This window comes from Tiliqua scincoides, chromosome 4 (genome assembly GCF_035046505.1).
Source record: "Tiliqua scincoides isolate rTilSci1 chromosome 4, rTilSci1.hap2, whole genome shotgun sequence".
NCBI classification, from domain to species: domain Eukaryota; kingdom Metazoa; phylum Chordata; class Lepidosauria; order Squamata; family Scincidae; genus Tiliqua; species Tiliqua scincoides.
Window position 1 is genome coordinate 223,890,858 of NC_089824.1, and position 67,509 is coordinate 223,958,366.

The 67,509-nt window shown below is 54.1% G+C and overlaps 4 protein-coding genes across 8 annotated transcripts; 3 read left to right on the forward strand and 1 right to left on the reverse strand.

Moving 5' to 3' along the window:
- The first annotated feature begins 709 nt into the window (after positions 1–709).
- DDX27 (DEAD-box helicase 27) lies at positions 710–10,552 on the forward strand. The gene is made up of 21 exons (XM_066625424.1): positions 710–846; positions 931–1,065; positions 1,151–1,210; positions 1,344–1,452; positions 3,030–3,079; positions 3,394–3,483; positions 4,219–4,324; positions 5,417–5,590; positions 5,765–5,915; positions 6,808–6,907; positions 7,139–7,280; positions 7,366–7,519; positions 7,607–7,688; positions 7,769–7,946; positions 8,062–8,168; positions 8,737–8,839; positions 8,944–9,038; positions 9,173–9,296; positions 9,433–9,523; positions 9,695–9,769; positions 9,874–10,552. Exons 1-21 carry the CDS (start codon positions 754–756, stop codon positions 9,887–9,889), a joined length of 2,235 nt encoding a protein of 744 aa, XP_066481521.1. The 5' UTR covers positions 710–753; the 3' UTR covers positions 9,890–10,552.
- A 10,174-nt stretch (positions 10,553–20,726) lies between these two features.
- On the reverse strand, positions 20,727–24,194 carry SNRPB (small nuclear ribonucleoprotein polypeptides B and B1). The gene is made up of 7 exons (XM_066624102.1): positions 24,135–24,194; positions 23,888–24,039; positions 23,473–23,584; positions 22,107–22,259; positions 21,769–21,907; positions 21,450–21,575; positions 20,727–20,905 (listed from the first exon to the last, which is right to left on the reverse strand). Exons 1-7 carry the CDS (start codon positions 24,135–24,137, stop codon positions 20,868–20,870), a joined length of 723 nt encoding a protein of 240 aa, XP_066480199.1. The 5' UTR covers positions 24,138–24,194; the 3' UTR covers positions 20,727–20,867.
- A 191-nt stretch (positions 24,195–24,385) lies between these two features.
- Positions 24,386–36,860, forward strand: ELMO2 (engulfment and cell motility 2). 5 transcript variants are annotated; one of them, XM_066623470.1, is made up of 21 exons: positions 24,386–24,523; positions 24,607–24,647; positions 24,990–25,062; positions 25,325–25,375; positions 25,579–25,760; positions 26,922–27,021; positions 27,115–27,266; positions 27,794–27,872; positions 28,162–28,197; positions 28,731–28,781; positions 29,066–29,188; positions 29,277–29,411; positions 29,926–30,030; positions 30,557–30,665; positions 33,256–33,440; positions 33,540–33,703; positions 33,814–33,926; positions 34,119–34,226; positions 34,420–34,502; positions 34,624–34,701; positions 36,058–36,860. In XM_066623470.1, the coding sequence occupies exons 1-21, from the start codon at positions 24,446–24,448 to the stop codon at positions 36,256–36,258; spliced, it is 2,247 nt and encodes a 748-aa protein (XP_066479567.1). In that variant the 5' UTR covers positions 24,386–24,445; the 3' UTR covers positions 36,259–36,860. The 5 variants fall into 5 exon arrangements, with proteins under 5 accessions (XP_066479567.1, XP_066479569.1, XP_066479571.1 ...); XM_066623472.1 differs by having other exon boundaries at positions 33,304–33,440; XM_066623474.1 differs by having other exon boundaries at positions 34,119–34,260; positions 36,058–36,148.
- Positions 36,861–37,297: 437 nt separating this feature from the next.
- SLC35C2 (solute carrier family 35 member C2) lies at positions 37,298–43,057 on the forward strand. The gene is made up of 9 exons (XM_066623801.1): positions 37,298–37,382; positions 37,469–37,610; positions 38,146–38,209; positions 38,300–38,372; positions 38,447–38,615; positions 38,700–38,783; positions 40,936–41,111; positions 41,355–41,484; positions 41,667–43,057. Exons 1-9 carry the CDS (start codon positions 37,377–37,379, stop codon positions 41,774–41,776), a joined length of 954 nt encoding a protein of 317 aa, XP_066479898.1. The 5' UTR covers positions 37,298–37,376; the 3' UTR covers positions 41,777–43,057.
- Positions 43,058–67,509: the final 24,452 nt, after the last annotated feature.

Genomic DNA, 67,509 nt, shown 5'->3' on the forward strand with positions numbered 1-67,509 from the left:
TTTTCACTGGTGTGGAAAATCAGTGGCTGGAAAATAGTGCGGAACTCAAGAGATCTGGAAGATGCAGCCAGGTGGATGGCTGGCCAGGAATAAGGTCAGCAGCAGCAGTAGCCACCACCACCCGAGGTCTTGGTGGGAGGATGAGAGAAGGCAGGTGGGAGAAGGCCGCCGTTCCTTCTCCCAATGCAAAAAAAATAACTGGGGGATGTGCTGGGAAGACTGGCCTGGCTGTCTGAGGGGAGGGTGTGCAACATGGTGGTGGATTCATAGCGCCAGGCCTCTCGGAAGGGACTGGGGCTTCTCCGCAGATGCAGGGCCCAGGCTGAGGGTCTGATCCTATCCCCCTTCCCAGCTCCACTGCAGCGCCCAGGGAAGGAACTTTCCCTTGAGGAGGCCTCCGTGACTGCACCTCATGGCAGGGCTGCATCGCAGGCAGCTTGGTGGGCTCTGGACCTCTGCGGTGCAGAGCAGGAGACGCGCACGCAGCCCTGTGCGGAAGAGCCGGTTCTAGGGGAACGAGAGCCCCACCTCCGCATGTCTATCGCAGCCTGGCAGCCCCACGTGCCGCATGTCTACTCAGAGTGAGCCCCAGCAGAGCCCCCGAGGCGAATGTGGACAGGAAGGCAGCCTCCCTCCCTCCCCGCAGGAGTTCCGCTGGTCCCGCCCGGCGCAGGGGCGGGCTGCGGAGCCCCGCCCAGGGGAGGCAGCGGGGGCGCGTGGTGCCACGTGGTCGGAGAGCGGCGGCGGGGCGCAATGGAGCTCGGCGCGGCGCTGAAGCGGACCCTGGGCGGCCCGGGCGGGGAGGAGGAGCCGGAGCCGGAGGAGTGGGGCTCCGAGGGGGAGGAGGTGCGGCGGAGACTCGGCGGGGCGCTGGGCCGGGGCGGGTGCGGCGGGCTGGGCCCTCCCGCTGACCAGCCTTATTCTCCGCAGGAGCCGAGCGCGCCGGGCCATGGGCGCCGCGGCCGAGCAGGGGACTTCGCGGCGGGCTTTGTGTTCGAGCAGAAGGGCGGCGCGGCGCTGGGCGGAGGCGGCTGGGCGGAGGCGCTCGGCCAGGCCAGGGCCAAGGTAAGGCAGGCAGGCGGGCGGGCGGCGCCGGAGACTCCGCGGGGCTCCCGCAGCGGCGGCGCCCTGACCCCGCTCCTCCCCGCAGAGAACAGCCACCAGCCTGGACGAGAAGATCGCCGCCGTCCGCAGGGGCCGCAGGGCGCAGGTGAGTGCCGGGCCGGGCCGGGGCAGGATGGCGCGGCAGGCCCTCTGCCGGCAGCGCTGCTCAGGGCCTCGGGCTGCGCGCCTCTGCCGGCGCGGGCGGGGGAGCGCCGCGCTCACCGTCCTGCCTTCCCCAGGAGAAGCAGCCTGGAGGCGGTGCGGCGGGCGGGGGCGCCGGAGTGGCCGCTCCGGAGGGCGAGGACGAGGAGGGCTGCTCGGCGGACGAGGCCGTCTTCCTGCCAGCGGGTAACGGGCGGCTGCGGGCCCTGGTGGTGTCGCCGGGCGGGGGAGAGAAGGGGCGGTGGGGGAGCCTGCCTGAAGCTGGCCACAGGATCGGGTCCGCCACGCGGAGCAGGGAAGGGGCCAGATGCCGGGCGCCCAGAGGCAGGGCCATCCAGTGTCCGCAGGTGGAAGGCGAGACTCTCCGAGGAAGAAGCTGCAGCCTCTCACACGTGCAGATCACTGAGAGGGACCCAGACAGGCCTCCTCCCAGGACCTGTGGGGCAGAGATGCCGCCACTTGCTTGCCCTGGAAAGGGAGGCCTGGGAATTCTCCAAGGTGGTGGGCCTCCTGGCTTTTCCAGGAGGGTGAGGCACGGCTGTCTTCAGGCCCCGGGTAGTGCTGCTCCATCAAAGACCTGTTCACAGGCCTACCGCCAGCTTGGCCAGGCCTCCCAGGGCTGGTCTTGCAAGCCATGCTGGGCAGGCAGGCAGGCGGTCGTCCCTGTGCTCCAGAGGATCCTGTCTGCTTCCTTGGATCATGTAGGTTGAAAAGAATCCCAAACAGCAGGACACACGGAGGCCTGGGGGGCATCAGCAGATTGTGTTAGAGTCTGGATTACGGCAGACGCGAAACCATCACAGCTGAAGACCGTATAATCTTCACACACAGTATTTGGGGCTGGAAGTAAGAAACCTCACACAAGTCAGAGCAACTTAGCTGGATGGCACTCTACAGGTCCAACAGAGGCAGAAAAGAACCTTTTTGCTGCCATTGCTGGCACCAAGTATTCTCTGCTGTGTGCATGGGTTTCTCTCTGTGACTGTGTTCAGTCAGATTCATCACAAGTCCTTCTCCATTGTCGTTCAATGTATCTGACTGGTTGTTGTGTTGCCCACAGCTCCTCAGTAAACCTATGGTTGCTTGTGTTCTACGATGGGGAAGGGATCATGCAGGAGCAATCTGGTCTACAGCCATTTCCATCTGGCTCTAGCCATTTCCTCTTTACAGAGTCAAACCAGCAGATGAGTTGCCAGTCCTGGAAATGGGAAACTCCCCCAGAGCCCTCTGGAATCCCTCTGGATCCATCATTCTCTGGGGGCAGACCCTATCATTCAATTTCCTGCTCTTGCAAAAGCAAGGAGTTGTTAGCTGAAGCCCTGCCAGTAGATACTTTGTCCGAACCCTAAGAGTGATCTTAGAATCGTAGAGTTGTAAGTGACTTAGAAAATCAGTAACACCGACAACTCTTAACTATAGCAGGAAATTCTCCAGCAGGTGCTTGTCGAACATCTGCTTGAAGATTTCCAGTGAGGGAGACCACCACCTCCCTTGGCAGTCTGCCTCACTGCTGAACCGCCCTGACCATCAAGAATTTCTTCCTGGTATCCTATCTCCTCTCTTGCAGTTTGTACCCTGCTTGTTCTGCTGTCAAGAGGCTGTTGAGAACACACTTGTTCCTTTTTCCATAACAGCTGGCCTTTCTCCTTGTTTCGGAATGGTGCAGGGTGCCAGGCCTGAGGCGGCATTTTGAGTGGTGCCATGGCTGATTTCCAGCAGGGTCCAATGACCAACGCTGAACTTGTCCGTTTTGGTTTTTATAGATACGCTCAAGGTGAAGAAGCGGCGGAAACAGAAACATGGGGGAGAGGAGGTGAGCTGGGGGCCACTGTCTGCATCTCTTTCTGCTGCCTGCCTCAAAAAAGGTGTCAGGATGGGGGGGGGGGAGGAAGCCATGCCATTCACAATTGTTTCTTGCAAGAACCTTTTCTGTCAGTACAGTCTTTATGGGTACTGCGTGGGTAGCTTCTCCTGAAAGTTGGATCCTCTTTGCATAGCTTAAGTTGCAGCCCCGCAGAGCAGCTTCCTCCGTCGCCTGTGCTGCTCAGGCTGGCACTCATGCCTCAGCTGGCTCCCCAAAGCAGTGGGTCAGTTTTTTCCTTTCTGTTTTGTGGGTTTGCCTTCCAGGAAGCCGAGCAGCTCTTTGAAGAAGATGCTTCGCAATATGACGACAGCCTTTCTTTCCAAGACATGAACCTCTCCCGACCCTTGCTAAAAGTACCTGGTTGCTGCTTTTTCTTGGAAGGGGGTGGTCAGGGTGGCCTTGGTGACCTTTGCTGGGTGGGGATGTCCCTGCCTAGGTTGAGTCGTCCTGTCTGAGAATGTCTTTGTTTCCAGAAGTTGAAATATTATCTTTGTCTCGTTGAACCATAACCTTCCCCCAAGGCTCTGGGGTCTGTCTGTGATGTTTGGCTTGGGGGGCATTGGAGCAAATGATGGAGAGAGTGGATGGCTGTGGACCTGTCATTGGTTTCTGCTGGTGGTCTCTGGGCAGAGTCTGTCTAGGGCGGGCCTGCTGCAGGACAAGAGGCAGGCAGTGGGTGGAGGGTGTTTCAGCAACGCTCTAGTGGCAAGGAGCCCTGCAGCATCCCTTCTAGCAGCAAAGGGCTGCTTGCCACTTGAGGTCTGCTGAAAAATCCTCCATCCGTTGCCTGTGGGCCGCTGTCTGCCTCTTTTGACGTAGGCAGTGGCCAGAAACCGCAGCAGAGGCGCAAGGGATGCAAAACTTGTGGAGTTTACCAGCACTTGAAGTAGGGCAGGAATAAGTAACTGCTGCCCTAGGGGCAGGCTAGCACAGCCTATGGCATTCCTGCAGCGCAGCCAGGGAGCAGCAGGAGTGATCGCTGGGTGGCGAAGTGAGGCTGTCAGTCTGTGCGCATGGTGGGATGCCTGGCTTGTGGCAGAGCCTCTTGTGGCTCATGCTGGCTGTTTTCGCACTGCTGTGACTGACAGGCAATCACCGCCCTGGGCTTCAAGCAGCCGACTCCCATCCAGAAGGCCTGCATCCCTGTGGGACTGCTGGGGAAGGACATCTGTGCTTGTGCAGCTACAGGGACAGGTAAGCGCCAGGCCGAGGTGCGCAACACTTTGGGAAATTTGGAGCCCTGGAATAAGCCCTCAGTCTTCAGAAACATCAAAGTGCGTGCTGGTTTTTCTGCAAGGTTCTATGCTCTGCTCCTTTAACTGGTATTAGGGGGATGCTGGTGTCCTGCTGCACCCCTGTAACATCAGTCAAAAATTAAACTAGCGCAAGCAGGAAGAAAATGGAGCCCAAAGACCTGCATTGGGGCCCCAAGTCTCCCTGCCATTTCCCCTGCAACCATGGCAGGACCGGCAGGCATCAGAGACAGGTGACAACCTGAAGATGCTCCCCCGAGGGTCAGCTGTGATCTCCCCCACAGGAATGGGCTGGGAGGAGCCACAAATGGCCACACTGGGGAGACGGTATCACATGTCCAGTCACCTATATGGACCAGTCTTCTGGCTGGCATGTGCCACAAGGTGCCTTAAGCGCTGGTCCACCTGTGTGGTGTGACGTGGGCAATGCCAAAGGCCTTCACTGCCTTGGCTCGCCATTTGCTGCTTCCCTGGCACAGGCCTTGCTTGTGCTCTCCTCTCACCCTACCTGATGGTCTCGTTTGTCATGGCAGCTGGGAGTGGGCTGCCTACAGACCCTGAGGGGCCTCCCTCCTTGCCACCCTGTCTGGAGCAAGCAGCAGCCCCTAGAGGAGCAACTGGGATGGGGTCACACTGGGCACCGAGCTGAGACACACACAGAGTGGCACAGGGCATAGGCAGCACCTTGGGCTACAGAGGGTCTCCTGGTCAGAACAAGTACAAGTGGCTTGTGAAGAGCTGTGGGGCTACTGGGTTGTACACGTAACTGGGCCCTGCTGGGGGCCAGAGCATCGGGGCTCAGAGCGTTCCCTTCCTTTCCCCCGTGAAAGGAGGCACTGGGCCATTGTGAGGAATGATTGTTGGTCCTCTGCAGCAGTGGTGCAGTCCTGAAAAAGAAAAGGGCTCCAGGTGAGACTGGCCAGCAGTAGCAATGGTTGGAGCCTGACAGTGGCCCTCCCTATTGGAAGCAGACACCCCTTGAATTGATGCCTGGGGCCCTCTTGGAATCTTATCCTTGGCATTTGTCTCTCAGGGAAGACAGCGGCCTTCATTCTGCCTGTTTTGGAGCGCCTGATCTACAAGCCTCGCCAGGCCCCAGTGACCCGTGTGCTAGTCCTGGTGCCAACCCGAGAGCTGGGGATCCAGGTGCACTCGGTCACAAAGCAGCTGGCACAGTTCACCAGCGTCACGTCCTGCTTGGCAGTGGGTGAGTGTGCTGGGCTGGAGGGATTTCTTTCCCTGTGCTGCCTTGGCTCGGATCGGGACTGGCTGGCAGCTCCCTCTGTGGGCTTTTCTCTGGAACCTTTCCACAGCCTGGCAGGGAAGGCTGCAGTGTGTGCTGGGACTGGATGGGTCCCCAATGACGCTTGTGTCACTGCAGGGGGCCTGGACCTCAAGACTCAGGAGGCTGCTCTCCGCTCGGGGCCCGACATCCTCATTGCCACTCCGGGGCGCCTCATCGACCACCTGCACAACTGTCCCTCTTTCCACCTTGGGAGCATTGAGGTTCTTATCCTCGACGAGGCAGACAGGTGAGCCACCCTGGTTTTGAGGTGTGTCTGGCAGAGTTCCTTCAACCTTTCTGCCCCCGGGGTGGGTGAACACTCTTCCCAGACAGCCTGTTCAGGAATGCACATTGGGGCAAGAAAATCAAAACTTCACATATAGGCTAATGGGTTCTGAGCTGTCTGTGATGGATCAGGAGAGGGATCTTGGGGTGGTGGTGGACAGGTCGATGAAAGTGTCCACCCAGTGTGTGGTGGCAGTGAAGAAGGCCAATTCTATGCTTGGGATCGTTAGAAAAGGTATTGAGAACAAAACGGCTAATATTATAATCGATGGTAAGGCCACATCTGGAGTATTGTGTCCAGTTCTGGTCACTGCGTCTGAAAAAAGGATGTAGTAAAAGGTGCAGAAGAGAGCAACCAAATTATTATTGGGCTGGAGCACCTCCCTTAGGAGGAAAGGCTACAGCGTTTGGGGCTCTTCAGCCTAGAAAAGAGGCGTCTGAGGAGGGACATGATTGAGACATACAAAATTATGCAAGGGGTTCGTTTTCACAACACCAGGACCAGAGGACATCAGCTAAAATTGGGTGTTGGGAGACTTAGGACTGACTAAAGAAAATATATCTTTATTCGGCATGTAGTTTGTGAAACTCCTTGCCACAGGATGTGGTGATGGCATCTGGCCTTTAAAAGAGGATTAGACAAAAGTCCATCATGGGTCACAAGCCACGATGTGTATGTGCAACCTCCTGATTTTAGATGTGGGTTACCTCAGAATGCCAGATGCAAGGGATGGTGGGTCTCTTGTGTGCTCCCATTGGCGTTTAGTGGGCCCCTGTGAGATACAGGAAGCTGGACTAGATGGACCTTTGGCCTGATCCAGTGGGGCTTATGAGTTTCTCATCCAACTTTGCAGGATGCTGGATGAGTACTTTGAGGAGCAGATGAAAGAGATAATTCGGCTGTGTGCGCGCCACCGCCAAACCATGCTCTTTTCTGCCACGATGACGGACGAGGTATCGAGGAAATTGGGGCAGGCCTGGTGCCCACTGGGGGAGACTGGGCTAGGGGCTGGGGTGTGCTGGGTGGGGGTGGAAGTGAGGAGGAGTGTAAGAGGAGACAGTTGTAGGAGTAACAAGAAGGGGGGCAGAACTGCTTGGAGTGTTGGCTTCCTGTCTACCCCTCTGGCAGTGAGGGGGCTTGTTGGGGGAGGGACTATTCTTATGTGTCTTTTTCCTGTCTGGCAGGTGGCAGACTTGGCCTCGGTCTCCCTGAAGTCTCCTGTCCGAGTCTTTGTAAACAGCAATACAGATGTGGCCCCGTTTCTGCGCCAGGAGTTTGTACGCATCCGGCCCACTCGTGAAGGGGACAGGGAAGCCATTGTGGCAGGTGGGAGCAGGAAGATGCCCTCCTCCACCACTGACTGAAGGCTGGATGCGCCTGACCACTGAGAGGTGTCTCTTTGATTTTCCAGCCCTCCTGAGCCGGACGTTTTCAGATCACGTGATGCTCTTCACCCAGACCAAAAAACAGGCACATCGCCTGCACATCCTCCTAGGACTGATGGGCCTGAGTGTTGGCGAGCTGCATGGGAACCTCTCCCAGGCCCAGCGCCTGGAGGCTCTCCGGTAGGCAGGGAGGTCAGTGGGAAGGAGGGAGGAGAGTGGCAAGTCACTCCTGGGTGACTTGTCTGATGCACACCCTGTCCTCTGCAGGCGCTTCAAGGATGAGCAGATTGATGTGCTGGTGGCCACAGATGTTGCAGCACGAGGACTGGACATTGAAGGCGTCAAAACAGTTGGGTGCTCTGCCCTGGGAGCTCCTTCAAGGGATGCTGCCTGTAGCCCCTCCCTCTGAAATTGTCTGTCTCCTCTCAGGTCATCAACTTCACGATGCCCAACACGGCCAAGCACTACGTCCACAGAGTGGGGCGCACAGCACGGGCTGGCCGTGCAGGCCGCTCGGTGTCCTTGGTGGGGGAGGACGAGCGCAAGATGCTGAAGGAGATTGTGAAAGCAGCCAAAGCGCCAGTCAAGGCCAGAGTCCTCCCCCAAGGTAATTGCAGTGGGGGCGGTGCGGGGAGGGAATTTCCTGGCTGGTCTGCTGTGAACAGTTCCTCAGTGAACTGTTGTGTTTGCGGGGAGAGACTGCCCTTTGCCTGCTCCCCCAGATGTGATCCTGCGTTTCCGAGAGAAGATTGAGAAACTGGAGCCTGACATCTATGCTGTGCTGCGCCTGGAGCGGGAGGAGCGGGAGTTGCAGCACTCAGAGGCACAGGTAGCGGGTGGCAGGGACACTTGGAGGGGGCCTGGTGGGTGTGGGTGTCTGAAAGCAAGTGGGATGTCTCAGACCTTGCGATTCTGCATCGGGACGGAGCTCCTGCAGAGCTGCTTGCCTGGACTTTCCAGCTGGTTTTCCTCTGGGCAAAATTGCCGGGTGACCGCCCTCATATTTCCCTCAAAGCAGTTGCCTGCCAGGTGCTGGCTGTGTGACTTTTTGGGTGTTGTATCCCAGCACCTATTGTGCTTGAGCCTGTTCCCTGCTGCTCATGGCGAGGGGGGATAGCTGGGTACATTCAGCCTATGTATGTTCTTTGCCCCTTGCTGATCTGAGTCGGTGGAAGGAGCAGCTTGCTCAGAGCCCACTCATATGCGTGTCTTCTTACAAGCAAGTTCCATTATAGTCAATGGGGCTTACTCCTAGGTAAGTGTGGATAGGATTGCAGTTGCTCTGCAGTTGCCCCTGGCAAAGCTGTGCAACTTGACTTTGCACCTGCTCCACCCCTGAGCCGCTGCCTCTAAAGGTCTTCCCTTTCTGAGTCTTCTTGGCCTGCACTTCCTGCTAGATCAACACAGCTAAGCGGAAGCTGGGGACGGGAGAACCAGAGGCAGCAAAGGGTGCCCCGCGGAGCTGGTTCCAGAGCCAGGAGGAAAGGAAGAAGGAGAAGCGTAAGGACAGGGACCTGGAGCGAGGGAGGAGGGGCTGGCTGGCTGGCTGTTCATGGGCTGCTGGCCTGATCCATCCCTGCCTGCCTCTTCTGGTCTCCCCACAGTTGCCCAGGCCCTGCAGGAGTTTGACCTGGCGCTTCGGGGCAAGAGGAAGAGGAAAGCCTTTATGAAGGAGTCACAGAAAAAGACTCAGCTTACAGTGAGCAACTGCGCAGAGTGACAGGATGGCATGCCCCCCAGGAGAGGGAGGTGGTGGGTGGACTCCCTGACCCAGTGGAATGTGGCTGTCAGTGGGATTCCAGTCGCCATTGTGCATTTCTGTTGTCTCAACAGCCTGAGGAGCGGTCCCAGTCCGAGATCTTGAAGGCCCAGATGTATGCGGAACGTGTGGCAAAGAGGAACCGCCGCGCGAAGCGAGCACGGGCCATGCCGGAAGATGCTCCGGCAGCAGTGGGAGGTAGGGGCTGCTTCCTATTTCCTGTGGGGGAGAGGCTTGATCCTGCTAAACTTTGGGAGCACAGCAGCCCCTGGGTAGCGGGGGGGGGGGGTGGCCTCCAGCTCAGGCTTTCACTATTTCCTCTTTATTATTCAAGGTGCTAAACGGCGCTGCAAGAAGACCTTGTCGGTGTTTGACGAGGAGCTGACCAACACCAGCAGGAAGGCCCTGAAACGCTACCGCTCTGGGTGAGGCGTGGGAGGTGCCTGCTGCTCACTGTGGCTGTCTGGGGGGGGGAATCCTGTCCATCAAGGGAGATGGCAGCTGGCTGCTCTGCCTTCCTGGGAGGGGTTTGGCTGAGTGAGGGCCCACCCTGTTGGTTCTCTACCCACTGTGACCTTGATGGCTCTGTTCTGTAGACCTTCTTTCGAGGACCACAAGCGCCTGGGGCTCGCCAGCCGGAGGAAAGGAGGGAGTGGCCGTGTCCAGTCCAGGTGTGTTTCTCCCTTCCCCTGTCTTGCTCCTGACTTGCCTTTCAGCAGGTCCTCCCTCTTGCCCCCCTTCCTGCCCAGACTAAGGTGCTGTTGTTCTTTTGTAGGTATAAGAGAAAGTGAGAAATGCCCCTGCTCCAAGGACTGCCCTCCAATGACCTGCACTGCTTTGCTTAGCCTGATGGCAAATCAGGTGGGCTTCGTCTGGCTCCTCTCTTGGGTGCCCATGGATTCAGTTGTTGGTCATGTTTCTGTCATCGCTTAGAAAAGACCCTTGGTCTGTGCAACTGGATGGGACATCAAACACTGCTGTCCTCCTGTGAGAACATGCTGCTTGCAGGCCCCTCCCTCTGCTGTGGAAGGAAGGGAGCTTAGAAGGGCAGGCTTCATCTGGCAGGAGCACTGGCGTTGGTGATGGCTGGCACAGGACCCCCCCACTAGTTTCATTCAGGAGCCACCTACCCAATGCTGGTGGGGAAGGGGGAGTCCCTCTCATTGTGCAGAGGTGGCCCATGCGCCTCAGTGATGTTTGCCGTGCTTCCGTAGCTAGAAACCCAACCTTGGATGCCCTTGTGATCCCTGCTCTAGGGCCTCAGCCACACCTTGAGGTGTGGGGGGCAGCTCCGTGGCTGGTAGTTGAGCATTCAGATGCCAGTGACAAAAAGGTGGTTTCTCAGAGACAAACTGGATGGGGACCAGGTGCCATTCACCTACTCTTCCTTTCTTCTAGAACTTGAATGTGAACACGTGGCTCTCTTAATAAAAGTACTTGGGGTATTATAAAAATGGCTTTTCCAGATTTCCAAATAACAGAGACTTCCACTTCTTGGTCATGGAGGGCATGGGGAGGAGACAGGAGAGTCTGTGTCAAGGTCAGGAACCTGTTAACCGTGGCTTGTCCCTTGAAATTTTTAGAGGATGCCAACAAAGGAGTCCCCTGCCTGCCTGGTTTATTTGAGCCTTGGACAGAGGCCTTGCTAAAAGGCCCCTAGGGAAAGGAAGCCAAGGAAAGGGTGGTTAAAAGGGAAGCAGAAGGTCAGAGTCCCTGAAAGACCTGGATTGAAGCTGGTGCAATTTGATATTCTGAAATTCAGGAAAGAGATGACCTAAGAAGGTGGTGCAGCTCTGGGTTGAAGTAGAAAATGCACTGAAAACGATTGGCTGTGATGCATTAAGGAAGGAGGCCAACAGGACTAGGAATGAAAGGGAGTTGGAAGACCATGGCAGACTGGTAGGCACGGTGTGCAGAAAGGGGCAACTTGCAGTGCTTAGGGAGGAGGGGATTGGTATGTTTCCAGGGGGCTGGGAATCGGTGCTGCCCAAAATCTCCAGCTGCTGCCCCAGCAGAGCTTTTCAAGGACTGCTGCCCTCCTCAGCCTAGGTGAGCCTGTCCTGGTATTCTAGAGCCCCCACAGACCACCTGGGGGTCTTGCCTCAGACACTAAGTTGATTACGGGGCTGGGGCACCTTCCTTATGAGGAAAGGCTACGGCGTTTGGGCCTCTTCAGCCTAGAAAAGAGACGCTTGAGGGGGGACATGATTGAGACATACAAAATTATGCAGGGGATGGACAGAGTGGATAGGGAGATGCTCTTTACACTCTCACATAATACCAGAACCAGGGGACATCCACTAAAATTGAGTGTTGGGCGGGTTAGGACAGACAAAAGAAAATATTTCTTTACTCAGCGCGTGGTCGGTCTGTGGAACTCCTTGCCACAGGATGTGGTGCTGGCGTCTAGCCTAGACGCCTTTAAAAGGGGATTGGACAAGTTTCTGGAGGAAAAATCCATTACGGGCTACAAGCCATGATGTGTATGCACAACCTCCTGATTTTAGAAATGGGTTATGTCAGAATGTCAGATGCAAGGGAGGGCACCAGGATGAGGTCTCTTGTTATCTGGTGTGCTCCCTGGGGCATTTGGTGGGCCGCTGTGAGATACAGGAAGCTGGACTAGATGGGCCTATGGCCTGATCCAGTTCTTACTAGTGCTAGGCAGATCTGAATCCATCTTGGCCTTCACCCAGCAGTCTTCTCTCTCCCCCAGCTGGAAAATGCAGAGGATGTTTTTACAAGTTCTTCAGTGATACAAGGGGCAGGAAGCAGTCCAGCAATGTGCGGAGAGTAGATGGAGATGTCCTTGCTGCTGCACTGAAAGGGAGATCATAAAGAGTTCTCAAGGGCTGTGCTCAAGCTACTTCAAGGGTCTCTAAACAACTTGTACTATTTTGGGGTTCAGTATTATACTATTTATACTATTTTGGGCTTTGGCAGGTGGAGATCAGGGGTCTCAATGCGTGGATGAGACGGTGGTGTAGGGAGGAGGGGTTTAGATTTGTTAGGCACTGGGGAATGTTTTGGGACAAGCGGGGCCTGTACAAGAGGGACGGGCTCCACTTGAACCAGAATGGAACCAGACTGCTGCCGCATAACATTAAAAAGGTGGCAGTGTTGCAGTGACCCTTGGGGGAGCAACCAAGCCCCCAGGCTAGGTTGCTGAATAAGTGCAGGAAAGAATCAAGGAGCCAAGGAAGAGACGAGAGACAGACTTTTAGATTCAAAGCAGAGAGAGAGAAAAGCTGATTCTACTAGCCTCCTCCTGCGTTTTTATTGTACTTGCAACATTGACAGCTACATTCAGTTCTCAGATAAAGCCACATTAGAATCTCATACAGGGGTGAGAACAATGGGTGCTTCTTCACAGAGTGCTGTATCAGCTATTGTCACACTTCAGCCTGGAAACTAGCATTCCTTGTCGGTTTGCCAATAACAAGGGGGGTTTGCCCGCAATTGCCATACCAAGGCTTTCTGTGTGCTTCTGCTTAAGCACTTGAAAATACCACATTGTCCCCCTTTTTATTTTTATTTTTAATTTTGAGATAGCATTTCATGAAATCGGTGTAGGCTTTGTTAGCCAAACAAGAAGACTTTAGGTTGGCATTGTGGGGTCATAACACACAAATTTTGACACCATGCAAAAAGGACATTGGATAAGACAAAAAGACCTTCATGAATACATGCTAAAATTACAGTTGGGAGAAAAGGCAACGCCTTTTTCTCTAAAAATAATTTGCTGTGAACAAAATTATTATAAATCAATTAAAACAACAGGTGGTGGTTACAACACATTTGCATAATTAAAAGAAACGTTTTTATCATGGAACACATTCTAATGGGCATACAAGGTTTGTTAAATATTTTTGCACATGTTAAATTGCTGCCACTGACCACATAAAGAGTGTGCAGTGAAAGACATTGGGATTTCACCATGAATTACATTTACATTATAAGATCATGAGCTATGCAAACATTGGGAAAATTTAAAAACTTGGTTACATACTATGCACTCCCTTAAGGGGGGTGCTAAATGACTATCTTTTAACACAATTATAAAAAGCAAAAACAAACATAAGAACAACAACATTGAACTTTTTATTAGGGGTTCTTGGTTCACTGGATGTCTTCAGGAAACTTTAGTGCCACGCATCTTCACGCACTGTGCTGACACTTAAAACATTTCTGTGAAAATAAACAGAATAGCAGAATCTTGCTGCTAAGTTATTAATGAAGCTTGCCCTTTTACTCTGGGTCTGGCAATTATCTGTAAAAGCACATGGGGGGTAAAAGCACATTATATTTAAGCATTGAGAGAGTGTTAGAGTTAGAAGTGAGAGTGAGTGAAGTTACATCAACATCTTAAGGGATTTATGTCTAAGCATTGAGTATGTGTGTGAGATTCAGAAGTGAGAAGAAGAAAAAAGCTTGTATGTGTGTTATTACAATGTGGGGTTCTCTCTTTGAAACACATACATTTTTTACTGGAAACAATTCTGTTTCATCTTACACATATAATTCACATACTCTCTGCAGTCAGCAAATGGTATTGCACTTTTAATCACAATGACTTCATTTTTCATAACCATTGTATGACTTACTCTGGTCTTTGAAATGCAACATAACTGTTGCTAAACTGCTATCTTTTGCACTCTCTGTGAGAATCTGAACTTTGAACTGGAAATAACCTTGTGTAAACCTTTCTGATATAATTAAACCACTACAACTAATTTAAAATATTACTATCTGCTAGTCACTTATATATGAAAACAAAAAGGCCTTAAGGGCTTGATTAAAACTATAGGATTCTGATGGAACAGGATAGAATCAGTCAAAGCTATGGGAACAGGGAGACTTTTTAAAAGCCTGAATAGCTTTGTTATTACCGTTACATAAACATCTTAATAAAAAGAGGTGTAGCTCTGACTAATGACAGAATAAGGTTTAGTTTGACTTTAAAGCTGTAATAACTGCTGCTGGTGGACAAAATGGCTGATGGTTGCCGTTCTGAAAGGTGTGTGGAATGAGAGACACTGAAAAGTTAGGGAACTACTACAAACTAAACTGAAAGGGAGGGGTGAGTTTAGCTTGTTAGTAGCAGTTTGAGGATCAGAACTGGAGCCAAGGTGTTTAAAGCTCTCTTGTACAATTTGCTCTTGTTATAAAGTGTGGTTTTTTTTTTTCTGACCTTCCCTTTGGTATGTAACTACCCCCCTGGTTGGAAACCCATCAGTGAACACTGTGATTGTTTTAGGGATGGGAGTTGGGCGTCTGACTGCTGTAAGGCTGCTGCAAGGAGACTAGCTTTGTGACTGTGGGTGCCTATATTCTGGCAAGTTCTGATCATGTCTGCCAGAGTTAAGTTCCGGACTGCTGATAAGGGTTGAAGTGCCTTTCTGCAGTCCTCATTGGCATTGTCTATAGCAAGTTTCATTAACAGCTCTTCTGCTGCTTCATTATTGTCTACTTGCTTGCCAATGGCTTCCTGGAGGCAGTTCACAAAATCCACGTAGGATTCTGCCGCCCCCTGCCTAATTGTTGCAAAAGACTTTCCAGGCAGCCCTGTTACAGGGACTTTATGTAAAGCCCGTAGTGCACAATTGGCTGTTTCACTTAAATACTGGTCCCCTAGTTGTACCTGCATGTCTGTAGTGCTGAATTGGCCTTCTCCCGCTAGCTGTTCCCAAATTACGTTGTTTTGTGGATTTTGTGCGCGCAGGCGTGCAGCGTGGATTTCACAAGTTTGGCGAAACTCATTAAGCCACACTGCATTTTGTGCAGGAGTTAAAACCATGCGCATGAGAGATTTCCAATCATAAGGAACTAGACGGTATGCATTGGCAATTCCTTCTAGCAACCCTCTGGAATAGGTGCTTGTGATGCCAAAATCCTTGAGTGCAACCCTTACCTCTTTCAGTGCTGAATAAGGAAGAGTTTGCCACACTCTAGTAACCTGTCCTTGTGCATCGTGACCCTGCACCACAGGACAGAGCAAGGATAGCTCGAGGGATTCTTCTGCTGTTAAATTCTCTGACTTCATGGCCTGGCGAGCCATGGCTTCCATGAAGGAGGGTTGTCTAATGTTTGGTGGTTCTTTTTGCTCTAACAGAGCTGGTGCAGAAGGGGGAGGAGGAAAAATACAAGGGCTTTTAGAAGGAGCATTGTTACTCTCCTGCCCTGGTGGCTCTGGCTTTGGAGTGCAGCTTTTGACAGCATTTAAACAAAGATGCCATAAATGAAGAACTTGAATAGAAGCCCGGGGTTCTTTATGTAAAGTTTCTCCTATACGTTCCCAATCGTGTACCCTAAAAGTGCCTGCCTCCGGATACCATGGGCATTGTTCTCCAATTATGCGCACTAAGTCTGTGACCTCCTGCGAGGAAACAGAATGCTGTGCTTTTCGGAGGAGGAACCGTAAGTCATTGCGATGATGCTCTTGCTCAGCCGAAAGGCTGGAACCCATACTCACCTGGGATCCCGAAGGATGATTGACGCGTCTGTAACCTGTGCAAGGCGAGGTGAGCGGGCTGTAGTCTGCGTGGCCCCTGTTTCAGGGTCAGATGAAGCAATGACTGGGAAGCAACCCGAAACAGGCTACTTGATATAGAAAAGAGCAAAGAAGCTTGTTTCCTATACTTAGCTGGCCCCACGTCTGGGCGCCTGGTATAGCTACAATAGCGTTGAGAAGCAACTTGACTTCAGAGACAGGATGCTTATAAGAACAGATGCAGTGAAAAGTCAGAGAGGCAGAATAAACCCGAATGTAGCAACGCAAGGCTGCCTGGGAGACACACAAGACTGTATCTTGTTGCCTGAGGGAGAGTGCTAAAGCAGAAGCACTCTGAGGGTTTGAAAACTGGAGCAACAGAAAGTCAAAGCAATGAATGGGAGGTAGCCAGAGGACAAGCAGCCTGTCTACTGTACCTGATTGTTGCAGAGGGTCCCTGTTCTAGGATTAGAGGTTCCTGTTCTGAGACTAGAAGTCCCTGTTCTAGGATTAGATGTCCCTGCTCGGGCGCCAGATGTTGCAGTGACCCTTGGGGGAGCAACCAAGCCCCCAGGCTAGGTTGCTGAATAAGTGCAGGAAAGAATCAAGGAGCCAAGGAAGAGACGAGAGACAGACTTTTAGATTCAAAGCAGAGAGAGAGAAAAGCTGATTCTACTAGCCTCCTCCTGCGTTTTTATTGTACTTGCAACATTGACAGCTACATTCAGTTCTCAGATAAAGCCACATTAGAATCTCATACAGGGGTGAGAACAATGGGTGCTTCTTCACAGAGTGCTGTATCAGCTATTGTCACACTTCAGCCTGGAAACTAGCATTCCTTGTCGGTTTGCCAATAACAAGGGGGGTTTGCCCGCAATTGCCATACCAAGGCTTTCTGTGTGCTTCTGCTTAAGCACTTGAAAATACCACATGGCAGAGCAGCTTTTAAACTGATCCCTGGGGGAAGGCCGACAGGAGCCGAGGGGCATCCAGTTCGGGACTCCTCATCCCTATGGGATGAGGATGGGGAGGTCAGAGAACAACAAGACAAAGGCAGATTAGGAGAAGCAATTGGGAAAGGTAGTGTGAGGGGATGCGATAGACGGTTTGGCACAATGAGAGGATACGGGGACAAAGGAGCGAATAAGCAGCCCATCCTGGGGCATTCCGTGTACAAATGCTTTTATGCGAATGCCCGAAGTCTCCGAGCAAAGATGGTAGAACTGGAATGTCTGGTGACAAGGGAAAACATTGACACAGTGGGCATAACGGAAACCTGGTGCAATGCGGAGAATCGGTGGGATACCGCAATCCTGGGCTATAAACTCTACAGGAGGGACAGGCAGGGGCGTGTTGGAGGTGGGGTGGCCATTTATGTTAAGGAAGGGATAGAATCCAGCAAAGTAGAGATTGAAGGTGGGTCCGACTCCACCCTAGAATCTCTGTGGGTTAAATTACCAGGCTTGTGCAGCGATGTAATACTGGGGGTGTGCTATCATCCTCCAGACCAGAAATCAGATGGGGACCTTGAAATGAGGAAACAGATCAAGGAGGGACAGGGTTGTAATCATGGGGGACTTCAATTATCCTCATATAGACTGGGTCAATTTGTGTTCTGGTCACGATAAGGAGACCGGATTTCTTGACGTGCTAAATGACTGTGCCTTAGAGCAGCTAGTCACGGAGCCCACCAGAGGACAGGTGACTGGATTTAATATTGTGCGGTATGCAAGACCTGGTTAGAGATGTAAATGCTAGTCAGCCATTGGGGAACAGTGATCATGCTGTGATCTGTTTTGACATGCACATTGGGGGAAGAATACCAGGCAAATCTCTAACAAAAACCCTTGACTTCCGACGGGCAGACTTCCCCCAAATGAGGAGGCTGGGTAGAAGGAGGTTGAAAGGGAGGGTAAAAAGAGTCCAATCTCTCCAGAGTGCATGGAGGCTGCTTAAAACAACAGTAATAGAGGCCCAGCAGAGGTGTATACCGCAAAGAAAGAAGGGTTCCACTAAATCCAGGAGGGTGCCCGCATGGCTAACAAGCCAAGTTAGAGAGGCTGTGAAGGGCAAGGAAGCTTCCTTCCATAAATGGAAGTCTTGCCCTAATGAGGAGAATAAAAAGGAACATAAACTGTGGCAAAAGAAATGTAAGGAGGTTATATGGGAGACCAAGCGAGACTATGTGGAATGCATGGCCAGCAACATCAAGGGGAATAATAAAAGCTTCAAATATGTTAGAAGCAGGAAACTCGCCAGAGAAGCGGTTGGCCCTCTGGATGGTGAGGGAGGGAAAGGGGAGATAAAAGGAGACTTAGAAATGCCAGAGAAATTAAATGAGTTCTTTGCATCTGTCTTCACGGCAGAAGACCTCGGGCAGATACCGCTGCCCGAACGGCCCCTCCTGACCGAGGAGTTAAGTCAGATAGAGGTTAAAAGAGAAGATGTTTCAGACCTCATTGATAAATTAAAGATCAATAAGTCACCGGGCCCCGATGGCATCCACCCAAGAGTTATTAAGGAATTGAAGAATGAAGTTGCAGATCTCTTGACTAAGGTATGCAACTTGTCCCTCAAAACAGCCACGGTGCCAGAAGATTGGAGGATAGCAAATGTCACGCCTATCTTTAAAAAGGGAAAGGGGGGACCCGGGAAACTATAGGCCGGTCAGCCTAACATCTATACCGGGTAAGATGGTGGAATGCCTCATCAAAGATAGGATCTCAAAACACATAGACGAACAGGCCTTGCTGAGGGAGAATCAGCATGGCTTCTGTAAGGGTAAGTCTTGCCTCACAAACCTTATAGAATTCTTTGAAAAGGTCAACAGGCATGTGGATGTGGGAGAACCCGTGGACATTAGATATCTGGACTTTCAGAAGGCGTTCGACACGGTCCCTCACCAAAGGCTACTGAAAAAACTCCACAGTCAGGGAATTAGAGGACAGGTCCTCTCGTGGATTGAGAACTGGTTGGAGGCCAGGAAGCAGAGAGTGGGTGTCAATGGGCAATTTTCACAATGGAGAGAGGTGAAAAGCGGTGTGCCCCAAGGATCTGTTCTGGGACTGGTGCTTTTCAACCTCTTCATAAATGACCTGGAGACAGGGGTGAGCAGTGAGGTGGCAAAGTTTGCAGACGACACCAAGCTTTTCTGAGTGGTGAAGACCAGAAGTGATTGTGAGGAGCTCCAGAAGGATCTCTCCAGACTGGCAGAATGGGCAGCAAAATGGCAGATGCGCTTCAATGTCAGTAAGTGTAAGGTCATGCGCATTGGGGCAAAAAATCAAAACTTTAGATATAGGCTGATGGGTTCTGAGCTGTCTGTGACAGATCAGGAGAAAGATCTTGGGGTGGTGGTGGACAGGTCAATTAAAGTGTTGACCCAATGTGCAGCGGCAGTGAAGAAGGCCAATTCTATGCTTGGGATCATTAGGAAGGGTATTGAGAACAAAACGGCTAATATGATGCTGTTGTACAAATCTATGGTAAGGCCACACCTGGAGTATTGTGTCCAGTTCTGGTCACCGCATCTCAAAAAAGACATAGTGGAAATGGAAAAGGTGCAAAAGAGAGCGACTAAGATGATTACGGGGCTGGGGCACCTTCCTTATGAGGAAAGGCTACGGTGTTTGGGCCTCTTCAGCCTAGAAAAGAGACGCCTGAGGGGGGACATGATTGAGACATACAAAATTATGCAGGGGATGGACAGAGTGGATAGGGAGATGCTCTTTACACTCTCACATAACACCAGAACCGGGGGACATCCACTAAAATTGAGTGTTGGGAGAGTTAGAACAGACAAAAGAAAATATTTCTTTACTCAGCGTCTGTTTGGTCTGTGGAACTCCTTGCCACAGGAGGTGGTGATGGTGACTGGCCTAGATGCCTTTAAAAGGGGATTGGACAAGTTTCTGGAGGAAAAATCCATTATGGGGTACAAGCCATGATGTGTATGCGCAACTTCCTGATTTTAGAAATGGGCTATGTCAGAATGCCAGATGCAAGGGAGGGCACCAGGATGAGGTCTCTTGTTATCTGGTGTGCTCCCTGGGGCATTTGGTGGGCCGCTGTGAGATACAGGAAGCTGGACTAGATGGGCCTATGGCCTGATCCAGTGGGGCTGTTCTTATGTTCTTAGTACACTACACGTGCTGAAATGACTGAGGATGAAATGGGAGGGGGGAACTGTGGGTATGTTTTCTGGCAAGGAGTTACATATAGTGGAAGTGACAACAGAAAAAACTGTTGTACATTCTCACCTCCAGGATGACAGGTGCGTGAGAGCTCCCCAGGTGACCTTGGGAGGGAGGTGTAAAGCAGTCCCCATTGGTTGTGGAGTTGCTGAGTGGTCTTCATGGGCAGCTTCCCTGTAACTGTGCCTGATGGGTCCATAGGAGATGCAACTGGCAGACCAGCAGAAGCTACGTCTCTGAGCGCCTAGGGAAAGTACCAGGCTATGGATGTGACCCTGGAAGGGGAGCCCTCTCTCAGCCTGGACAACAGTTTTCCCACCTGCCAGCACCTCTGAATCTGATTAGCCAGCCCAAGCCTTTCTTTGGTAATAACAAGGAGTGCAGCTGCTTTCATTCACTAAAATGTTCCTGTAAAAAAAGCACTCACTGCATCACTCCAGCCACAAGCCCCCAAAACTGGCCAGCAGAGGCCCCTGCTTGATTTGCAGTGTCTCCCACCTGGATGTGCGTCCTGCTGACAGCCTCTACCTAGCCAGGCTTTGCCTTCTTCCTCTCCTAGAACCTTGTAGAAGGATCCTTCAAGTAGCCATTTCTCTGCTTGTTAGTGCATGAGGGAAGTTTGAGGAGTCTTAACTTCTTTGCTGAAAGCCTTAGTTTCCCCCCCCCCTTTTGATTCAAGGACACTGGCTTTCAGGGGCTGCTCTCAAGTGCAGGGATTTTGTTGCCCTTGGCTTTTTCATCTCATGTTCAACAGCCAGACCTCAGGTATGGGATTTTTCTCCCCCAGGAGAACAACCATTATAGCCCCCCAAACCTCCAGCACAGGATGCCCCCCTGTTTTCATGAAAAGAGAGGGCAGCCACCCATTTGATTGAGGAGCAGCAGGAGACAAGGATAGAAACCCACTTGCCCCTCCATGGGATTAACTGCACCACCACAATAGAAAACTTTCTAATTTTTATTAAAAAGGGAAACACAGCAACCAAAAATAGAAAACACACAACCCATCCCCTCCCTGCTCCTGAGGGGGCCACAATACACAATAGGACTCTAGTGCGCAAAATCCTGCTCCCTTCACAGCTTGTCTCATGGCCTAGGTGGACGCATACCAGGAGGTGGTGGACCTGCAACAGAGAGAGACACCCCATCAACTTGACAACTTTCTGCAGCCCCAATTCCACCATGGAGCTTTTGCACCTCAAAAGAACTCTGCCTCCAGCTCCATCAGTGAAGCCCAAGAACAGAGAGGCCCTCGTGATGGCCTGTAAGCACTGCCCAGGCAGTGTGGAAAGCAGGAGAGAATGAAAAACAAAGTGTTGACCTCTCCTCTTGTGCAGTCCTTCTGCTCCCTCATTCCTTCCCCATCCAGACACACACAGGGCTTCAGAGAGCAATCTGGTGTCTGGGACAGGGGAGCCAGGAGGAGTGGTAGTGGCCACCTGAGGTGGCAGCAGCTGGTGTGCATGAGTGGACGGAAAAGCATGTGTGCGCAAGGTTGCTTTTGTGCCTGCCCTGCCCTCTGTAGCTGCCAGGGCAGAACGATGTCCCACCAGCCTAACTCTGTGATATCCACAGCCTTGCCAGGAATGTTTGCAACAAGCTCTTGAACAGATTTGTGGCTAGGCCAACCAGGTCCAGGCCAGCTCCCTCCCCATCCAACCTACTCACCTCTCATGCCAGGGGGTGGTGGCCTCATGCCGGGAGGTGGCATGCCCATTGGGGAGCCTCGGCCAGGTGGCATGCCCATCGGTGGGCCCATTGGGGGCCTCATGCCAGGAGGGGGCCCCATCATTCCTGCAAAGAAAAAGCAGGTGCTTCAGCACTACCAGCAACACCAAGGGCTGGCCTGCTCTCACTTGCCCACAAGGAGCCTCAGAGTAATCCTGCGTTTTGACACCAGGTCCTCACAGAGTTCAGATACTGTCACTTCATCACAGGCCCTGCCAGCTCCTGGCGATGGTGGGGGAACTGGCTGAGTCACGCTCACCTGGAGGGGGAGTGCCTCTGCCCATAGGGGGAGGAGGGCCTCCACGGCCTGGGGCATACTGAGTAGGGGCTCCAGCAATACTGGCAGTGGCGGCTGCTGCCGCTGCTGCCACTGTTCCTCGGCTCTGCGGTGTCATCACCTAGGAGGGAAGGAAGAACTTCAGAGAGGTGCCACAAACTATGTCCCGCTCTCGCCTCCTCCCCATTCCACTAGCACGTGATTCCAAGTGTTGCAAGTTGGGCTGATCAGCAACACGTTTCCAAAGAGCAGATCAGCATGACTTCAGCTGCTCCGGGCAACTCCTCCTAAGATACTGGAAGGCTGCGGCTTCTACTTACCTGCTGCGATGGTCCACCAACCCCACGCACAGGACCAGCCAAGCCAGCAGGAGCCTGAGGCATGGGAGCTCCTGCTGGTACACCTCTCCCGGCTGCTCTGCCAACACCAGGACCTCCTGCTGCTCCAGCCAGGGGCACACGTGCAATGCCAGTCTGAAAGAGCCAAGGAGTTACTGCATGAGTCCCTGCAACAGCTATAAGGGTCCACAGGGACTCTTTAGCAACAAGTTTGCCATGCTGAGCTATGAACCAGTCCACAAACTTCAAAAGGCATCTGGAGAGTAATCCCAGTTTCAGCTTTCTCTTCCCCCAACACTCCATCAAGACTGCGTTCAGTAATAAAACAAGCCTATCCCCAGCTACTGAGAAGCAAGTTCTATTGTGTTCAGAAAAACATATGGAAAGGGTCCAGCATTGCAGCCAAAGAGTAACAGGAGTTGGAGTCTTATAGTTTAGTAAAGCCTAAGGACTGTATCCTAAGTTTCGCTTCTATCCATGCAACTGGGGGGCGGATGAGGTATTTTCACTAATCTCCCAATAATCCTGCATCATTGCAGCCTGTCCAGTCTGGAGTGGACTCGGAATGGGACATTCTACCTGCTCCTTAGAAACACAATCTATTTATTTGAACTTAACTGTTCACAGAGCTGAGTCCACTTTGTTAGACACACAGCACAAGCCTAAGGCATTGTTCCTACAGGCCCACATGGACATTATTCACCAAGACTCATTCCCACTGCCCAATCAGAGGCCTACTCCATCTGTCGCCAGTGACCTTACAGTGGCTGGTCTCTGCCACGTCTTGCGTGTGTTTTCTTCAACCAACTTTCTTTCTACAGGCCAAACCATCAACATTTCTGCAAGAGAAACTCTCCTTCAGCTGCTTTCCTCTTTGCAATGTTCTGAGGCTGTCAACATTGGCCTAGGCTGCTCTGGTTGGCCTTATAAAAAGCCCATCTGTGCAGACTGCTCCAGCTACCCCTGTTGCTCTCTTCCCTCATGCTCCCCATCCTGCCCCACAGCTTCAACAGCCTTTTTTCTACCTAGACAGAAACAGGCAAATGCAGACGCGGTACAGTCAAGAAAAGCATTTTACTAGGGGATGGGCACCGTTTCAGAACATGGGGGCATGCTGTGGGTGGGGAGGCAGATGAGGCAGAGCCTCCCCACTGGAGTCCTTTGAAAAGCGCTGCTGTGGGAGGTACTCAACACACTCAGCCCACAGACGAGCGTACCTGAGCACCTCTTGTAGTGGCATTTTTCAAAGGACTGTGGTGGGAGGGCAGTGATGTCAAGGTAGGGAGGCTCTACCTCACCTGCCTCCCCGCCCACCACATGTCCCTGCCGCCCCATACGCCCTCCTTACATCCTTTGGCGGCGGCCCTTCAACAGTCATGGAAACCAGGTTCTCTCCCCGCAGCAGCACCAGGCCCAGGACCCGCTTCTCCTCCCGCTCCGGCTGCTTGGAGTTCTTGGGTCTGGAAGAGAACCTCGAGTCATGAGGCTTTCCGCTGCCAGCCTGGAAAGGCCAGAGCCAAGCAACGCCTGAAGCGGCACCAGTCCCGCCTGCTCTCAGCAGTGCCAGAGCAGGAAGGCCGCTCAGAGCCCTGTCCTGTGCGTGTCTTCTCAGAAGGCAGTGGGGGGAGGAGGTGGTCTCCCCTCCTCTGTGGGGCGGGTGGCTCGAGGGGGAGAGGTGCCCCCTCCCGAGTGGGGCGGGGCTGCGGGGGAGGCAACCCCCTGCTCCCGATGGGGCGGGGCTGCGGCCCCTCCCGGGGGCTCACTTGATCTTGCGGAACTCGTCGCAGTCGCAGAGAATGAGGTTCATGTGCTTGTCGAAGGCCTTGAAGGTGCCGATGAAGACGCGGCCGTCCTGCAGGATGCAGCGCATGCGGTAGTCGATGTGCTGCAGCATCTTGCTGCTCTTGCCCACCGTCTGCGGGCGGAGAGGGGGTTAGCGTGGGCCGGGGCCGGGGGCCGGGGGCCGGGCCTCCCTTCCCGCCTCGGCCTCCCCCTCCCCCCGCTCCTCACCATGGTGACGACGCTCCCGGCCCGGCCCGGCCCGGCCCTCCTACTCCTGCTGCTGCTGCTGCCGCTCCCGCGTAGCGCCTCGCCGACGTGCAGACCGCTCGCGCCTCTGGCCGGAACTGGAAGTGGCCGTCCCTCTCCTTCCGCCTGCCGGGGCGGGACTTCCTGCGCCGGGGGGCGGTGCGGGGGCAGCCGGGCCCGGCCTTGAGTGGCAGCGGCGCGCTCACTGGGCGGGGCTTCCGCCTGCAGCTGCGGACGCTTCCTGCGGAGGAGCGGCTTCCGGCGGGCGGCGCTGAGCGGCTGGGGCCGGGACGATGCCGCCGCCCGCGGACCTGGTGAAGGTGGCGGTGGAGTGGCCCGGCGCCCACGCGCAGCTGCTCGAGATCGACCAGGTCAGGCGGGGCCGCGGCGGGGGGCGCGGGGCCTCCGCGCCTCAGCCTCTCCCTCACCCTCTCTTCTGCTCTCTTCCCCGCAGAAGCGGCCTCTGGCGTCCGTCATCAAGGAGGTCTGCGACGGGTGAGCGCTCCGAGGCGGCCCCCCGCCCTCCACTGGGTGGCGTAGCTGGAGGGGGCGCAGAGCTCCGCCCCCCTCCCGCTACGCCACCGCCTCCACTCTCCCCCCTCCACTGCTGCCTTCCTCGCCCTCCTGCCTGCCAGGGAGGGGGAGGCAGAGCTGCCCCGCCAGAGGCCTTCAGAAGCGCTGCCCGCTTGCGGCCCACGCGGGTGGGGAGCAGCTGCATCCTCGCAGGGCAGCAGCAGCACCCCTGAGGGACTCTGGTGCGCATCTTCCCCCAGTGCGTCCTGTTCCCCAGCACTGCGCTGCAGTCGGCCTCAGACGCCGCCCTCTTTCTCCCCCCAGCTGGTCGCTGCCCAACCCGGAGTGCTACACGCTGCGCTACGCTGACGGGCCCCAGCTGTACATCACGGAGCAGGTGGGTGCCTGCTAGGCCCTGCGCTGGGCCTGCTGGCAGCCATAGCAGTGTCTGGGCAGACACGGGACCCAGGCAGCCGGAGAAGCAGCTGTCTCTTTCCAGGGCTCCCTGCTGCTTCTCGCTGTTCAGAGAGACCTGCAGCCTGGCTCACGAACAGCCCTCTGAAAGAAAGTTGGAGCTGGCAGTGGGTGGGGGTGGGCTGCTTTCCAGTTGTGCCCCTCCCTGATAAGCACCTCAGCAGAGCTGCCCTCTTGCCTTGCAGACTCGCTGCGACATTAAGAATGGAACCATCCTGCAGCTGGCCATCTCTCCGGTATGTCTGAGCTGCTCCTGTGCCAGGCTGCCAGCATACTTTCCCATCCTGGGCTCCGTCCCTGAGCACACCTCCCCCTGCCCCCAGGGCATGGTCTTCGCTGCTTGTGGGTTAGAGGAAGCTGCTCTTCGAGCTGAACGTCCACTCGGCAGCCCCTCCGCTTGGGGAGACCTACGCGTGCCAGCCCTTAATCTGTCTCCCAGTCTAGGGCTGCCCGCCAGCTGATGGATCGGACCCAGTCGCATAGCATGGAGGCCCGGCTTGAGGCCATGAAGGAGCTGGCTAAGCTCTCTGCAGATGTGACCTTTGCCACTGAGTTCATCAACATGGATGGTATTGCAGTGCTCACCCGCTTGGTGGAAAGTGGCACCAAGCTCCTATCCCAGTAAGTACGCTGTGGGTGTCTCGGGGCATCCTCCGGGGGGACTGCAGCAAGGCGCTCCCTAATAAGAAGTACACAGCTTTCCCCTTCCTCTCTCTGGTCTCCCCTCCAGGGGACTGATCCTGTCCATTCTAGCGGCATGGAGCACTTCCAGAGCATGTGCTGGTTCTGGTACCAGGGCCTGCTCAGAGCTCTCTAACGGCCAGATTGCTGCTGATAGCAGAGCAGAGGCACTTTTCTCAACTAGCAGGCATCTTTACTTGGTGCTGTGCTGGGAATGGCCAACAGCAGGCGAAGACTCAGTTCTTTGTCTGGGGCAACAAGGAGTATGTCAAAGGAAAGGGGAATGCCCCTGGATGCTGGACCCTACAGGGTTGGGGTTCTTCCCATTGCTTGGGCAGCACCTTCAACAAACTTGGTGGCAGCACAACCTGGACTGCCACTCCCTGTCCACAGTTACATCCAAAAAAGAGAAGCCACTTACCATTCCTTGTGCAGTCTTTCTGATTCCTGGGAATCACAACGGAAGTTCTGCTGTATTTGAAGAATTGCACCTGGAGCAAGGTTAGGAGGCAGGCAATCCACTTTCTGCTCAATTTGAGTGAGTGGAAAGCAGATCTGTGTGGGTGGTATTCATGTCAGACTGGAGGGAGATTGTGGGAGCAGCAGGTCCATAGTGAGGCACACCCCACTGTTTTGTCCCTGCCCCCCGCATGATCCCTGATGCCACCTGATGCATCCTGCATCACCTCGCTGGATGGATGGGCTGTCCCTGAGCCCCTGGAAGACTTGCTTAGATTTGGACTTCTGCTGGCACGGCATTGCCTCTTTGCCAGCAAAGTCATTGTGAGTCTTGTTGAGCAGGAGAGGTGCTGGGGCATCCTTGTGTTGTGTTGTGTTGTGAATGAACGTGTGGTTAAGGTGGTACCTGTGACTGTGTGGCTCGTGGCCTGGATGTCTGGTAGGGAGCAAGAGGGAGCGGGGAAGTCCTCTGCCTCCTGGTCAATGGCCCATACCCCCCGCCCTGGTCCTTAAACCTGCAAAGTGAAAGCCAGGATTTTTTGGGGTGCTGCACCACGCCCTGCTTGGCAGGGACTTGAGTCCCATGCTGGTCCTGGTTCCAGGCTCCCTTCCTCAAAGGTTGGTTCTCCTGCTTCTGTGCAGCTACAGTGAGATGCTGGCATTCACCCTGACAGCTTTTCTGGAGCTTATGGACCACGGCATTGTTTCTTGGGACATGGTCTCCATCACTTTCATCAAGCAGGTATGATCTGACAAAAGATCAGGGTGAGGTGGCTGAAGGGCAGGGGTGGCTGTATGTTGGGGCCTTCTGAATGGCTGCTTGCTCTGCTCACAGATTGCAGGGTACGTGAGTCAGCCGACGGTGGATGTCTCCATCCTGCAGCGATCCCTGGCCATCCTGGAGAGCGTGGTGCTGAACAGCCAGAGCCTGTACCAGAAGATTGCTGAGGAGGTCACTGTTGGGCAGCTAATCTCCCACCTGCAGGTGTAAGTCAGCGTGCAAAGCTCAGGCGCCGCTTTGCAAGCTCAGGAGGCGCAGACCACCCAAGAGCCCAGCATCAGTCTGGAAGGGACCGTGTGCCTGGCAGAGTCTCTGGGGCTTCTTGGAGCAAGCCATGAGCGCAAAGGAGAGAAGCAAGTTCTGAATTGGAGTCCAGAGCTGCAGGCGCCTGAAGGCTTTCTCCAGTCTTCTGTGGGTCCTGGATCTCTGACAGGAGGATGCCTCCCCCCCCCCCCCAAGTAGAGACCAGCTATTGGCACTCCTTGCCAAGTGCCTCTCCTTGCTTTCGTGTGTGCTGCTTCCCTGTTTGCAGTGGCCACCTCTGCGCTTGGGGGGTGCTTTTGCTACCCTGCTCTCTTGTAGAACTGGCTGCAGTGAGAGAAGAGGCAGTGGGATGTGCTGAAGAGGAGTTGAGATGGTGGAGGGGGCTTCATGTTGCCGCGGTCTCTAGCCAAAGATGAGAACTGTCCCTGCTTCTGGGAAGTTGTCCATTGTTGTTTTTTCGTGACTGCAGCTCAAACCAGGAGATCCAGACGTATGCGATTGCCTTGATCAACGCCCTCTTCCTGAAGGCCCCAGAGGACCGGAGACAGGTTGGTGATCCTTTTTGGAGCCAGTTTGCACCTTAGCAAGCTAGTAGTGTCTGGAGAAGATAGGGTGTGTTTGCGAAGAGTACAAAGCTCTTGCATGAGACCCAGAGGTTAGGGATGATAGGAGGTTCCTGAGGCCGGCTGGCCAACCAGCCAGCCCTCTGTGTGTTGCGTGGTGCTGCTTCTCTGTGTGTGCCCCTGAAACCCTGCGCATGCCCAGCTGCCTTGCAGCAGGGCTCAATGTTGACTTCTCCATCTGCTTCTCTCTGTGCTTTTCTGCTTTCTGTCGCAGGACAAGCTTCTTAATCCTCTAGACCTGCCCTGTACTGTAAGTAGTTCTTCTGTTAGGGAAGATCAGAGTGTCCCTCTCTAGCTCTGCCTGAGCTCCAGGCTGGAGCAGCTACCTCTCTTGAAGGCTGGGCAGTCCCTGCTGCTTGCTCTTGCCTCTGTGCTCCTGCTTTATTCGTGTGCTGCATCACTTTTGTGGAGCAAGACGGGCATGCGTGGTGGGGTCAACGTGTGTGTGTGTGGTGGGGGCGTGTGTGGGGAGGGGCCTGGAACCATGGTGCAGAAGCAGATGGTTGCCTCCCAGGCTAAGCTAGAGCCGCAGGAGTGGGCTGAGCCGTAAACATTTGGGGTGAGCACATGAACATGTGCAAAGCTGATCTCCAGAGGTGGGCAGCCGGAGCACCTGCACAAGGATTGACCCTTCACTGGCTTGGGGTCAGTGTGTGCCTGTTGTCAGGCCAGAGGGCAGGCTTGGAAGAGACTGGCCCGGAGACTCCCAGCTCCTCACCTGGCTTGTTTTCAGAAGGTGGCCCGGGGTTGCATCTCTCCCTTTTCTTGGTGTGTTCCTGACAGGAGATGGCGAATGCCTTTGCCCAGAAGCATTTGCGGGCTGTCATCTTGACCGTAAGTACCAGACTTTGCTTATGCTGCTCTGACCACCAGGAACTCCCGTTGCACAACCTTGTTTGGTTTCTTGGCGTCAAGGCTCATTCTGTCACTTGGCGGAAGTGCCACAGGGGCCTCCTGTTCCTCTCAAGGCAGAGTATCCAACTTTGGTAAATGGCAGCAAGTGGTGTTTGGAGCGCTCAGAGCAGTGGCATCTATGCAGGGATATGTTTGGGGAGGAGGCTGGTGTGCTCTCTTTTGCGTCGTCCTCTTTCATCACTTTTCTTGCCCTCCCTTCACAGCATGTAATCAGAGGAAACCGCCCAATCAAAACAGAGATGGCCCATCAGCTGTATGTGCTGCAGGTCCTGACTTTTAACCTCCTGGAAGAGCGAATGATGACCAAGATGGACCCCAGTGACCAGGTGCCTGGAAGGCTGGGGTTGTTGAAAGCAGTGTACCCCCCCCCCCACTGCCTGTCACATTCTTCTCATTCTCTCTCCTGCTGGACAGGCACAGAGGGACATCATCTTTGAGCTACGCAGGATAGCCTTCGACGCAGAGTCTGAGAGCAACAGCGTCCCCGGCAGTGGGACTGAGAAGCGCAAAGCCATGTACACCAAGGACTACAAGATGCTGGGCTTCACGGTAGGCCTTTCTTGGTGAACTGGGGGCTACTTGTCCAACCAGGCTGCTGTGTCAAGCAGTGCCAGCAGTGGGCTTGTAGAATAGTTCTCTGGAGCAGTGTTTCCCAAACTGTGAGTCGGGACCCACTAGGAGGGAGCCAATTTTGGGTGGATCCCCATTCATTTCAATGTTTTATTCTTAATATATTAGACTTGATGCTATCATGGTGTGTTGCATTTGGGGAAACATTACAGACCTGTATTTTTAACAAGTTACTATATGTATTCTTTTAACAATGAAGTGGAAAGTGGGGTAAGTAGGAATAGGAGTAGGAATAGAATTGCAGCCCAGGATTGTTAAAAATTTTCCTGCCTGATGATGTCACTTCTGGTCATGACATCACTTCCAGTAGGTCCTGTCAAATTAGTCTAAAAAGTTGGTCCCAGTGCTAAATGCATGAGAACTACTGCTCTAGAGGGGTCAGGGAGGGGCGAGAGATTTGTCTGGAAAGCTCACTGGTTTTTCTTCTGCACAGAACCATATCAACCCTGCTCTGGATTTCACTCAGACCCCACCAGGGATGCTGGCCTTGGACAACATGCTTTACTTGGCCAAGTGTCATCAGGATACGTATGTGCGGGTAAAGAACATAAGAGGATGCTGCTGGATCAGGCCAAAGGTCCATCCAACTTCCTGCATCTCACAGCACCCCAACAGTGCTGGGAGCACTTGAGGCAACAAAACCTATGATCTATCCTATGACCACTCCCTTACATGCAGCATGAGGTGGTGGGCTACTTCTGAAACCTGGAGGTTGCTTACTGCCGTCAAAACTTGTAACCTATGTTTGAGCTTTCCTCCATATATTTGTCCAATCCTCTTTTAAAGAATCTAGGCCATGTGTCATTACCACATGCTGTGGCAAGGAGTTCCACAGATGACTTGCTGGGTAAAGAAACTTCCTGTTGTCTGCTCCGACTCTCCCATCAGACAACATTCGTGAATGTCTCCTGATTTTTCTGGTGTTGTGTGAGAGGAAAGAACTTCCCTCATGCCTCCATCATGTGTCCCCTCGCGTGTCTCTCAATCGCAGAGCCCTAAAGGGTGCCTGCATCCCCCATGCCTGCCAGCCCCCTCCCTCCCTCATTCTTCCTGTTGCTTCTCAGATTGTCCTGGAGAACAGCAGCCGGGAGGACAAGCACGAGTGTCCCTTTGGGCGCAGTGCCATCGAGCTCACCAAGATGCTGTGTGAGATCCTGCAGGTTGGAGAACTACGTGAGTGCAGTGGGATGCTGGTGGGCAAGACTAGCCCTCACCTTGCTGTTCCTTGGGCTGCCCTTCACTCTTGGTGACCTGGAGAGAAATGGTGGTCTAGCCTCTTGGGCAAGGCTAGAAAACTCCGGCAGAAGGAGGTCACCTTGGAAAAGCTTCCTGTGCAGGCTGAGAATTGCGCATTTTAGAGGGTGGGGAGCATATGTGGGTCTGCTTTTAAAGCAGCCTGCTTCCTCCCAAGGGAACTGAGACCAGGCAGGTAAATGAGAACAGGAAGAAAGTTTATTTTAAGGCTGAGCAGTCAAACCGAAAAGATGGGGAAATGCGAGACGTACAAACCAGGCTAGTGGAAGAAAGGGTGGGGGCGGGGCAGCAGCAGAGAGGCAGGGCAGGTGGGGAACGGAGCCAAAGCACACACCTGACACCATGAACCGGCGCTCTCTCCCCTGCTTACTCGTGCTACTTCCCTGGGTGTTGGCATCCACCCTTGCAGCGAGGTGAGTGGGCAAACCCTGGGATGCATCGGGTGGGATCTGGGTGGATGTGCAAGGGTGTGTGCGTCCCAGGGTTCTCCCACTCACCTTGTCTCCACGTCTTAGAGCCCCTGGGCATGAACCTGGCTGTCATTCCTGGAGATCAAGTGGGTTTTGTGGGCCAACCAGCTGGCTCAGAGCCAGCTCTCTTGTCCACCAGTCACTCGGAAGAAGAAGGTGCTCAGCCAGCGTGCGCCACTGCAGCAGGACGGGCACGGCTGTTGTTTGCATGGGGACCAGCAACCCCTTCCAGTGCTCAGGCAGCAGAAAGTCCAGAATAGATGAAAAATAGAGGAAGAGGATGGAGAAACAGTGCCTCTGAATCTGGCAACGGTAGTATTTGGGCCGACATAGGCACCTTGCCCCTCCCCCCTGCAAGCCCCCCTTTTTTGTCAGCTTCTAGCAGACCAGGAAAGACTGAGCAAAGTCTTGTTGGACAATTTAGACTAGGGATCCAGTCTACATTTCTTAAAAGGTCCTGCTGCCCCCAGGGATCCTGGGGACCAGCAAGTTCTTTCTCAGCATTGGGAATTGGCCCAAGCAGGTTCCACCTAGTCCAGCGTTCAGTCTCAAGCAGCCAACTAGATACCTCTGGAAATTCAGAAATGGGTCCTGACTTCCGTGATGGCTGCGTCTTGTAGCTGGTCCAGAGCGCCTGACGCTCTACAGTCTATTGTCTCTGGATGGGAATAATCCATGGAGATAACATGAGTAATTGCTGCTGGTAAACTTACTCAAATTTTTTTTGGCTAAGATCGCTTTAAAAGAGGCTAATTGTGATCTCTTGTGGCAGTTAGTTCCACAGGCTTGATCAGTGTTGTGGGGAGGGGGGCATTTCCTTTTGACAGGCCTGAATAGGCTGCTTTGGGCAATCTCAGCTCTTACGAGAGAGAGAGAGAGAGAGAGGTTTAGGTAGAGAGAGTCTCATGTTTGTCATATTTCATTGAATTCCCTGGAAGGTGTTCTCTGGCTCCAGTACTTGTTGAACTAAGCAACAGATTAAAAACGAAAGCTGCCGCCTCTTTGATACCAAACTCTTGTCTGCCACAGAATGGCTCATCTGTGGCTCTTTTGGTTCTTTTCAGAATGTGCAGCTCCTCCCTTAAGGCTTGGAGTTGATCTGTGCCGTCCCAGTCTCTCTTCTTCTGATGCTGACTTCAGCAGGCTGCTCCTCAGACCTTCTGTGCTTGCTTGCACTTGCCTGGCCTGAGCGTTTGCCTTTTGAAGGATGATTGTTCCTCTTTCTGGGCAGAGGGTTTGCTTTTAAGGCTCCTTGGCTCTGCAGCCACAAGAAGACAGGCTTAAAATGGGCGTGGACCAATTCATGGAGAAGAGCAAGCCCATTAGCAGGCCTTGGAAACAGGTGGCTGCTGGATCCTGGTTGCTGGGGGAGCAGAGGAGGAGAGTGGCTGGAGTTTCTTGTGAGGAGCAGCAGCTGTGGCTGGGCTCTTGGGCTGCTGTGGTGCCATCCTGCCTTCAGGTTCCTGCGTTGCAGTTGTCGACAGCCTGCACTGGTAGAGGGTGGACTCGATGCTCTTGTAGGTCCCTTCCAACTCAGCAGTGTGCCTTTCCCATTTATGATGATGGGGCGTTTTTGAGTGGCTTGTTAAAACTGTTTGAAGAGACTTGACCCTCCCCTTCTGTGTCCTCACTCTTTGGAGACGCCTGCCGTCTTGAAGGTGAACTAAGCCAGCTAGTCAAAGGGATGGGGGGATCTGCATCCAGACAACTTGGATTGTGTCACTTGTTCTGGGTCCCTTTGGGGAGAAGGGCGGGATAAAAATAAAGTTTATTATTATTATTATTATTATTCTGCTTCTAGCCACAAGGGTGGGCCCTTCCCCCAAGTGGCTTCTGAGGCTATATGGATGTTGCTGCTGCACGGCTGTCTGCAGAGTGAATTCAGGGTGCTGGAAAGGTGTCCTTCCAGAAGGATGACTGCAGTCCCCAGAGAGTGGAATTCTGTGCCCCGGCCCCACATGGCTCTTTATTTTTGGGGTGCTTTCACAGCCACAAATACGTCATGGTGATCTTGTGCGATTTTCCACATGCTCGTGCAGCTTGGGACCTTTTGCAGCTCTCAGCTGTTCCTCCCCCTCTCCCCCCAGCCAACGAGGGGCGCAACGACTACCACCCCATGTTCTTCACTCATGACCGCGCTTTCGAGGAGCTCTTTGCCATCTGCATCCAGTTGCTCAACAAGACCTGGAAGGAAATGCGAGCCACGGGCGAGGACTTCAACAAGGTGTGTGCTCCCAACCTGGCGCCAGTTGCTGCCGCTGCTGCTCTCACCATGGGAATCCCCTTTGCCAGCGTCTCTTCTCTTGTGTCCTCTCTGCCGCAGGTGATGCAGGTGGTTCGGGAACAGATCACCCGGGCCCTGCCCTCCAAGCCCAGCTCCCTGGACCAGTTCAAAAGCAAACTGCGCAGCCTGAGCTACTCGGAGATCCTGCGCTTGCGCCAATCTGAGCGGATGAGCCAGGATGACTTCCAGTCCCCACCCATCGTGTGAGTGTGGGTAGGGGGTTGCTGGGGGGCAGAAGGCAAGAAGCCCTTATACAACCAACTTCCTGGTCCCTGGAGGGCTATTCACTAGCCTGCTGGCCTCGATCCCCCAGGGAGCTGCGGGAGAAGATCCAGCCAGAGATCCTGGAGCTCATCAAGCAGCAGCGCCTGAACCGCCTCTGCGAAGGGAGCAGCTTCCGCAAGATTGGCAACCGCAGGCGGCAAGGTCAGGGGTGGGGCGGGGCGGGGAGGGGATGCACCTCCTGCAGCTCTAGTGGAGTCTGGCACAGTGCAACTTGTGGTCTGGCGAGTGGCAGCAGTGGGAAGGGTGGGGCCTTCAGCCGCCTGCCTGCCTCCATAGGTGGGGCATGCATGGAAGGTAGAGGCAGGAGCCAGAGCACGGCTGTGTATGTTGCAGAGCGCTTCTGGTACTGCCGTCTGGCCCTGAACCACAAGGTGCTGCACTACGGTGACCTGGAGGAGCATGTCCAGGGGGAGGTGACTTTCGAGGCACTACAGGAGAAGAGTACGTGTGCACAGCAGGGGCAGCTTGTACAGGGGTAGGCAGGGTGTTGGTATGTGGGCAGCGATGGGTGACTTGGGGGGCCACAGCTGGGAGCCTGCTCTGAGCCTCATAGTGTTCCTGCTCGCTCTTCATGGGGCAGATCAGGGGCAGGGAGGGGCCACTCCAGCCATTAGAGAGAGTCCTTTTTTCTCAGTCCCTGTTGCAGATATCAAGGCCATTGTCACCGGGAAGGACTGTCCCCACATGAAGGAGAAGGGAGCCCTGAAGCAGAACAAGGTGCTGCTGTGGCTGGGCTTCTCCTTGCCAGTGACTAAAAGGGAGTGGGGGGGGGGCTTGTGGCCTGGCTGCTTTCCTTTGGCTGTCTTGCTGACAGGCTTTTCTTTGCCCCGCCCCCCAGGAAGCGCTGGAGTTGGCGTTTTCCATCCTCTATGATCCAGACGAGACCCTGAACTTCATTGCACCCAATAAGTACGAGGTGAGCCTGGGGCTGCTCCCCTCCATTAGGGGGGTGGTCTGTGTGTTTTTGTCTGGTGGGCATTTCCCCCCTTCCACATCCGATGTCTCCCTTCTGCCAGTGGCACCTGTTGCTGTACCCCCAGCACCTCTACCGTCCTGGTTTCCCTACTGGAGGGCATCACTGCCATGGGCTGCTGCTGGTTGGGAGAGCATGCCAGGGCTGTGCTGCTTCACCCACAACGAGAAGTCCTGTCCCTCCTGCCAAGGGGCTCAGTCTAGGCAGGACCATCGGGGGAGGGGCGGCCACCAGTGCTCAGGAACTGGTTTGGCTCACTCCCTTTCGTTTAGCAACGCTTCCTTTCACTTAATTCGAGCAAGGGCGGTGCTAGGCCATAGGTGGGTGTCAAGAAGAGACTGGAAGTAGCAGAAGAGGTATTTCTGGCACGGGCAAGGAGCTGGTCCCTGCCCTGGCAAGTCCCCCTTGGTTGTCATCACAAGAGGCTCTTTCTCTGCCCTACTTGGGGATGCTGCTGCCGTCACCACTAGAGACTGGACACGTTGGGCCTCTACCTGCCAAGTAGCTAGTCCTGAGCCCTTCCCCCTGTACTGTGGACCCCGCTTGATTGTGGGAATCTGCTTTGGAGTCACCAACAGCCTGGGAAAAATGTTGTGTGAATCTGTTGCTTTGCTTTATGGTGATTTAATCCAAGACCTCAGAAGCTGAAGTTTCTTTCCCAGAACTAAGTGGCTTCTCTTTCTCAAAAGTGCCTGCTGGGGCCACCCGCTACCAGTTTGCACTGTGCTGTAATGATAAAACACAACTTGGAGCCCATTGTGAGGGGAACCCATTGTGAAGCAGGGCCTACTATACTTTGTCACATCCCACCAAGGCATGTGTGATGCAGCCTTTGCTTCCCCCAGGGAATGTGGCTTTTGCAGGGGTCCATCAGTGGGGCAGGCAAGGGCAGGCATGTGTGTGAGTATTACACCTGAGGCAGATGTATTCCTCTGGGCACTTTCAGTGGGTCCCCTTGTGGAACTGGAATGGGGCTTGCTCTTGTAGGAGCTGGCATTCCTTCCTCCACCTGCGCTGGGTGGTTGTCTCGGTCCTCCAAGCTGCAGTGTGGCTGTGATTTCACTTGCCTTCCAGGGTTACTGGGCAGAGAACTGATAGGAGATGACCTGCATGCAGGAGTGCAGTGTTAAATGGCTCAGTATTGCTTCCTCAGCTGCAGGGCAGCAGCTGGTGCTGCAGGAGAGAAACAGGCCTTCCCCAGTTTGTCCGCATGTTGATGACAGCACAGGGGAGCCTGGGGAAGTTCTACTGGGCCATCCCAGCTGTGCCTGAGTACTCTTCTCTCCCCCCCCCCCCCAGTACTGCATCTGGCTTGATGGCCTCAATGCCCTGCTTGGGAAGGACATGGCCAGCGACCTGACCAAGAGCGACCTGGACACACTGCTGAGCATGGAGATGAAGCTGCGTCTGCTGGACCTGGAGAACATCCAGATCCCCGAGGCACCTCCACCTGTCCCCAAGGAACCCAGCAGCTATGACTTTGTCTACCACTACAGCTAGGCCCAGCAAGGCTGCACAGGGAATGAGCAAATAGGGCCCTAGCAGCCCTCTTGCCCGTGCGGGACTCTCGTAGACTGCCGTGTGCCTGGGCAGAGGGCAAGGATGGTCTCCTCTAGGCCCGCGGACGTGAATCCTGGTGGGGCTCTGCCCCAGACTTGCCTGTTTCAGCAGTTCTGTGTTTTTCCTTCCCTGCCCAGTTGAACTGGGGGTAGTTGCAAGCCAGGCTGGATGTATTGTACCTTTTAGTGCCCTGTAGCACTGTGCTGTTCCCCTGGAGCCTTGTGGGGGCAGTGCTGTTGTATGTGCTTGGCTTGGCACACCCCCCCCCAAGTGGGGCCTGAGCAGGGCTGGGGCCTACAGTGGTAGCCTAATGGAACTTGCCCTTCTAAACCTCCACCTGCATGCTGCTGCTCCCTCCCTGGCCTAGTTGGGCAGGAGCCAACGGCGTGCCCCAGGCTGCCTGTGTGTAGTGAGGGTGCTGGGCCTGCTGTTTCCTGGGGGGGGGGGTGCAGCACCCCGGGCTGGACCTGGTGCTGTGCAGCTGCTGTACCCCCTGTGCCCCACCTTTCTCCTGTCAGTTTGAATTAAAGACTCTTTCTCCAGGGGGCCTCCGTCTCTTCCTTGCTGTGGGTGGAGGGTGAGTGCTGTCACTGCGGTGCTCTTTTGCGGAGAGGGGCTTGCTCTCGGCCTGGGGCGCGACTGGCCCAAGCAGCCTGTTCCCTGCAGCGGCTCCCCCTGCTTCTCGCAGCACAGGCCTGGTGGCCGACAGTTCCGCAACCCCTGCCGGCACGCCGAGAGAAGAGCGACCCCCTCGCTCTTCCCGCGCCTCGGCCAGCAGCTTTCCGTGGCCGGGCGGGGGGGGCGTTGCTCGCTGCGCAGCGGCCGCGCCGGCGCCCCTCTCGGTTGCCCGTCCCCGCGGCGGGCGGGCAGGAGCACCGCCCCGCCAGCGGCGCCACCTCTTCCGGGGCCGGCTCGGGCAGCGCGCGGCCATGGTGGCGCCGGTGCCGCGGCGCTCGTCCGGGCTGGGCGGCGGGGCGCGGAGGGCGGCGGGCGCGGCGGGGCTGGTGCTGCTCTACTACGGCTTCTCCATCGGCATCACCTTCTACAACAAGTGGCTCATGCGGGTGGGTGGCGCGGCGGGGCGGCGGGCAGGCGGGGGCCGGGGCGAGCGGGCTGCTGACCGGGGCGCCCCTTCCCTCCTGCCGCGCAGAGCTTCGGCTTCCCGCTGTTCATGACGCTGCTGCACCTGCTGGTCACCTTCGCGCTCTCCGGCCTGGCCAGGCGCTGCGCCAAGAGGCCCGCCCGCGTCGTCCTGCCCTGGGCCGGCTACCTGCGCCGCGTCGGGCCCGCAGGTGAGCACTGGCGGCGGCGGAGGGAGGGAGCGCGGCGCCGCCCGCGCACGTGGCCGGGCTGCCGGGAGCGTGCTCGGGGCGCCCCGGCCAGCCCAGCCCCTGGCAAGGGTCCTGCGCAGGAGGAGAGGGCGGGGCAGCCCCGCCTCCTGTCGCCCCAGGCTGCCCCGAGCGAGCGTCGGTGCTGGACTGCCGCAGGCCACGGCCTTGGCGCTCACGCTCTGCGTGTCTCGACGTGAAGGGAGGGCAGGAGACCCGAAGAGTCTCGGTCCGCTCGCCCTTGAGTGGAGTGGCTGGAAGAGCAGCGCAGCCGCCGCCGCCTCCTCTTCCTCGTGTCAGGGTCTGATCGGAAGCCGCTCGGGGCAGGGTCCTGGCTTCTGCACCCTGTGCATTGATGCAGAACTAACTCTCACGATGGCTGTGTTGCTGCTGCGGCTGTGGGCTTCCCAGAAATGCCCGGCCCATGGCTGTGGGGGTGGGAGACTGCCTTGGTGGCCCCCCTTGGACGCTTCTGATGCCCCCTCCCTCTGCCTTTCAGCGCTCTCCACGGCCTTGGACGTGGGACTCAGCAACTGGAGCTTCTTGTACATCACCATTTCCCTGTGAGTATGCAGGAGAGGCTGGGCAGGCAGGCAGGCAGGCAGCCCCCCCCCCCCACTTGCCTGATAGTGGCCTCGTGTCTGGCCTTGCAGCTACACCATGACCAAGTCTTCGGCCATCCTCTTCATCCTGTTCTTCTCTTTGATCTTCAAGCTGGAGGAACTGGTAAGGGTCCCCTCCTGGGCGCCGGGCAAGGGCCCGGGGCACCTCACTGACCACGCTCTGCTTGCTCCTGCCAGAGGGCTGTGCTGGTGCTGGTGGTGCTGCTCATTGCTGGGGGGCTCTTCCTGTTCACCTACAAGGCCACACAGTTCGACATTGAGGGCTTTGCCCTGGTGCTGGGGGCCTCCTTCCTGGGTGGCATCCGCTGGACGCTGACACAGATGCTCCTGCAGAAGGAAGAGCTTGGTGCGTAGGTCTCGGGGGTGGGGTGGGGGGCCCTGCCCTGCACTGCCCTGCCCTTCCATGACAGGCTCTCCCTTTGCCTCACAGGACTCCAGCATCCCATAGACACCATGTTCCACCTGCAGCCGGCCATGTTTCTGGGCCTCTTTCCCCTCTTTGCAGTGTTTGAGGGTGAGTTGCTTTGATGGATTGGGGGTGGCGCCACGATGAGCAGAAATGTCTGGGTGAACAGGTGGTGTCCCAGCAAGACAGAGGGCCACTGTGGAGGGAGCTGGGGGGGGGGCGAGGTCTTGGGCAAAGCCTTTGGCAGAAACTGCCTCCCTCTGGAGGTCTGTGGGAAGGAGGCAGGGGATTGGACGACCCATCGGCCTTTCTGCTCCCTGGAAAAATGGGTGTCCCCCTTTTCGCAGAAGGCAGGGAAGCCACTTTCAGTGACTTGAGAGGGGCGACTGACTAGCTTCTTTGCAAGGCCGTACTTGGCCTGAGGGTTTCTGATGTTAAGAACATAAGAACAGCCCCACTGGATCAGGCCATAGGCCCATCTAGTCCAGCTTCCTGTATCTCACAGCGGCCCACCAAATGCCCCAGGGAGCACACCAGAATACAAGAGACCTCATCCTGGTGCCCTCCCCTACATCTGGCATTCTGACTTAACCCATTTCTAAAATCAGGAGGTTGCGCATACACATCATGGCTTGTACCCCATAATGGATTTTTCCTCCAGAAACTTGTCCGATCCCCTTGGACATATGTTGGACAGCTGTAGCTGGAGAAGGAAGGCCTGTGGCGGTTTTTCACTTGCTCCCCATCGCAAGGGTCCATGTGAGCTTTGCGTGCAAGTTCCCTACTCTGGAGTGGTGAGGGTGTCAGGTTCTAGCCGGTTTAGCATCTGTGGTGGGACAAACAGAAACCCTGAACTTGCGATTAGAATCCAAATCTTTGTGAAGAAGGATTCTTGGCTTCTGCAGTCTCATCAGAGTACGTAGTGCCACACATGAAGTAAGAAGACAAGTCTTTGTGCCAGCAGGCTGGCAGCCACTGGCAGCCACAATAGAGGGAGGGGAAGCCGGGCACAAAGGACAGTCCCAGTATCACATCCTTAAATGTCTGACGGAATGGGAATCAAGGCACATGCCAAAGGCTTTCCAGAAAAGGGGGCTTGTCTGAGAGCCGTGAGTGAGGGAGCATCCTGCAAGTTCTGGTCCAGATAGGTGGGACGGCAAGGGAGAGACCCTTCTGCCTGGGAGTGCCTCCCTGAACACCTGCCAGCTCAGAAGACCTCTGGATGTTGGTGCTGGAGGAGCGGCAGGCACGACCTGGAGCACAGCGGAACGAGAGGGTTGAGAGGGCTGACAGGCAAGGCTGCTGAGGGCTCTGAAGGGAAGCCAGGGAGCCCGCGAAGGAGGAGGGCCATGATGTGACCAGAGGAACCGGTGCCTCTGGCTTCTTATAAATTTCTGTGACATTCAGCTGCTAGAAACTGGAAGCCTCTTTGTCCTTGATCACTGAGGTGCCTTGGCTAATGAGCAGGACCTCTGTCTGTCATGGTCGGGGGCAGGGGTATGAAATGACCTAGGTGGGTTCCCTTCTTCCTATCAGGTCATCTGAAACATCCTCAAAGCACAGCTGTGTGTCTCCCAGCCCCCAAGAAGGAGGGGGTCTCTGCCAGGTGCCTGAGTGACCTGTTTGTTGGGACCTCAGACCAAGAGCCGAGACCGGGGATTCCTTGAGCAGTGGAAGCAGCTTAAGGTGCAGGCCGTTCAATGAGGATTGTGTTAAGAGATTGTGGTGTTTTCCTGGTTTATGCATCCCAGCTGTGCGCAAACTTCCCCCAGGTGGGGTGGGGGGTAATGGCCTGAGGGATTGGGCAGAGTCCCAGGTCCACCTGCTGGGCATTAATGGTTTTTACTACCCACTTCTTTCTCCATATTTTTAATCCCCTTTTTTTGTTTAAACTTCTAATAAAATGTAGACCCTTGGTCTACCTAGGCTCTGTTCATGGGTAATTCAGTGGGTTTTCCCATTTTTCCATCCTGCAGACCCTACTGTGGGTTTGGTGTTCTCCTGGGAGTGAGTATTTCCCAGATGGGCCCCTCCTTCTTAGTGCCTGGCTTGGGATGGTAGCAGAGGATACAAACTACCAAAACTCACCCCCGATTTAGCTGCTGCTCCAGTAAAGAGAAAGCGGGGAGCAGGAAGGGGCCTGGCCCTCACTTTGAACTCAGTGAGCTCTCCCTTCTGTCCTCTCCTCCGCCTTCCCAGCAGGCTTTTGCATGGATGTGCAGCAGTCCCTTTCTTCCTGCCCATTTTTCCCCATCTCCAGGTCTCCCCTTGTCCACATCTGAGAAGCTGTTCCGTTTTCGTGAGCTGGAACAGCTGCTGAGGCTGCTGGGGAAGCTGGTCCTCGGGGGAGTGCTTGCCTTTGGCCTGGGCTTTTCCGAGTTCCTCCTGGTGTCGAGAACCTCCAGCCTCGCCTTGTCCGTTTCGGGGATTTTCAAGGTATTTACAGTGCTTCCCATCGGGCAGCTCTTGCGTTTGGCCAAGGCTTCCTCAGCCCTCTCGGGCTTTCTGGCGGGAGCACTCAAGGTCTGGAATGCCCCAAGGAGGATAGTGTTTTGGTATCTCTTCCAGCGGCCCCCCTTCTCTTTTTGGGGTGGAGGGTGACCCTGAAAGAGGCCCCTACTAGACTCGTGAAGACTGTCCTCTGCCTCTAGTGCAACCTGTGTGTCCTGCTGTCTCCAGGAAGTCTGCATCCTGCTGCTAGCTACGCACCTTATGGGAGACCACCTGAGCCCTGTGAACTGGCTGGGCTTTGCCGTGTGCCTCCTGGGGATCTCCTTGCACGTGGCACTGAAGGTCCTTGCTGCAAGAGGTAAAGTGGGTGGGGCGAGGTCAGGTGGAGTGTCCCAGGGCCCCTCTTTGGCACTCCTGCCTAGGTGAGCTGGGGTTGGGGGAGCTGGCCTGGACCACAACCTGCCAGGAGGCTCCTAGCTTATGTCGGCTGGTGGAGCAGGCTATCCAGGACTGTTTGATGGTTTTCTTCTTTGGATGCAGGACAGAAGGATGGCAGACGACAAAAGGAGTCTGACTCCAGCCCAGACCTGGAGCTGCTGTTGCTGCATCACCAGGAGGAGGAGGTGGCTGCAGGCTCACTGCAGCTGTGAATTGCTGGCTCCACCCAGAGGGGCCTGGCCAGCCCTGAGTGCAAGTGGTGCTGCAGCGAGACTTGGCTGGCTGGTTCGCCAGAGGGAGCCTGGTGGCCCCCTGAGGAGTCTTGGGCTTGCCACAGGTTCCTGGGTTTGGTGGAGGGATCTCTGGGTCTCGTGGCAGGGTCATGTCCATAAGAAGGGCTGGACAGAGGCCTGTGCTGGTGGGTCCAGGTGTCACTGGGTCAGTGCCAGGGGGTTGCTGCTTGTCTGGAGAGTGGTGTCACTTCAGCTCGTGGGCAGCTGGAAGGTGTGCAGATCTGGTGTGTGTGGTGCTGCTGATAATAAAAGAAAAGGCCCTCTGCACCCTTGCCCTGGGGGGCGTGAGTGGACTGCGATAAGGCAGGCTGCGACGGCGCATTCATGGGACCCCCTTTTTGTCTTCTTCAGCTGGTGGGCCTGGGGAGCCAAAAGACAGAGCCAGGCATGTGCCAATAAACAGGAGTGCTGGAGCACAGAGTGGTGGTGGTGATGTCATCGCAGAACTGTAGTGGGCTGCTGGAGAAGAGCTTCTGATGCCTGTCCAGATTGGGTGGGGTGGGATTGGGTCAGAGAGGTTCGCTGCATCGGGGTCTTGGGGGTGAGCCCTGATGCTCCAAGCATAGCTGTAGGCCTGAAAACTGGAAGTATTGTGGGCAAAGGTGAGGTGGGGTAGGGTGCTTTCTCAGAGCTGGGGCCGGTAAGGCTGTCCTGAAGAAGCCCTCTTGACGTACGGTGAGCTGGAACCCCACCTGCAGAAGGCCCTGGACCAGACACCAGGCTCCTTGTCAGCCGCCAGAGTGCCTCTTGCTCGTGCAGAGCGTGGCTGAGTGTTGCCTGTTTGGAGGTTCCTCCACTGATGCTTTCCCTGCTGCTCTGGAGGGAGGGAGTCCCACGTGCCTTGCTGCTGTGCCCTGTCTTTACAGAGGGGAGAAAAGGAGGAGCCCAGCAATGACTGACTGGTCCGTTCAACACAGATAACTTAAAGGAGCCTGAAGCAGGTCATTCGGGGAATGGCTGAGAGCGCATTAGAAAACGGTGTGGGGAGTTCTCGGGAGCCAGTGGGGTCAAGAATCTCATTCCCTCCTTTGATTGAGTGACTGGTGCATGGAGAGAACCTTTTGGGTACATGCTTGGTTAATACCCCTAAAGAATGTGTCCTGCCCCACCTTTCTCCCCACTGAGGGGTGCTCGAGGCAGCTTATAAGAAATGACAATATACAGTACTCACCATGAGCATTAAACCTACGTTTTAATCCAGTGGATTTATGATCCAGGTTTTGTTATACCTGCTAAATAATTATAAAGCTGAAAATTTTTTTATGAACCTTTTATATTGATTGTGTTGCAAATATATTTCCTTGTGCTGCATATTATATGTCAAAAAGTCACCTGTGGCTCACAAGCTACAATTTGGCCAATCCTGTTCTATGCATCCTCTGAGTTTCAGAGGTAGCCCATCTCTGAATGCCAGATGCAAAGAGTGCAAGAGGACACAGGCATCTTCTTGTCTTGTGTGCTCCTTGAGACATCTGGTGGGCCACTGTGAGATGCAGAAAGTTAGACTAGGGGAGCCCTGGGCCTGATCCAGCGGTTCTCTTACCATGCAACACACAAGCCCGTGAAATCAGCAGTGAAAAGCACTTAAGTCAGCTGGTGAGAGAATTGCTTCACAGCTGTGCTTCGTCATCAGCAAGGCTTGACCTGCGCATTTTGCAATCCTCTCTGATGCTTTCCTGCAGTCTACCTGAGAGTAGGGTCAACTTTAAGCCAATTGGGTCCCATGCCTTAGTGGGTGCCACTCTATAGTGATCCAGTCTGGTCAAATACACGCAGCAGTGCCTGCAAGGAAGCTTGTGTCCACTGCCCTTGGAATTGCATAACTGGGCAGCACAGCAGCAATGACCCCTTGAAGGTAGTGCTGCCTGTGAGGAATCCGTCCTGCTAGGGCACTTGCTGCCTGGCAGTGTTGCAAGTCAGTCGCAAATGTGTGGCACGGGACACCTGCCCCCCTTTGCCACAGGGTTTGTGGTACCCATGAACCTTCCGTGGAACCTCCCTTTTGGCAGGTGCTTTTCAGCCACAAGGCCTTCCTTCCATTGGGCTTCCCCTTCTGTGTGCCCCAGGCCAGCTTGAGCTCCACATCGTTACCTTGGTGGGGGTGGTGCTGGGCCTCTGGGTGTGGGTGCAGTTCAGCAAAATATGACCCTGCAGCCGCCTGCTCTTGTCTGCAGGACCCTGGCAACAGCAGCAGGAGTGGCAGCCCCTGTCCAGGATCCCTGCTTGGCCCTGACAGCCACCACAGAGCCTTGCTCCGTCCTTCCCTGCCGCAGAAATTAAGAGTGCCCCTGTGGGTGGCTCGGTAACGCTTTTATTAAAAGTTAATTACTCCCTGTGCCTTGGCAGGGAAGTGAGCCTCTCACAGAGGCCTCATAAATCCAACCGCTGCTCCTGCCATTGCAGGAAGGGGCCCCTTCTGCAGCTTCGCCTGCAGCAAATTTCTCACCACCTGGCATTTAGTGGGTGACAAAAATCACCACATTTGGGAGGGAGGGAGGGACGGGCCCAGCTCTGGCTTGCTAGTGGGGAGGTCACCTGAAGGCGGTGGTCCTGTAGTGCTGCCTTCCACGTGCCAGCCATAGACACCTGCAGAGACTGATTCCTGCAGGAATTATGGGTGAGCCCAGATGGGAGAGAGGAGAGGCTTGTGCCGCCACAGGCTCAGCAGTTCTACCTAGGCAATGTTGGCAGGGAGGGCAACTGCTTCTGCAGGCCAGGGGGCATAATCGCTGCCACCTGCTGGGCTCTTCCCTGCTGTCTTGTAGCCAGGAAGAGGCACTTCTCCTGCAGGCAGGTGCTTTGCCTTGGGGTGGGGGTCAGGGCAGTGGGTGGCCCTGGTCTCCCTTCTGGAGATCGCCTGTTCCTCCTCTCCAGGCCCTTTTCCAGTCCAGCCTCCCCACTGCTGAGAGGTCCAGGCAGCAACATCTCTCTTCCAAGCCCCCATCCCTCTATTGCACACTATTTTGGAAGTGGGGGTGGCAGCAGCAACAAGCTGGATGATTAGATTACTGCAACACACTCTACGTAGGGCTGTCTTTGAAGACTGTCTGGAAACTGCAATTAGTACAGAACACGGCGGTGTGTGTGGTTGCGGGGCTTGTTGGTTCAACTCAGTCGGGCCGCTGCTTCGGCAACTACACTGGCTGCCAGTTCATTTCCAGGCTCATTTCAAAGTGCTAGTTTTTTAAAGGCCTTTATGGTTCAGGACCAGGGATCACCTCCTTCCGTATATTCCTACCTGTCCTCTCAAGTCATCAGAGGGATCCCTTCTAATTGTGCTGCCGTCAACAAAGTTGAGGGGGGTGGGGATGAGAAATAGGGCCTTCTCAGTGGTGGGTTCCTTCTTTGTGGGACTTCCTCTCCTGAAATTAAGAAGGGCTCCCTGCTGGAGACTTTTGGTGGGGCCTCAAGACCTTCCTGCGTAGAAAGGCCTTCGACTGCTGACAGCACGGGCTGGTTCTTCTAATGAAAGGCAATTTTATGTGATCCATTTGGGTCTGTTCTATTTTAATCATTTTTAATGTTTTTATATTCTGGTATTGTTTTAAATGTATTATTTGTACCTGTGCTTTTCTCTTGTAAGCCTTCCTCGTGTGTGGGGTAGAAATGCTTTAAAGAAATGAAATGGGTGAGCTTTGTTGGTGTCTGTGAGCCACTGCAAGGGAAGGGGGTTTGGGGGCTGTCTACCTGCACCGGCCTTGCAAAAGATGCAGAGAAGAGCCCTCCTGTTCCCTCCCCTACCAGTGCAGAGTGGCCTGGAGGGGTGCCCAGCAGCACCTCCCTGTGGAGGGTGTCGTTTGCCTCCTGGCTGTCCGGCCTCTGCCCAGTCCATGTTCGCACTACCCATGTGGTCAGGAGGTAGACAGAGGGTGGGGGAGGGGGGCTGCAGCAACTTGCCAGTGGCCTCTCCCACTTGAGCCGCATCTTGCAGCCCCCCTGGAGTAGGAACTTTGGGCTGCAGCTGCCCTTCCCTGCCCCCCTGCTCTAAATCCAGCATTGCAGCCTGCCACATGCCCCCCCCCCCAGTGGTGCCATGGATCCATCACTCCTTGACTAATAAAGTGCAAGGGTGATCTGTGTCAGCACTTTGAAGAATGAAGCTCTTGCATTTCAATATCAGCAGCGAATAGGTGGGGGGCAGAGTTGTGGCAGGGACCCACTTAGGTGGGTGGGAGTGGAACGCAGAGAAGGCAGTGACACCTTCTTAAGGCTGGAAGATATAAGGGAGCACCTGCATCTGGGTCCTCCGCACAAACCCTTTCCTTGGCCCTTATGCTTGCTCCGGACAGAGGAGGGGACGCGCCTGGGGCGGGCAGCAGGGCTGGGGAGGGCCGGCTGCACCTGGTCCATCAAGGTGACATGGACAGGAGGCTGGCTGGGGATTTGCATCTTCCTGCCTGGCTCAGCTGCCGCGCGTGCGGGGGGGGGGGGGGTGTTTGCTTAAGATGGCGCCCAGTGAATTAATGCTGCTCAGCTGTTGCTGCTGCCAGGTGCTGAGCCGAGCCAGTGATTGCTGGGGCTGTGCAGATGTGTCCAGGAGGGGCGAGGGGGGAGCCTCTCCCAGGAGAGCCAGTGCACCTGGCTGGCCTGGGATGCTCTGCTTCTCCGCACAGTTCATTTCATTTGTTTAACTGACACATTTAGATCCCGCCTTTCCTCCCTCGGGCGGGATACTCAAGGCAGCTCACAACCGCCAAAGGGAAGCAAGTTCACGACCAGCCCATGACTCTTCCACGTTCCCAGCAGGCTCCTCACCTTGACAGTGGGGGAGGCTGCCTCTTAGGAATGGGAACATGGAATGCATAAGAACAGCCCCACTGGGTCAGGCCAGAGGCCCATCTAGTCCAGCTCCCTGCATGTCACAGCGGCCCACCAAATGCCCCAGGGAGCACACCAGATAACAAGAGACCTGCAAGGCCTCCTGGGAATTGTAGTTAAGAACATAAGAACAGCCCCACTGGATCAGGCCATAGGCCCATCTAGTCCAGCTTCCTGTATCTCACAGCGGCCCACCAAATGCCCCAGAGAGCACACCAGATAACAAGAGACCTGCATCCTGGTACCTCCCTTGCATCTGGCATTCTGACATAACCCATTTCCAAAATCAGGAGGTTGCGCATACACATCATGGCTTGTACCCCATAAAGGATTTTTCCTCCAGAAACTTGTCCAATCCCCTTTTAAAGGCGTCCGGGCCAGACACCATCACCACATCCTGTGGCAAGGAGTTCCACAGACCGACCACACACTGAGTAAAGAAATATTTTCTTTTGTCTGTCCTAACCCGCCCAACACTCAATTTTAGTGGATGTCCCCTGGGTCTGGTGTTATGTGAGAGTGTAAAGAGCATCTCCCTATCCACTCTGTCCATCCCCTGCATAATTTTGTATGTCTCAATCATGTCCCCCCTCAAGCGTCTCTTTTCTAGGCTGAAGAGGCCCAAACGCCGTAGCCTTTCCTCATAAGGAAGTTGCCCCAGCCCCGTAATCATCTTAGTCGCTCTCTTTTGCACCTTTTCCATTTCCACTATGTCTTTTTTGAGATGTGGCAACCAGAACTGGACACAATACTCCAGGTGCGGCCTTACCATCGATTTGTACAACGGCATTATAATACTAGCCGTTTTGTTCTCAATTCCCTTCCTAATAATCCCAAGCATAGAATTGGCCTTCTTCACTGCCGCCGCACATTGGGTCGACACTTTCATCGGACTGCTGCTCCAGGGGCTCAGCAGAGCAAGTTGTTCCCAAGGAGGCAGGTTTCCCCCCAGTGAGGCACCCCCTCACTGCCAAGCCTGTACCCCACTGCCAGCTCTCTGCGGTTGCCCCCAGTCAGGGCTTGGTGCTGTGGCAGAGGTGGGGGAGGGGTCCAGCAGTGGCTCTTCTGTTGCCGTGGCTGCGACTGTGGATGTTTCCCCCACCATTCCCTTGAGCAGGACAAGGCTCTGGCCACAAGGGGTTAATGCCAGGAGCTGCTGCAGAGTAATTGGGAGTTAATACGGTCCTGTGTTTTTTATTACACTCAGTGCATTAAATTGATAGCCTGGTGCCAAAGGCCACGCGTGTCACCTCTCAACAAGATGAAATCTATGTTGCCCGTGGACAGCCGAAAGCAGCAAGATTTATGCGCGTCCCATAAAATTAACATTTGGACAGGAAGGGGGGCTGCAGCTGCTGCCTCTGAGGACAGCATGCTCTCCCCCATGCCTGTGCCCCAAATGCCCTTCAAGGGGCTGGGAGGAAAAGGGGGGTGGCGGGGCTGCCTGGGGCAGCAGAAAGGGAGCAGAGGGATCCTGGCCGGGGCAGCAGAGACTGCGGCAGGCATTAGAGGCTGGGCCACATCTGCCCGTATCCGGCAGGGCCTTGTGCCTGGCCCCAGGCCTTGTCCCACTGCAAATGCTAGCGCTGGCCAGCACCAGTGCCCAGACTGTGCCAGGGACTGTGGCCTCCTCCTCCTCCATGGATGGGCACGCGAAGCTGCGAGGGCCAGGCCTCTCACAGACTGCCTCTGCTCTTGCCAGGGAAAGGCCAGCCACTGCTTCAAGATCACTGCAGAGCACAGAAACATCTAGGCAGGAAGAAGGGAGGGGAAGGAGGAGCGGCTCCTGCCTGACCAGGTGGCCGTCAGCACACCTCCCTCTCCCTGCGCAGCTTCTGCAACTTGCCGGCCAGTGCCGTGACTGACTATGCCTGCATGTGGATGCCCAGCTGCTGGGGGGGGGGGATAGTCCGCCCCTCAAAGCCTGGTGGGGGCTGCTGGGTCCTGTGCTTGCCCTGGACCCTTGAGTGCTGGGGTGGCCCCAGTGCTTTTCCTGGCAGTCCTGCTGGTTTGTGGCTGTGACCTCTCTTAGAAAGGCCACACCCGGCCCCAGTAGTATCAGGGCCTTCTGGCACCCAGCTGGGGCGACTGCAGTGCCCCTCAGGACACCAAAGACTGCTTGGAAACTGCTACTGCTGCATAAGCCACTGCCAATATTTCTTTATTTCTTTATTCATTCATTCATTCATGCAATTTTTATACTGCCCTTCCTCCAAAGAGCTCAGGGCAGTGCACACAGCTGCTCCCCTCCTTATGTCCTCACAACAACCCTGTGAGGTAGGCTGAGAGAAAGTGACTGACCCAAGATCACCCAGGAAGCTTCGTGTTGAGGGGGATTTGAACCTGGATCTTCCAGGTCCAAGTCCACTTCCCAAACCACCACACCACCCTGGCTGTCAAAATGCTTGACAGGAGTCTGGAGACCACAGAAGCACAGATTGTGAGCGTTGGTAGGGACCTCCCAAGTCACTGCGCAGGGCGTGGCTCTCACCACCTGGAAGGAAAAGTGCTCACAACGTTTAATTGCTGTGTGGTCTTTGTCACTTATTTTGCATTCCTCTCTGAGTTGCACAAGTGGACGCTGTCCCTGTCAAGCACACAGACACATCCACACACATGCGTCAGGCTGTTCTTCCTATCCCACTGCCAAGACCCAGCTTGGCAGGCACAGGCTGTTGTGGTGGTGGAACCAAAGCCGAGATGTTGGACTCTTTCCTTCACCCCTGAATGGGAGGGGGGAATTCAGAGACTGCCCCAGATCAGCTCAGAGCCAGGGATATGAGGCGGGGGGACGACGACGATGGACACCCTGCTTCTTTCCTAGCTCCAGATCACTCATTTGGCTCTGCATCTGGGCTTTCGTGCAGGGAGCCACCAGCTCCCTGCTCCTCCTGGATGATGTTGATGTTCTCCTTGTGCCTCACCCCGAGCCCTCCCATGGCAAAGGGGTTCCTTCCGGCTGGCAGGCGCCCCCACAGGGTCTACAACCCATGCTGTGGAGGGACTGGTTTCCTTCCTTCCTGTGGTTGCTCTCTTCCTCCCAGGTCATTCTCTTCCTCCCCCTGCTCTGTTCCACTATGCTCAAAAGGTATTACTTGGATGTCTGTATCTGGGTGGGAGGAGGGGAGCTGAGCCCTGGGTGCGGGGGGGGGGGGGTGTCCCTAGCAGCCCTTTGCTTTGACCTCTTTGCTGCTGAGGCCACTATGACTCCTGTAGGGTGCTGCGGCATTCTTGTGTCATGTTGTGCGTGCAGTGGTGGTGGTGGCCTTGGGGCACCTCCCTGTGGTTGGGTTGGGGCACCTCCCTGTGTGGGGGTGTGCCTATGGCTGTGTTATTCATTCCTAGGGGCTGGCGGGGAGATGCCCCCCAGCATTAGCCACTCACAGGCTCTGCCCCTGCCCCCTACTCAGTTCACCTGGCAGAGCTTCTCTGACCACCAGTGTTGGGCCTGATTGGATGCAGAGATTGGTTCCTTGAACATCACATCGATGACTCTAAAAGGGGATTAGTCAGACTCCCCGAAAACCAGAAATCCCTCAGTGGTCCCTACTCACAATGGCTGGGCGCTACCTCTGCCTGCAAGTGGCAGAGGAGCAGCAGTGGGAGGTCTGCCTGGAGCTCCTGCTTGTTGGCTTCTTAGAAGCAACTGGTGAGCCTTGGACCATGTTCTTCAGTGGCCCACTGGCCGCCTTACATGGTTTACTTGTGATACACTGACTAGACCACAAAAGGTGGTTGCACAGCTGTCATTAGAGTACCTTCAAATGCACCCTGCCAGGCTCTGCTCTGGGACTGAGTTTGCTGCTAGCCGGAAACATGAGTTCAATCTCTTTCCAGTTCACTTCCAGTTCAATTGAAATGCAGTTCAATCTGCGTTTCACACAGACATTCTGGGAAAAGTTTGAGCAGCTGAGGTGGGGGTAAAGCAGAGTGGAAAAAATTCCAAGTGGCCCCATCCCTCCTGGCATGGAGGAAGAACAAGACAGTTTGGTCTGGGGGTGCCCAACGAAGATGCTGTTTTGTGGCTGACAAGGCATGTGAGGTGCCCATTGTAGCAGCAGCCACATGAAACAGAGGACCAGAATGAGGTATGGAATGGGGGGGGGTAGGCCTGGGCTGGGCTCACACAGAATCTTCAAAGGAGAGTTGAGCCAGATGCCAACTCTGAGATGAGATGAGAGTAGAATGCCAGATGCCAGGGAGGGCACCAGGATGAGGTCTCTTGTTACCTGGTGTGCTCCCTGGGGCATTTGGTGGGCCGCTGTGAGATACAGGAAGCTGGACTAGATGGGCCTCTGGCCTGATCCAGTGGGGCTGTTCTTATGTTCTTAACTACAATTCCCAGGAAGCCTTGCAGGTCTCTTGTTATCTGGTGTGCTCCCTGGGGCATTTGGGGGGCCACTGTGAGATACAGGAAGCTGGACTAGATGGGCCTGTGGCCTGATCCAGTGGGGCTGTTCTTATGTTCTTAACTACAATTCCCAGGAAGCCTTGCAGGTCTCTTGTTATCTGGTGTGCTCCCTGGGGCATTTGGGGGCCACTGTGAGATACAGGAAGCTGGACTAGGTGGGCCTATGGCCTGATCCAGTGGGGCTGTTCTTATGTTCTTAACTACAATTCCCAGGAAGCCTTGCAGGTCTCTTGTTACCTGGTGTGCTCCCTGGGGCATTTGGGGGGCCACTGTGAGATACAGGAAGCTGGACTAGATGGGCCTGTGGCCTGATCCAGTGGGGCTGTTCTTATGTTCTTATGAGCATTTGCCCCAGATCTGAGTGAGCCTCAGGGTATAGGGCTAGGTTTGGAAGAGGAGTGCATTAGATAAATGGGACAGCCCATTTATGTTTCCAGCTTGGGTCCCTGTAAGGGGTCTGTGCAGCTGTGCAGACCTGTTCTTCTGGTGCAGTGTCACAACTGTGTCACAACACTGTTTCTGGATACTTGGCAATGATGTCACACATTATTGCCAAACTTCTGGGTGGCTGAGCTCTGTGCCTTGCAGAGCTTCAATCTGAGCTGCAGGGCAACAGGGCAGTGCTTCTTAGTGGCTACCCCGCTCAGTGTTGGGGGAGCTGGAGGTTGACCAAGAGGAGCAAATGCCCTGCCAAGGCACCTTTTCCAGTGGCTGCTGCTGGTATCCTTTCTCCACCTCTTTTTAGATTGTGAGTACTTTTGGGGGGGGGACGACACAGATTTATTTGCTTTGTAAGCCACTTTGTGAAATTTTTTGTTGTTGTTGAAAAGCAGTATATAAGCAGCTGCTTTGGGTGCCCTTCGGGGAGAAAAGTGGGATACAATAAATACAAATTCTTGATAACAACAACTACTACTAGTGTTTACTACTACTACTACTTAGTATTAAAAAACACTAAAGGAAAAGAAAATAAGCAAAATGAGGAAGAGGCAGAGAGAATTAGGGACAAATTCCTATTGGACAAATTTTCCAACGCTGGTGCAGCTGTACCATCAAAGCATGTGCTGCACACTGCAGTAGGGGAGCAGTCCCAGAGGCCTCCTCCAAGTAAGGGAACATTTGTTCCCTTTCCACAGGCTGCACTGCGGCTGCACCAGCACTGGAAAGCTGGATAGGATTGGGTCCATACACTGTACAACACAAGGTCGCCCACAAGACTGCTTGGCCAAATGGGAGGCATGAAGTAGTCACACCCAACAGAGGGAGCCAGGGAGCTACTTAAGAGCAAAGCACATCTGTGAAGTCTGCAGGCTGCCCAGGCGTGGAAGGAGCAAGCAGAACTACATTCATTTCATCAACACGCCCAGCTAGAAAGACAGTTCCTGTTGCCAGCTACTTTTGCTCAGGGTGACCAGATGTCATAACCACTAAAGAGGACAAGGTCCCCCAAAATGTAGGACATTCAAGAAAAATGTAGGGCACGACAAAATCAAAGCTAAAAACACTTGTATATTGATTTCTTGTGGTTAATTTAAACATTATAATATTATTAAATTTAAAACTATATTACATATAATTTATAGGATGCAATCCTGACCATCACTTGGGTCAACTTAAGTCCCTTGTGCCGGCCTGGGAGTGTTGCAAAAGTGCCATAAAGCACTTTTATGCCACTCTAAGGGGAGACATGCCGATGTGGGCCCCGGGGAAAAGGTGAGTTGCATCAGCCAAGCTCGGCCTGCACGGGGGGCCAGGGGTGTGTGGCGAGGGTGGGGAGGAGGTGGGAGGGAAGTGTTTTGGGGTGGGAGGAGGGTGGGATTGTAGGTGGGCAGATGGGGAATGGGAGGCGGGACCAGAATCTGGCATTTATGCCACTTCCTGACCCCATTCGCAGGCGGCCCAGGGCAGTCCCAGGCTGCTTGGATTTGCGCCATCTTGTCAGATGGTGCAGATCTGAGAAGACCCATTAGGGCTGCTGCAGCATGACACAGGGTAAGGGGAAAAGTTTCCCTTGCCCCGGGTTGGCCTGCAGTCAGCCCCAAACTTGCACTGGATTCAGCTCAGGCCCACTGGCCTGCCTATTTCCAGTGCAACCTAAGATTGCGCCCTTAATTTATTAATTACAAGAAGGTTCATATACAAGAAGGTTATGTGCTGCCTGCAGGGGCCCACTCACAGGGAAAAGGGGGACATTCTTTTCCAGTACATGAAGCTAAAAAAGAGGACTGTCCTGAAAAAAGGGGACATTTGGTTACCCTGCTTATGCTGTCCCAGGAATGTGGGCTTTCTGCACCTACTGGAGAGTGCGTGTGCATTCTATAAACTCACAGCTGGCCTGGCAAAAGATACATAAGAACATAAGAACAGCCCCACTGGATCAGGCCATAGGCCCATCTAGTCCAGCTTCCTGTATCTCACAGCGGCCCACCAAATGCCCCAGGGAGCACACCAGGTAACAAGAGACCTCATCCTGGTGCCCTCCCTTGCATCTGGCATTCTGACTTAACCCATTCCTAAAATCAGGAGGTTGCGCATACACATCATGGCTTGTACCCCATAATGGATTTTTCCTTCAGAAACTTGTCCAATCCCCTTTTAAAGGCTTCTAGGCTAGACGCCAGCACCACATCCTGTGGCAAGGAGTTCCACAGACCGACCACATGCTGAGTAAAGAAATATTTTCTTTTGTCTGTCCTAACCCGCCCAACACTCAATTTTAGTGGATGTCCCCTGAGCATTCTTGTGCTTGACCGAGGATTGATGATATCACAGGTTACCTGATGGAACAAGGGATCTCACCTGGTCAACCTGTCCCACCCTTGTGCCTGTACAGGCGGGTTTGGCTGTTCCATTGGTGGAGACACGCCAGTCTCAGCAACAGTGGGGTACTGAGCATAATTAGAGGAACTGAGAATTACTCCCTCCCTCATGGCTTTTTGGCGAGGACTCAAACATACCTGTTTTGTCTGGCATTTGGTTGCTGAATAGATATTGGCCTTCTGTGCCCCTGAATACTGCTGGGACTGAACTGCCTCCTGGACTTATTTGATCCCCAATGGCTCAATATGTGTCAGGTTTTCTTTTGCTTTTGTTTTATGTTTCACCGTTTAATGTTAAAATTAATGCTTTTAATGCTGTTTGATGGTTTTTCTTCTTACTTGTTATGATACTTAGTACTTTACTATGGAGCTTTGTAAGCCACCTTGGGCATTTGCTTCGGCATGGGAAAGGTGGAATATAATTTTCTCAAAGAAAATGAAATAAGAAATAGTTGGCACCTGGGGCGCACTGCTCAAAACCACGGGTAGACCTGGCCTCCCCCTCAAGATACCCCGGGGAAGACCATGTCTACTGGCTGCTCAGTGGTGTATTTGACACCCTGGACTCACTTGACACCTGAGGTAAACCCCTTCCTGCCCTCCCCATGGTAAGCCATTGCTCAGAAGAGTTACTGTCTCTGGGGGAAACCCACACATGGAGAAGGACCAATATACATCCAGCCATATGGGGATTTATGGAAAGGCATTTCAAACATAGAGCCGCAGAGGAGTATCTCAGGGTAATGGCTGCTGCATCTATGATGCCAGGCAGATTGTGGGAGGCTACAGCATCCCAAAGGGTCTCTGGGGTGCTAGAAATGTCTGAAAACAGTAAAAAACGGGGAGGGAGAGGGCATTCATCACACAAGTGATGATACTTTTCAATACTGTACAATACTTCAATACTTTTGTTACAGAAGGAACAGAACAGCTGATGTACCAGAGGACTGGAAGATAGCTAATGACACACCACTCTTCAAAAAAGGTGGGAGAGGAGACCTAGGAAATTTCAGGCTGGTAAGCCTAACATCTGTTTCAGGTAATATGATGAAAAGCCTCTCATATGAAAGGCTTTTTGTTTGAAAAACAAAACCCTAAAAATACAGAAGAATCAGCCTGGCTTCTGTAAGGGTAAGTCTTGCCTCACAAACCGTTTAGAATTCTTTGAAAAGGTCAACAGGCATGTGGATGCAGGAGAACCTGTGGACATTATATATCTGGACTTTCAGAAGGTGTTCGACACAGTCCCTCACCAAAGGCTGCTGAGAAAGCTCCACAGTCAGGGAATTAGAGGGCAGGTCCTCTCTTGGATTAGGAACTGGCTGAGGTCCAAGAAGCAGAGAGTGGGTGTCAATGGGCAGTTTTCACAATGGAGAGAGGTGGAAAGTGGAGTGCCCCAAGGATCTGTCCTGGGACCGGTGCTCTTCAACCTGTTCATAAATGATCTGGAGACAGAGGTGAGCAGAGAGATGGCTAAGTTTGTGGAAGACACCAGTGGCATAGCTAGTGCATTTAACACCAGGGGTGGATGAATTTTTAACACCCCCTCCTCTATATGACATCACAGTTTGTAAGAATAAAACATGTGTGATTTCAGTCAATGTGTGATTTCATGCAGAATGCAATAAAACAAACTGCCTTGAAATATCTTTGTTCTATCAAAAGGTGGAGCCAAAAAACCAGTGGGGGCAGGGTGATGGTAGATCTCCACACCCACACCTGGGGTGTTGCCCCGCCCCCTGCAAGGGGTAACATGCTGGCCTCCCGCACCGGGTTATGCGAACCCTAGTGATGCCACTGGTTACAGCAGCAAGAGCTGATACTGGTTGCTCCAAGTGGACCCTCGCTCTGATGCCAAGGGGGACATGTAAGGGACCCAGTCATAGCGCTGCCTCTCCTGGCGGCAGGAGGCTTCCTGGGATGATTCAAGAAGTGCAGCTTGGCATGTGCAAACAGATCAGGGGTTGGGTTACTGAGAACTCCTTCCCCGGGAAACCAGCACGACATCTTGGGCAGGACAAGAGCTCGGAGGAGAGCCATGCCAAGACTGGAACAAGAAGGACTTGCAGGGCACAAAATAGGCATGTGACACTGGCACCCCTTCGCACCCCCTTAGTACCCACTTATGGTTGGCACCTGGAGTGGACCACCCCCACCCCCTTGCTACACTACTGGATGACACTAAACTTTTCCAGGTGATGAAGACCAGAAGAGACTGTGAAGAGCTCCAGAAGGATCTTATCAATAAGCGGGAATGGGCAACAAAATGGCAGGTGCATTTCAATGTCAGTAAGTGTAAAGTCATACGCATTGGGGCAGAAAACCAAAACTTCACATATAGGCTGATGGGTTCTGAGCTGTCTGTGACAGCATCTTGGGGTGCTGGTGGACAGCTCGATGAAAGTGTCGACCCAATGTGTGGTGGTGGTGAAGAAGGCTAGTTCCATGCTTTGTATCATTGAAAAAGGGAATTGAGAATAAAATGGCTGTGAATATTATGCAGCACATAATTAATCTGTGGGACTCCTTGGCACAGGATGTGGTGATGGTGCCTGGCCTGGATGCCTTTAAATGGGCAATGGACAGATGGATGGAGGAAAAGTCCATCGCAAGTTCCAAGCCATGATGACTATCTGCAAGCTCTGGGTTTTACAGGCAGCCTGTCTCTGAATTCCAGGCACAAGGGATTGGCAACAGGATATGGGATCTTGCTGTCTTGAGTGTTCCCTGAGGCACCTGGTGGGCCACTGTGAGATACTTGGCCTCATCCAGCAGGGCTCTTCTTAAGGGGCCACAAGCAAGGTGTAGAGCAGGAAGGGGGGAAGCCACCAGGCCCCGAACCCCCTTTTAAGGACCACGTAAAGAAAGAGGTTCACCCAGAGGAGGAATCATCTTGGGGCTTGTCAGGAGAATGTGGCAGCAGCGTGAGGGTGGACAGACAGACAGCCCCCGAATAGTGGCCAGGCTTTGTTAGAGGCCTGCAGAACAAGAGCCAGGCAATTCCAGGCAGAGGGCACCTCTTTCAGGTGCACATACAGCAGCAGGCTCCAGTGGGACCAGCTGCCCCAGGACCTTGGAGCCCTGCAGGGCAAAGTGTGCAGCTGGGCCACAGCCAACTGCTGCATGTTTTCGGTGGAGGGGGGACAGGAGAGTGGGGGCAATGGGGAAGCGGAAAGGGGTTCTGCAGGATGGAGGCAGCTTTCACCTTGAACAAAGAGGAGGTTGGGCCGTGGCAGTGAGGTGGAGGGAGGCCAAGACCTGGCCATTATTTTCCCAATGCACAGGTGTCTAGTGGGAGGATGCATTTAGCACTGAAAGAGACTGCAGTTAGCGTTTATCACAGGAAGGGAAGTGGTGGAGGGAGAAGGGCCTAGAGCAGTGGTATTCAAACTGGGGCGTCGCGCCCCCCAGCCTGAGGGTCCTGGTCTCTTTCCCCTTAAGGGGTGGGGGCAGCCAGGAGGCACCTCTTGGGTACACTTGCCCAAGCCTCCTGCAGCCTCCTGGGGTGCGGGGAGCTCTGTGCGACCTTCGCAGGACTCCCCAGGTCAGGGAAAGGGAGAGCGGAGAGATCGCGCTCCGCTTCCGGTTTGGGGAGGCAGAGCACGATCTCTCCACTCTCCCTTTCCCTGACCTGGGGAGCCCTGCAGGCGCTCACGCAGGGCTCCCCACACCCAGGGACGGCTGCTGCAGGGACTGGAGGGTGCACCTCAGTCCCTGCAGCCCCCTGAGCAACGCGATCCTGGGGATTGCGTCACCGCCCTCCTCCTGCCCCTGCTGCCTCCCCCCACCCCCACAAAGACTTACTGCGGTTTCAAATTCCCTGAGAGTTTGAAAACCGCTAGCCTAGAGGAACATCTGTGGACTTTGGAAGCGGAGCGGGAGGTGAATGCAGGGCAGGGGCCGTGCAGCAGGCAGCAGCCACTGTGCATCTGGAGCTGGGCGTGGGAGGCACAGAAAAGAGGACCAAAGGAGGGGGCCAGTTCTTTCCCTGGCGCACATTTAAGCACAGAGCCTGGGGAGAGGAGTCATTGTGACCGGCCTCTGTCCACTGTGGACCCCAAAGGAATGGGTGGGCTGGAGAGGGAGCAGCAAGGCCTGTTCTGAGAGGCAGGGGTACAAGTGGGTACTTGTACGGGGGGGGGGGAGAATATAAGAAAATAAGCCCTGCCAAAAGCCCATCTAGTCCAGCTTCCTGGATCTCACAGTGGCCCACCAAATGCCCCAGGGAGTGCACAAGACAAGGCACGACCTGCGTCCTGGTGCCCTCCCCTGCGCCTGGTATTCTGAGGTAACCCACTTCTCAAATCAGGAGCTGGCTCATATCTATCATGACTTGTGTCCCCAAAATGCCCAGCTCACAATACCAAGACACCCACAATGCCTGGCTCCAAAGATCAGGTGTCCCTGGTTGGGCCCTTCTCTGCCCTCTGCTCAGGACTGCTGCTACGCAGCACCAGCCACCCTCCTCAGAAAGATCTGGCCAACCCAGACAAGCCGCTATGGGCCTCCAGGGAAGGACAGGTGGTCAGGAACGGAAGGGTGTGAGGCAGGAGAGTGAGGACAAGGGGGGTGTGACTGATCACCCAGCCCTCGATAACTAACGGAGATCTTGTGTGTGGACACTCTGGCAGTGCACCTGGTAATGGACCTCCTGCAGACCTTTCCAAACTGATCAGGATGCTGACCCTGCTCCGCCTGACTACTTAGCAATTTTCCAGGGATGTTCACCCGTCTTTCTCTGTGCTCTTTTGTGCCCCTCCTCTATTCAGAATGCTTTATAAAATCTGCACCATTGTAACCCTTCGGGGTCCATCATGCCTTTGTGGTGGACCCGTTTTGCAAAATGTAGTAAAAGCTTTTTCCGAAGCCCTCTGAATTCTCCTGCCTGCGGTTTGCCTCTCTGCCATCCAACAAGTACTGCGCCATTTGGGAACACTTGTAACCTGCGATGGACTTTTCCTCCAGAAATTTGTCCAATCCACTCTTAAAGGCATCCAGGCAAGATGCCATCACTGCTTCCTGTGACAAAGAGTTCCACAGACTAACCACACGCTGGGTAACTGGAGGAAGAAGGCACGGAGCAGGGCAGCTGCCAGTGTGAACAGCAGCACCTGGAGGAAGAGGAAGGCAGAGGAGAGGCTGCAGCCAGGGCATGGGGGTGGCAGTTCAGGCTGGGTGGGAAGACTGACCTGGGAGGGAGGTCCCTCATCTTTTCTGGGACGGGCTCACCCTTGTGTGCGTAGAGAACTCCAGTGAGGCCTTGGTGTGAGGGGAGCTCCTGTGGTCCCAAAGGGAAGCCACCTCATCTCTGTTGGCCAAGAATAGTGACCTGAAAGATGTCAAGAACAGCTCAATGGGTCACCCACCTGTGCATGTAACATCAAGCGTCATTACTAGCCAAACTCTTGGTAGACTGACAGGGGACAGGGGAGCAGGTGTGGGGAGGAGCTCCTGCAGCCAGAGGACTGGTCTGCAGGGCAGGACCCCCTGGGGTTCCCTCTGGGCCTCAGAGGAGGTGGTCAGAGCAGCGAGGCAGGCTGGTGGACAGGACAAGTCCCCAGACAGCAGCAAAGCCTCCGTGTGGTGCCCACGATCCTGCCTGAGGCTCAGAAGCTCTTGGGGGCCTCATTGGGGAAGATGGGATGTGGGGGCTCAGGGTGGAGAGAGGTGGAAAAGGTACGAGCATCAGCATGCACAAAGCAGCAGGCGAGGCATGAGAGAGGCGCAACTGGGAACAGCAGGCAGTGGGCTGTGGAGCAGAGCAGGAGAGGTGACTGGCGGAGCAGAGAGTGTGGAACAGGCAGCAGAGTGGAGTCCGTAGCAGTAGAAACAAAGGGGAGACAGAGGCGGAGAAGATGTGGGGTGAGCACTGAGGAGAAAGGGAGTCAAGGAGACGTGCAGAGAGGCCAGAGCCAGGGAGCAGGTGGGGTGGAAAGGAGGAGAGTGAGCCCAGGAGAGTCAGGAATCCAGAAGGCAAGGAGTTACCCAACCCTTACCAGTAGAGGTGCTTGTTTCCGGTGAACAAGAGAAGATTACAGCCCAAGTCTTACTGAACACAATGGGCTTACCCCATGCTTTTTTTGTAAAAAAAAAAAAAAAGGTGCAGGAACTCACAACTTGTTAATCTTTTATTTATTTATTTATTTATAAACTATTTTTTATCGGAGAAATAAGTAATAAGTTACAACTAGACGTAGTCAATAACTACACACACACACACACACACACACGTCCATCCTGTGTGAGCTCCCTGATAACAAAAGCGCTCCTGCCACAGCTGGAGTGAAACACCCCATTTTTTTTAGGTGGGGAGGTGCTCCATTGGGCTATAGGAAACTCTCTCCATTGGGCTATAGGAAAGCCTATAGTTAAAGTGTTCAGAACTAATGCATAAGGTCTTGAGCCCAGCTGGTGGCCGTCAGCGCCTCAAGTATTAGTTCCAAACACTGTGAGCCTAAGAGCTCTTATGGCTCAATTGCTAAAGTGCTGGTAGGGGTTCAAATCCCTATGAGGAATAAATTTTTTTTTTAGGTGGGGAGGTGCTCCATGGCTACAAAATATAAAGGTTGGTTGCCAGTTGCCAAAAGGGGGGCCAGTTGAGGCTGCAAAACTCCTCAAAGTTCAGTCCCAGGCAGGCTCTTTTTTACCTTTTTTTTTTTAAGTCCCAGGTAGGACTTAACCCACAGCCTCCAGCAGGGGGCTCACTCCAGGAGCTTAACTGTGGGTTAAGTCCTACCTGGGACTTAAAAAAAAAGGTTAAAAAAAAAGCCTGCCTGGGGCTGAATTTTGAGGAGTTTTGCAGCCTCAACTGGCCCCCCTTTTGGCAACTGGCAACCAGGACTCAGGCAAACGCACTCAGGATACTCCTCGGCAGGAGGGGGGTCGAGGGCTTCTTGTAGTGGGGGATTTGATTATTAGAAACATAGAGAGGGGGGTTTACGACGGATGTGAGGACTGCATGGTGACTTGCCTGCCTGGTGCGAAGGTTGCGGAATTACTTCTTGTCTAGGCAGGCTGGTAGATAGTGCTGGGGAGGAGGTAGCAGTTGTGGTGCATGTCGGCACTAACGACGTGGGCAAGTGTAGCCCAGAGGTCCTGGAGGCCAAATTTAGGCTATTAGGTAGGAAGCTGAAAGCCAGGACCTCAAAGGTAGTGTTCTCAGAAGTGCTACCTGTTCCATGCGCAGGGCCAGCTAGGCAGGTGGACATCAGGGGTCTCAATACGTGGATGAGACGTTGGTGTAGGGAGGAAGGGTTTAGATTCGTTAGGCACTGGGGAATGTTTTGGGACAAGCGGGGCCTGTACAAGAGGGTCAGGCTCCACTTGAACCAGAATGGAACCAGACTGCTGGTGCATAACATTAAAAAGGTGGCAGAGCAGCTTTTAAACTGATCCCTGGGGGAAAGTCGACAGGAGCAGGTTTGGAACTCCTCATCCCTATGGGACGAGGATGGGGAGGTTAGAGATCAACAAGACAAAGGCAGAGTAGGAGAAGAAATTGGGAATGGTAGCATGATGGGATGTGATAGACGGTTTGGCACAGTGAGAGGATGCGGGGACAAAGGAGCGAATAAGCAGCCCATCCTGGGGCATTCCATGTACAAATGCTTTTATGCAAATGCCAGAAGTCTCCAAGCAAAGATGGGAGAACTAGAATGTCTGGTGACTAGGGAAAATATTGACATAGTGGGCATAACGGAAACCTAGTGGAATGAGGAGAATCGGTAGGATATCGCAACTGTGCCTTAGAGCAGCAAGTCATGGAGCCCACCAGAGGACAGGTGACTCTGGACTTAATATTGTGCGGTACACAGGACCTGGTTAGAGATGTCAATGTTAAGGAGCCGTTGGAGAACAGTGATCATGATGCGATCCGTTTCGACGTGCACATCAGGGGAAGAATACCGGACAAATCTCCCACAAAAACCCTTGACTCCCAACGGGCGGACTTCCCTCAAATGAGGAGGCTGGTTAGAAGGAGGTTGAAAGGGAAGGCAAAAGAATCCAATCTCTACAGAGTGCATGGAGGTTGCTCAAATCAACAGTAATAGAGGCCCAGCGGAAGTATATACCGCAAAGGAAGAAGGGCTCAACTAAGTCCAGGAGGTGCCCACATGGCTAACCAGCCAAGTTAGAGAGGCCGTAAAAGGCAAGGAAGCTTCCTTCCGTAAATGGAAATCTTGCCCTAATGAGGAGAATAAAGAGGAACATAAATTGTGGCAAAAGAAATGTAAGAAGGTGATAAGGAAGGCCAAGAGAGACTGTGAGGAACACATGGCCAGCAACATTAAGAGGAATAATAAAAGCATCTTCAAATATGTTAGAAGCAAGAAACCCGCCAGAAAAGCAGTTGGCCCTCTGGTTGGTGAGGGAGGGAAAGGGGAGATAAAAGGAGACTTAGAGATGGCAGAAAAATTAAATGAGTTCTTTGCAACTGTCTTCACGGCAGAAGACCTTGGGCAGATACCGCTTAATCTAAGTGGGGAGTTCAGTGGGGCTGTTCTTATGTTCTTACGAGGCCTCCAGTGCCCTCCTCAGCCATGACAAGGGCAGAGCTTGGCAGTGCCAGGGCAGACGTAACAGGAAGGTGGAGCAAACTGGCTCTCCCTCTGACCAGGAGCAAGGGCGGTCAGCAGCAGGAGTGGTGAGGAGGGCAGGAGGTCCTCCCCCAAGTTTGGGGGTGTCCTGCTGAATTCAGGAACAGGGGCAGCACTGGCCAAATGCTGGGAAGAGCAGTGCCCTGAGCTCCAGCCAGTGCTGGGTTTCAGCAGATGCTAAACAAGTAACTGCTTCAGGCCTTCAAAAAATGTCAGAATTTTTTTTGAGGTGGGGGGTGTGGGGGCTTTAAAAATTTTATGTGTACTGAATATGAATGTGGACTGAATGTGGATCTTTGCTTGTGCAGCAAATGTTGGTGTCATTTTTCAACAAGGGGCCTCCAAGCAAGCATTCTATGACTTTTAGGGCCTCACCAAGTCTGAATCTGGCACTGGCTCCGACCCTTGCACAAAGGAGGCACCTGCTGATGATGGGCTGCCCTGCTTGGCTGCCACCCTCCGCCCCCAAAGGATCCACCAGCCTCTTCCGACCGTGGAGCAGAATGTGGCAAGTCCATGTCCCAAGCAGGCAGGCATGGCAGCAGCAGAGCCAGGAGACTGCAGGGGAAGAGGGGTCTTTTGGTAAACAGCACGGTGGCAGCACCCTGGTGTGTGTGTGTGTGTGTGTGTGTGTGTGTGTGTGAGAGAGAGAGAGAGAGAGAGAGAGAGAGAAGGGGGTGCATGCATGTGTCAGTGTGCAAACATGTTCCAGAAAGTGACTACATACCTCCACAACTCTCTGCAGAAGGGAGTCCTTTGGAATGAAAGGGGCCTTGCTCCCAGCAGCACGTGCCAGTAAGCAGGGATGCCCAGGGACTTTTCTGCTCTTCCCAGCTTCAGCCATCAGAGGTGCTTGTAACGCCAGCCCTCAAGAGCAGCATGCCAGGACCTCAGCTCCTCTTGCAGCTCAGCACTCCCCCCCCCCAACAGAGATTCCAGAAGTTCCCACACTTGTGGTTTCAACCGATCCCAGTCCCAGGCCTCTGACACTTGAGCGCCCTGGTCCAAGGACTTCTGCTCCAAGAGCCCAGTGGAGGAAAAAACCAGGAGAGGCCCTCAAAGGGCACAGGAGCCCAAACCCTTGGTCAGGTGGCTGGAGGTGGCTATAGATGACCCAGACACCAGGTGGCTGCTCACCATATTTACCTTTGCACATTTGGACATGTCATGTTGGACCTCCTGCTGACCTGCAGAGAAGTTCCCTGCCCAGGTAAGCATCCTGGACTTGCTTCCTATGCTGCAGTGCCACTTTCCGCCACTAGGTGGCTCTATCTTGCCTTCCTCTAGAAAGCACCAGAGGTATCTGTCCCTCTAGCAGGAGAGAAGCTGCCTGCAGCTGGGCTGGGATGTTTCAAGGCCATGCCAGGACTGGGAAGGTTTGGTGGGTCCTGCAAATGGCTGCTCAGGTGGACCACAAGCAGCAGATTCTGGCCTGGTGCAGTTTGGTATTGCTTAAGGTTAAGACTAACCGGGTTTTGGAAGTCCTTTTATACCTGCTGAACAGATTTTATATAGGGCTTTGCTACTCTTTTTTGTCGAGTGGTTATTTTGCTTCTGTTGTTATTGTTGTTGCTGACGATGATGTATTTCAAATGGTCTTTATTGCACGTGGTGTTGATTTTTAAAGTCAAAGCAGAAAAGAAATGGAGAAAACAATGCACCAAGCTTATGAGGGCAGGCCAGTCTTGGTCATAAGAACATAAGAACAGCCCCACTGGATCAGGCCAGAGGCCCATCTAGTCCAGCTTTCATGAATTTCAGTCGCCCATTAAATGCCCCAGGGAGCACACAAGACAGCAAGAGACCTGCATCCTGGAGCTGCATCACCTGCATCTGCCACTCTGAAGTAGCCTACCTCTTAAACCAGGAGGTTGCACATACACATCATGGCTTATAACCCTTGATGGATTTTTCCTCCAGAAATTTGTTCAATCCCTTTTTAAAGGCATTTAAGCCAGATGCCATCACAATATCCTGTGGCGAGGAGTTCCACAGACTAACTACATGCTGAACAAATATTTTCTTTTGTCTGTTCTAACTCTCCCAACACTCAATTTTAGTGGATGTCCCCTGGTTCTGGTGTTATGTGAGAGTGTAAAGAGCATCTCCCTATCCACTTTATCCTACCCATGCATAATTTTGTATGTCTCAATCATGTCCCCCCTCAAGCGTCTCTTTTCTAGGCTGATGAGGCCCAAACGCCGTAGCCTTTCCTCACAAGGAAGGTGCGCCAGCCCAGTCATCATTTAGTCACTCTCTTTTGCACCTTTTCCATCTCCACTATGTCTTTTTTGAGATGTGGCGACCGGAACTGAACGCAATACTCCAGGTGTGGCCTTACAATCGATTTGTACAACGGCATTATAATATTAGCTGTTTTGTTCTCAATACCCTTCCTAATGATCCCAAGCATAGAATTGGCCTTCTTCACTGCCGCCGCACATTGGGTCGACACTTTCATCGACCTGTCCACCACCACCCCAAGATCTCTCTCCTGATCTGTCACAGACAGCTCAGAACCCATCAGCCTATATCTAAAGTTTTGATTTTTTGCCCCAATGTGCATGACTTTACACTTACTGACCTTGAAGCGCATCTGCCATTTTGCTGCCCATTCTGCCAGTCTGGAGAGATCCTTCTGGAGCTCCTCACAATCACTTCTGGTCTTCACCACTCGGAAAAGTTTGGTGTCATCTGCGAACCTAGTCACTTTGCTGCTCAACCCTGTCTCCAGGTCCCACAGTCTGTGGTTAAATGACCACCCGAGGCCACTTGGGAAATGCCAAGGGCTGAATCAGGGCTGCACACCCAGTGCTCTTTCCCCTGGGGTCCCTTTCTGACTCCGTGAAGAGCATCTCTGAAGGGTCCAGGCATTTCCTGCTGCTCCCAGGCCCAGGCCTGGCTACTAGACCCCAAGGATGCTGCTTCTGCCCAGGGGCCTCCTCCCTTCTGGAAGCCACGGCTGGGCGGGCGGGGCTGATGCATCGCAGGAGTGCGCCAGAAGCCGCGGTGCTGACAGTCCCTTTTTGAAACAAGATGAATGAGCTGGAGTTGGTGAAAATGATTCTAATTTATAATCCGCCGCTTTCTAGAGCTCCCCAATTAATTCTCTATAGATACATAAATAGGCTGCATGTTTATTTTGCTTCCAACGTAATAAACATTACATTCTGTCCCTTGCTTTTGGTGCCCATTCCTTTCAGAGCCTTCCTGCCTGGAGCTAATTCCTCACACCTGCCTGGCAGACTCTGGGGAGCAGCGTTGAGTGCCGGCAGGAAGCGCCGGCTGCAGGAAGTGCTGCCGTGGCAGCCACAAGATAAATGGCTGCTCAAGGAGAGCAGACCCGGCCTGGCCCGGGCCTCTGCTCTGTGCCAGCTGCACCAAGGGCTAGAAGAGCTGCAGCCACCTGGAGCTGGCCTGGAGGGGCCCCAACCCCTGGCCAGGTCGTGACTCTTGCCCCACAGGTCTACTTCAGGGCCATGGCACAACAGCATCCGGTGGGGGGGGGGGTGCCTGGTCCATGCCTTGCTGTGCATTGGCTGGTCTTCCCTCTGGGTGACTTCAGTGCCTCCTTCCTGAGTGAGGTGTCAGTGGGGAGAGCCAGCTGAAGGCCCCCTGCCTGATGGTTGGTGTCTAGAGCAACTGAGTAGCTAGGGCTCATTGCCAGGACCCAGTGGGGCCAAGCATCCTGATCCGTCAGGCCCCAGTTGCCAGTCTAAGGGTCCACTGAGAGGAGAACTGCTGAGAACAGGGAAGATGCCAAATTCTGGAGGCAGCAGGGGAGGCAAGTCACCCAGGCAGACCAGGAGGGCAGCTCACAGCAGCAGTGTCTGAAGTGCAGAAGGCAGCAGGTGGCCTGTGGGCTGAGTTCAGGTTGCACAAGCAGTACAGGAGCAGGGGGCAGGCGGAGACAACACAGCCAGGCCTGTGGAGTAAGACTACAGCCTACAGGCACAGGAGGGAAGGCCCTCGTTTGAGACAGTCCCCCACACTTCAGCGCACGGAGGCTGCCTTGCCTGCTGGTTTTGGGGTCTCCCTGCTTTCCCTTCCCAATGCCAACAAACACCCACTCCCCAGCGCTCAGGTCCAGAGGCCAACCTCTTAGAGAGTCCTCGCTGAGACTACCTGCCAGAGCAGCAGCATGAGCATTGGGGGAGGCCCCTGGGAGTGGGAGAGATCTCAGAATCCACCCAGGCAGCTGGGACCCAGCTCCCTCAACAAGGGCTGGATCCCCACTTGTAGAATTGTGAGGTTGCTTGATGGGCTCAAGGTTGCATAAGAACATAAGAACAGCCCCACTGGATCAGGCCATAGGCCCATCTAGTCCAGCTTCCTGTATACCGTTGGCATCCTTCAGTCTCGGAAGACTATGGTATCATGCTCTGAATAGTGGTTCCGGAACAGTGTCCTCTCAAGTGCGCGAAGCCTGGGTAAAGCAGATATGGAGGACAGACTGTTACCCATGCAGCAAAGAGACTTGCACCCTGATACCCTTCCTTGCATCTGACATAGCCCATTTCTAAAATCAGGAGGTTGCACTCACACATCATGGCTTGTAACCCGTAATGGATTTTTCCTCCAGAAACTTGTCCAATCCCCTTTTAAAGGCATCCAGGCCAGACGCTGTCACCACAGCCTGCGGCAAGGAGTTCCACAGACCAACCACACTCTGAGTAAAGAAAGATTTTCTTTTGTCTGTCCTAACCCTCCCAACACTCAATTTTAGTGGATGTCCCCTGGTTCTGTTGTTATGCGAGAGTGTAAAGAGCATCTCTCTATCCACTTTATCCTTCCCATGCATAATTTTGTAAGTCTCAATCATGTCCCCCCTCAGGCATCTCTTTTCTAGGCTGAAGAGGTCCAAACGCCATAGCCTTTCCTCATAAGGAAGGTGCCCCAGCCCAGCAATCATCTTAGTCGCTCTCTTTTGCACCTTTTCCATCTCCACTATAACCTTTTTGAGATGTGATGACCAGAACTGGACACAATACTCCAGGTGTGGCTGTA

What these genes read in the sequence shown, in the direction of transcription:
- DDX27 (XM_066625424.1), top strand. Translation starts at nt 754, where the DNA reads ATGGAGCTCGGCGCGGCGCTGAAGCGGACCCTGGGCGGCCCGGGCGGG. An exon ending in CAGGGAAGCCATTGTGGCAG is followed by an intron (nt 7,281 to 7,365) that starts GTGGGAGCAGGA and finishes TTGATTTTCCAG; the next exon opens with CCCTCCTGAGCCGGACGTTT. An exon ending in CTGAAACGCTACCGCTCTGG is followed by an intron (nt 9,524 to 9,694) that starts GTGAGGCGTGGG and finishes TCTGTTCTGTAG; the next exon opens with ACCTTCTTTCGAGGACCACA.
- SNRPB (XM_066624102.1), bottom strand. An exon ending in AAGGGCCGCCGCCAAAGGAT is followed by an intron (nt 22,260 to 23,472) that starts GTAAGGAGGGCG and finishes TGGCTCTTTCAG; the next exon opens with ACTGGCATTGCACGTGTGCC. An exon ending in ACCACCCCCTGGCATGAGAG is followed by an intron (nt 20,906 to 21,449) that starts GTGAGTAGGTTG and finishes TCTCTGTTGCAG; the next exon opens with GTCCACCACCTCCTGGTATG.
- ELMO2 (XM_066623470.1), top strand. Translation starts at nt 24,446, where the DNA reads ATGCCGCCGCCCGCGGACCTGGTGAAGGTGGCGGTGGAGTGGCCCGGC. An exon ending in CCATCACTTTCATCAAGCAG is followed by an intron (nt 27,022 to 27,114) that starts GTATGATCTGAC and finishes CTCTGCTCACAG; the next exon opens with ATTGCAGGGTACGTGAGTCA. An exon ending in CGAGGCACTACAGGAGAAGA is followed by an intron (nt 34,227 to 34,419) that starts GTACGTGTGCAC and finishes CTTTTTTCTCAG; the next exon opens with TCCCTGTTGCAGATATCAAG.
- SLC35C2 (XM_066623801.1), top strand. An exon ending in GCGCCGCGTCGGGCCCGCAG is followed by an intron (nt 37,611 to 38,145) that starts GTGAGCACTGGC and finishes TCTGCCTTTCAG; the next exon opens with CGCTCTCCACGGCCTTGGAC. An exon ending in TTGTACATCACCATTTCCCT is followed by an intron (nt 38,210 to 38,299) that starts GTGAGTATGCAG and finishes CTGGCCTTGCAG; the next exon opens with CTACACCATGACCAAGTCTT.